Source organism: Ixodes scapularis, unplaced genomic scaffold (genome assembly GCF_016920785.2).
Source record: "Ixodes scapularis isolate PalLabHiFi unplaced genomic scaffold, ASM1692078v2 PGA_scaffold0__279_contigs__length_252992795, whole genome shotgun sequence".
NCBI classification, from domain to species: Eukaryota; Metazoa; Arthropoda; class Arachnida; order Ixodida; family Ixodidae; genus Ixodes; species Ixodes scapularis.
Genome location: NW_024609835.1, coordinates 125,480,660 through 125,552,006, shown reverse-complemented (window position 1 = coordinate 125,552,006; position 71,347 = coordinate 125,480,660). Strand labels below are relative to the sequence as shown.

The 71,347-nt window shown below is 48.3% G+C and overlaps 2 protein-coding genes across 2 annotated transcripts; both read left to right on the top strand.

Annotated features, from left to right (window-relative positions):
- Positions 1–15,682: 15,682 nt before the first annotated feature.
- Positions 15,683–44,767, top strand: LOC8041672 (BUD13 homolog). Its single transcript, XM_002414868.3, has 6 exons — positions 15,683–15,835; positions 16,270–16,445; positions 17,407–18,572; positions 25,622–25,734; positions 37,294–37,472; positions 44,521–44,767. Exons 1-6 carry the CDS (start codon positions 15,711–15,713, stop codon positions 44,694–44,696), a joined length of 1,935 nt encoding a protein of 644 aa, XP_002414913.3. The 5' UTR covers positions 15,683–15,710; the 3' UTR covers positions 44,697–44,767.
- A 5,094-nt stretch (positions 44,768–49,861) lies between these two features.
- LOC8041673 (haloacid dehalogenase-like hydrolase domain-containing protein 2) lies at positions 49,862–58,414 on the top strand. Its single transcript, XM_029970645.4, has 6 exons — positions 49,862–50,076; positions 50,153–50,361; positions 50,452–50,536; positions 52,312–52,528; positions 57,267–57,330; positions 58,112–58,414. Exons 1-6 carry the CDS (start codon positions 49,904–49,906, stop codon positions 58,234–58,236), a joined length of 873 nt encoding a protein of 290 aa, XP_029826505.2. The 5' UTR covers positions 49,862–49,903; the 3' UTR covers positions 58,237–58,414.
- The last annotated feature ends 12,933 nt before the right edge of the window (positions 58,415–71,347 follow it).

The window sequence follows — 71,347 nt, the reverse complement described above, 5'->3', positions numbered from 1 at the left end:
TACTTCGAAGATATAATATCTACTGGCACCACTGATCACACGACCGCCATCTCTCAGGCGCTCTGCAAAGCGACACGGAGAGTTACGGTTCCTATATATAGACCCAACCCGGACCTAAAATACTTAAAGCTACGTGCCTCGCGCCGCAAAGCACAACGACGTGCCTTGAAAACATCAAGACAAGAGGATATACAACGCTATCGAAGGATTGATGCGGCATTTCGTAGGCATACCATGCGCTTACAACGGAGACAATGGCGACAGCGATGTGAGACCCTTCACTCCTCCGGTGGCGGAAGGCAAGCATGGCGAATGGCCCGCATCCTGGCGGGTCATGCTGTTCCCCGCTCCCCGGTCCTTGGCCTTGTTATCGCGCAGAACCTCACGTTGCCTCAAGCCGCGGAACTCCTTGCTGATGAATTCACCTCTGCTCCCGCTCCGCCACCGGGATTTGTCGCAGCCACTGCTACCAGCACGCCAGCGCAGGTTGCCAGCAACTCCGATTTCACGCTTAATGAACTACAGCATGCTCTTCAGCGTCCTTCTCGGAAACGCACCGCACCAGGCCCAGATGGGATAACTTTTCAAGCGCTTCGTAACCTTGATGATACGACGCTTCCTGGCCTTCTGGAATACTTAAATCATATTTGGCGCTCGTCTGATATTCCTCCTGCCTGGCTCAGATCTGAGGTTGTTCCCATTCATAAACCAGGAAAACCGATAGGTGTCACCAGGTCCTACAGACCGATATCTCTTACATGTTGTCTGGGGAAGGTGATGGAGCGAATGGTCCTACGGCGCCTTGACTGGCAGCTCGAGATATCGGGCGCCCTGCCTAATCAGCTGTCTGGCTTCCGCAAACAACGTTGTACGACAGACGCGATCGGCAGCCTCGTATCAGACATGGAACAATCGAAGGCAACAAGGCAAGCAACAACAGCAATATTTCTCGATATTAAGAAAGCATTCGATGCAATTCTGCACGAAACCATTATTGCTCAGCTTACAAGGCTCGGGGTTGCAGGCCGAGCTCTGGCATTCGTACGCGCCTTTCTTACAAGAAGGTCTATGCACGTACGCCTAGGTGGAATTCGAAGTTCCCAACGTACGGTAACCCAAGGCGTTCCCCAGGGCAGTGTTATAAGCCCTCTCTTATTTAACGCTGCTATGGCGGCACTGCCTGAGGCTCTACGGCGTACGAAGTCATCGGGACCTGTCATTAACATCGCAATATACGCTGGCGACGTGGCCCTCTGGACTACCGCCCCGACTAAGATATATAGCAAGATGCAACAAACCCTCCAGGACGGATTGACTATAGTTGTAGACGAGATTTCTAGACTAGGCCTTACGCTTTCCGCCTCCAAAACAGCTGCCCTTCAATACCATCCAACGGCTAGAGCATCAATCAACAAAATCTACACAATTAAGGGAACAGATGTAGCACCTGTCCGAACGTACTCCTACCTGGGGTTTCTTCTGGATGACCGCATCTCCTGGAAGCCTGCAGTCAAGGCAACACTGATCAGATGTCGCCGCCACCTCAACGCCGTTCGAATGATGACGGGCAGCAGGTGGGGAACGTCTCAGTTCATGATGCTACAGTTATACAGAGGCCTCATTCTTTCGAGATTATTATACACCTTGCCGCTGATTCACCTGAGCAATGCACAGTCTGCAGCCATTGAGACCCTGCAAAGGATTGCACTTCGCTTCTGTCTGGGTTTACCGAGATACTCCCCGAACATTCCAACGCTGGTTGAAGCGAGGGTCAACCTTGTCGAGAACCACGGCAGAGAGCTGACACTTCGCCACATTGCAAGGCAAACATCCTGCCGGTCAACAGAGTCCCTCTTGAACCATATTCGAAGTTGTCCTCAATCTCGCCTTGGATCTCTCGCTAGAGACTTTGAAGGAATTGTGGGCACCTTAGATAGAATTTACCCGGCACCACCACCTTACGCCTCGCCGCTGAACATCAGTGAATCTATTCCGGAACTCAGAAGCAAACGCTCCACAGCCCAAGTTGTCGCTCGGACCCTCGCAGAATACCGAATTGAGGTGGATTTTCTAGGATGAATGCGTGTATATACCGACGGCTCGGTACTTCATAGCCGCAAATCATCCACTGCAGCAGTTTTTATACCGGAACTAAAAATTGCCAAATCAAGGAAACTGAGCTTTCACACTACATCTACCACTGCCGAACTTGCCGCGCTTTGGCTAGGCCTTGACATCCTCGACAGTATCCCTCACAGTGGAAAGGCAGTGTTCCTCACAGATTCCAGAATAGCTTTACAACTTCTCGGTAGCCTCGAAGACGCCCCACAATATGCCAGATACATTGGACACATGACAAGAAACCTAGAGTCTAAAGGATGGCATATAGCATACCAATGGCTGCCATCACACGTCGGTATCTCGGGCAATGAGACAGCCGATCGTCTCGCTAATGCAGCTCACCACATTTATGTACCAACACTTGTTATACCAAAAATGTATGAGGCCAGACTTATTATTCACAAAGAAATAGAGAAACTACATCCGGACACGCGCGTCTCTACCGGGAAGCCACCCGCACGCGTGCCATCCTAAGCTGTCCCGAGCCTCCGCTTCTCTACTGCACAGACTTCGCACTGGTTGTGCCTTTACTGCGAAAGCCCTTCACCGTATGGACCCAACAATAAACCCAAACTGTCCATCCTGCGATGTTCCCGAGGACCAGGACCATCTCCTCTGGACCTGTCCTACTCTAGCGGACAAAAGAAAATCGCTTCTCGACGGCCTGCGGCAAGCAGGCGTAGCAAGTGCTACAACACAGGACATTCTTTTTCCCCCAGGTTCTGCACGCGATGTCTCGAGAACATTCGCCGCAGTTCTCAAGTTCTTGGAGGACACCAGTTTATTTGGCCGCCTCTAACCCCGGTGTCTGACATACACTGGGCGATGGCAACACTTCAACAACCGAGCCACAAGAACTGCTGACCAATTGTTCTTTTTTTTTATTATTCTTTCTTCATCTTCCTTTCTGATCCCTTTTCATCCCATTTGTCCTCTCTTCTCTTTTCAATCTGTTCTTTTTCTTTACTTCTCTTCTTTCTTTAACTTTTTCTCATCTCCCCTTTCATCCCCCTCCCTTCCCCGGAACTAACTCGCCCCCACTAAAGGAGTGGCCAACATGTTCCGGCTTTCCGCTACCCTCACCACTAACTACTACTACTGCATGGGCGCCGCCATAACCGACCTTTTATTACGTTCAAGTTCACTTCACTTTGCCGTGACCACAGCAGGGCACATTATGGCCATTTTTAGATTCTACTGTGTCGTTTTCCCCAGCATTGGCCTTTGTGGATGCACGTCAACGCCCGCTTGACTGGCTCAGCATCTGCGGGTAAGACTAAAGTCACTGGATCTGGGAAAGTAGCGCCATTGCCTTCCCACATGCTGGCCACACACAAAGAAATACCGACATAAAGACGACAAATACTATCAAGGTGATTGGCTCATCGCTGTTGGTTGCCATGGTGATCGCCGTTTCGGGCCCTTTCAATCCTTCGAAGCTTCGGAAGGGTCGTCAAACCCACTCGCACCAAGATTGCTATGGAGCATCATCGTACTGAAAGCGTTCCTCGGCCAATATGAGTGTCTTTGGCATTGTGCATGCGATAAACTTATCACTGATGCTTATTTCTCTAGATCTCTTACAATTATGTTGCTCTTCTTGCGTGTTTCGAGACAGTAAAATAATTTTTCAATGCCCCCAAGCACAGACGTCGCGTGTACTGCATCTTCGTACCGCCACTCTTTCTAATGGTGAATTCCACTCGTAGATCTGGAGCGCTTTCCAAAATCCGCGAGGGAGGCGAAATTCCGCTCCGTGGGGCCCGCTCCGAATCGACGAGGGGAAGATAAACTTGCATTTTAGGAGCGACCTCCCCCACGCCCCTCCCGACCGCCTCCCCCTCCGCCGTTCAAAATGGCCGCTGCTCGAACTTGACAAGCCCACCAACGCCTCAGCCGACTGATCTTTCCGACGACCAGTGACGACTGTCACTGCTTATACTGCAGAAATAACACGCGACACAGGCCGGCCGAAATTATACGTACCACAGCGCCCATGTCACAAATCACGAATACGTCCGTGTTTGGCACCGTCACATACCTTTCGGCCGCCTCGAAGCGGCGGGGCAAGGACAGCGATTGCCAGCGGTGGAGTTCAGATTTCTGGTACACTTTAATAAACACAGAGGTAACAAACCATCACTTGCGCAGTCGTTGCCTAATAACTTCTTGCTTTATTTCACGGGAAAACGCCGGCGGAATGCAGTGTAAAAAGGTAAACAATCAAAGGCTCCAGAAGGAACAGGCCTAACCTTGCATCCGCCTCCGGCTTTTCTGTCGTTCTTCCTCTCGCGATCAAATATGTCAGCGCTTACGATTTACCATGCTCCACAGTCCCGGCTTTGTATCCCTGATCTACGCGAGGTAGAAGCGTTTGAGCCGTCACAATCCCGCTTAAACAACCTACGCACCCGCACAGATCCAACTCGACGGCTCGACCGGCCCGCCGACCTCTCCAACCTCGCCGCGCATGCTCATTGCCGATTAAGACGGAAATTGCGGAAATCACTTGGGCCGCTCTGTCAACTTCTGGAGAGATCTGTGAAATCCTGCCGAGCAAGTTCGGCGGGGTTTGGGGCGCTCCGTGGAGCGGGCGCTGCCAGAGATCTACGAGCGGAAGATGACCAACTCGAGCCAGATCTGCGAGCGGAATATGTGCGCTCCAAATGGAGCGCTTTTGGAGCGCTCGAGATCTGCGAGCGGAATTCACCATAAGTAAAATGTGAAAATGCGCCGATGTCGCGTTCGCGATAACAGTGTCGCAATGTGTACTTTGGGCAATCGTATATTTCCTTATTCGTTGGGGCGGTTTTTTCCTGCTTGCCACACGGTGCCTTTTTTCCCAAGGACCTATGACTGGACTGCCCGAAGGCCATGAGAATCATGGAAACCCGGCGATAGAGAATCTTTTGGGGAATTTTTTTCCTACTTTCCACCTGGGACCTTTCTTTTCCGGGGACATTTGTCCCGGGGGCATTTTTTCCGGGGGCATTTTTTTCCTACACCCCTCATTTCTTTCTCTTTTGTTGATGATTTGTTGATAATTTAGGTGGTAACGGGGGTGCTCTAAGTCCCCCCCCCCCCCCCCCCCAAACCACCACACCCGCATTCCTCCACTTGTTGACTTCAGACCTCTTGCACCTTACTTGACGGCTTTCCCTCCTCCCTTTCTGACGTTGTATATTTATTTTGATCTGTCATCCCCCCTTTTAGTATACCTGAAAAAGACCGTTTGACGAAACGTCGTTCCCTTCCTTTACTCTGGCACATCTCTTTCCCTTCATATACCCTACTAACTCACTAACAGTGCCCGGCAGAATCCCACATCTTCAGATTTCCCCCACTCAGGCTGACAGTCATTACAGCGTCTACAACATGTTTAGCGATTTACGAGTACTGAGCCTTATCTTCTTCTGTCCTTTTATGTTCCAAGAGGCTTTCATTTAAACAAAGACCAATTTACCCAACATAGGACAACCCACATTGCAACAGAATGTCGTACACCACTCTTACCTGACAAGTGACGTCTGGATTTCTATGTTTTTTTTCTTGATTCCCGGAGAAAAGCTCACCAGAGAAAAGTTCACCGCAAAACCGGCGGATGCGGAGAAAAGCTTACAGGCGCCATTGAGCGGGTGCGGAAAAAAGCTCACCGATTTTTTTTCTTCTTTTCATATGGAGGCTGTCGGGTCATGCGTAACACACATCAATTTATTATCATTGAGATTCGTCAGTTTTGTGAAAAAGGAGATGTCCTTTCTGTAATATTTGTTAAGCGTATTGGGTGTATTGCTCCCAAATTAATAATTGCGGGCGAGTGGTTCGCCTCGAGGCAAGAAAAGTCTAACTGAAAACTAAAACTCGAAAAACAGGACAAAGTTCCAAACTTAATAATGTTTGCCTAAAACCTAAAAAGCAAAACTGTAAATGCCGAAACTCCGAAAGTGCATACGTAACAACGCGGTGCCTGAAATTCTCGTTGAAGCTTTTGTTAAAAAACAGGATAGAACTGTTAGTAGGATATTGAGATTTCTTTCTTCCACGGACATGCACGTTTTCTAGCCTTTCGTGCTGGTTTTTCCACATGTTGCTTTTGTGTGAAAGTGCCCTTCTACGGCGAACCACCCATGACCTTCAGAGCTGCACACACAACTTCTGTAAGGTAGCGAATTGGGCGAGTTTGTAAACGTTATACAATATACACGATAAATACAGCTCAAACAGAGAAGACGAAGTGAAGAAAACACGCGACAGAACGAAGCTTTTCTCGCAACTAAAATTTTATTAGTAAAAGAACAGGAAGAAAACAGCGTAGCCGTCACTGATTACGTCAACAAATGCCTACTTATCTATCAGGCACTAAACCACACAATCTTCGGAGGCGGAACAACAAACCTCTTTGTCTGACAGAGCTACCGACGGCGCACTGTCAAGCTGTCAATAAGTGGTTGTCTTTTCTGCCGGTGTCCTATGTTCTGACTTTATGCTTGCGGCGTCATTAATAGACAAAGTGGGTGATTACTAATTCCTGAGAAATTCGTAAATATGCCTAATAAACTTCAAGAATATTACAAAACAGAGAAAAATTATTTTTAATGAGGTGACGAATCCAAATTGTGTTAAACTGCCACGCGTGACGCACAATCCGCTAAGCTAAGTAAAAATACAAAATCCGGTGAACTCGTCTCCGCATCCGCTCAAGGGTCGGTGAGCTTTTCTCCGCATCTTCCGGTTTTGCGGTGAGCTTTTCTCCCATCACTCGCCTCCTGACCCTAATTAAAAGCCCCGACTTATCCATAAAGTAGTATAAGTCCTTGATGTCTAAAGTGGTCAAATCACACCTTCTCCCATGATGCGGATTCAATATTTAATCGATTGCTCAGAGTTTTTTTAGTGACAACGGACTGCTGAGCTCCACTCTTGTCAGGCATGATAAAAAGCGACAACACCTTCTGCTAAGCTCCATTTTCGTTCACAACCAATCTCAACTGAAAACCTGCCTTATGGTACTTCAACAGAAATTTCAATCTTAAGGTGCTCCATTTTCGTTCACGACGAACCTCAAGGGAAAACCATCCTTATGCCTGTGTTACTTCCCCTAATCTCTTTATCACCGTCGAAAATTCACACTCCTTAAGTACTGCTACCACCTTCCTTTTTGGTTTTTTTCTAGGTCACCCATAAACGGTTTAAAAAGTTTATCAACCGTCTCTGAAGCTTTTGCTCTAAAAAAGTCGTTCAAACAAACAAGTTTAGAAGCGGGCCACCACCAGAATATAATTGTTAGAGTTGTGCTCAAGGCGTTAGGAAGGTTTAATCTGGCTCCAGTGGAAAAATCGGTTGTGAAGAATGTTGTGTGTGTGTCTTGCTACCATGAAATCTCTCTTAACTTTATATCAGTGGCAAAGAGGTTCGGTGTAAATTTAGGTTTCATAACTCAGACCAAATCAGAGAGGTTAACCCCTTTTTCAAGTGATCCTCAGAGGTGCCAAAAAAAAAAACATCATAAAAACCCAGATGTTATTTGTCAGGTAGGTGTGGTGTATAACATTCCGTTGCGGTGTGGGTCCTATGTTGGGCAAACTGGTCGTTGCGCGAAATTGTGCGGCAGAGGCTTCAAAAATGGAATCCCATACCATTTAGTTCAGTGACGTGTCGTCCACAACAATTGCTTGTTTTTTTCAGTAATAATTGTAAAAAAAAAAAAAAGAAATGTAAATATCGCGAAATGTCGGGGAAAAAAAAATGGTACGTTCACACCAAAGATCGAACCCGTGCCAGCTGCGTGTGAAGCGAAGGTCTTTCCACTGAGCTACTGAAGGAACTCCTTTGTTCGTAGTAATGCAGCCGGTCGTAGTGATGGAGCCGGTCGACTGTATGTCGGAATGTTTGCTGCCGATTTCCTTCCAGTACATGCACTCCCGGCTTGAAGTCGGGCAGCACCACGCATTGGCCACATTCGCACCTAGTAAAGAAACCGCACGCGAGCGTATTCAACTCGATGTACGCACTTCCTGCTTAACGTTTGAGCGAGTGATGCCTTCAGCCACGAGAAGGGATGACGGCTCGGCGACGTCTTCGTGCAATCGGCTTGTTGGTCGGGCGTGTCGTACGGGACGAATATCAATTCTTTTGATCGGTCCAAAATTTCTCTTTCGAAGGAAGACAGAATTTGCCAGTACCGTAAACGACAGTTCTGAAGTAGAGGTCCCACGCCCGTCGTCTGCTGCCATCCGCGAGTCCCACGAAACGCGAAACGACGCCATGTTGAGAATTATGCTGTGAACGCACAGAATGCTTCCGGTTGTGTGCAACCTTCTTTTTTTTTTCAGTCAACGTATTTGGAGCTTTTCGGAGACCACAAATAATGGGTTTCATATTTTTTGTGTGCTTTCAGTCTTCAATGACCCACGACTTTGATTAAATTTGGTGGTCGCATCTAAACCATAGAAAACGGCCCGTGACCACGGAAAAGAGAGTGAGCGCGACTCAAACGGGCCAGTTCTCGATCGGCGGTTTTCGGGCGGAAAGAAACCGAATATCGAGCCGTAAATTCTGTTCTAGGTAGTTGGGCTCTCATATGTCACGTACAACTAGAAACATCGGCAAGCATAAATACCCTGTCAGTGTCCCTTTAAATGAATGTCTCTTGGCACATAAAAGGGCAGTAGAAGACAAATCTCAGTACTCGGAAATCGCTAAACATGGTGTAGACTGTAATGATTGTCAGCCTGAGTGGAGGGATACCCAGGTTTTGCACAAAGAAAAAAAAAAATGATAGGAGAGTTCCGAGGGAGTCCATGCATATTTTGTCCTCTATACTACTTTCATAAACCCTTGCATGCAACACTGCGCGTTGCACTCTGGGAACTAGTTGGCAAGGGAGGAGAGCGGCATGGTTTCGGTTTCGATCGACACGTCGACAAGAGATTGTACACAGAGCGTATCTCATGTTTGCTGGCCCCAGAGAGCGTCATTTTCGGTTTCTAAACTAACCTAAATGGCCGGACCTCGAAGCTTTAGCATTAGCCCGATACGTATAGCTTGTCATAATCCATGCTTGTTGTATTTTTGTACTCGAGCCTTTCTGTTAGCGTTTCGAGGTATGTGAACGAGCCAGTGCTGGGAATCTCGACGCTGCGAAGCTCGGGGATCTTGCCTGTGTACGAGTCAACAAGCTGTAACAACCAATAAGTATGCACACATGATACATCGAGCTCGCACCTTTCTGTTGCTGGTCAGGAAGTTTGTTTGTTTCGTGTGTCGATAGACAAAATATAACTTTTTGCAATTACTGTTTTTGTTAATACGCCTAAGTATGCGAGGTAAAACTCGGAGGAGCACTTGAAAAGCTCAAATCGAACACACTCCTTATCTATCATCTGTACTGACCCGCAGCACTGCACGAAGCGAAGTCCCCACCCGCTTGCATTCCACTAATATTCAACATCGCGTATGCGCATAAAGTTATCCCGCAGTCATATAGGCAGATTCGCACATACAAACCGTTTGTACCCCAGTCAGCAAAAGTCGAGCACTTTTGTGAAGATTGTCGCACCGTTCGCCGGAAGTGCTCCGGACGGGAGTGAACCCCTATGTGGTGCACCAAGCAAACGAAATTATTCAGAGCGCATTTGACGGTTGCTAATGGCCATAATATTTGCGATGTGTTTGCTTTCTTCCTGACAGAGTATGCCGAGACAATTTCAGACACACCGTTCAGACACAGATCTTGGGCGTCAGTAAAAGCTCGTACAAAAGGCTTAGCGAGGAGTAGGTTACGCTTGTTAGGTCTCCGTCGTAGCTATAGCCGATCTCAGCGTTTGTGAAAACTTAATCTCCTATCAGCATAAAATTTGAGTGGGATATTTATGATGACATGAGGAAAATATCATAGTAACTTTTGTGCAGTAGTGAGGTCGAATTTAGTGCGTTTCCGTAAAAGTTCACTTTGATACTCCTGTGCGGATGCGACTTGCTTTTCGCCCAATGATGTAACAAGAAGCGGGCGTTTGGCAAACGAAATACGTATAAGGCTCAAGGTGACCAAATTTTAGTTGTGGTTCACTGGTACTAGACGGGATTATTGAAATTGAGCTCAAAGATGCACTCGTGGGCTTAGGTCACTAAGCCACGTCTTACTACGTCTACATACGCACGCACAATATCCAGTGTTTCGGGAACCAAGGAAAGTGCCCGATATTCGTTTTGTATCGCTTGAGAGTGAGTGTATTGTATATTCGTGAAAAGTCAGATAATCGAAAACGCAAGCAACGCATTCGGTCACGGTGTGATGGCATACTGGTTGTATAAAGGAGCGGCCAGGCTCTTTAAATCGACCGCGAAATTCGGTTTCTTAACCTATCGCGTTCCGATTTTGTACAGCGTTGGCCACTGGTGGTGCATTTTTTCTATAAAATTCGCAAAGAGCGAGCTTACGTGAGGAAAAAGTAAAAAAAGAAAAAGGCTTAGCTCCTATGGAAAACGCAGCGGAGCCACCAGTTTTCGAACCATAGCGCCCTTCGGTTTAAAGACCGATGGCTTCGCTGCGTTTTCCATAGGAGCTAAGCATTTTTCTTTTTTTTACTTTTTCCTCAGGTAAGCTCGCTCTTTGCGAATTTAATAGAAAAAATGCATTGCCTGTGGCCAATGCTGTACAAAATCTGAACGCGATAGGTTATGAAACCGAATTTAGCGGTCGATTTAAAGAAACTGGCCGCTCCTTGATACACCCAGTAGAATGAAGCTGCTCAATCGAAACCGAAACTGAGTGGCCAACCAGTCCCAGAATGCACTGCGTGGTATATCGCCGCGATGGGGCGCTTCCATTTTGTAAGAAGTAGAGTGCCTTCATACACACGCGCGCTTTTGCTTGAGTGGTGACATCTCAGCCATTTTCACGCCCAGTCGTTTTTTTTTATGCATTTTGAAGTGCGCGCAATACGGTGTTACTCAGCTCGAGCGCGCAGCTTTGGCTAATGCATAGACGCCATTTTACTACCCGAGTCACGCACCGAGTGCGCGGGAGTGTCACGCGCTGGCACATTCAGTGCAACAATGGATGTCTTCACCCTGAGACAGACAGACATGTAGGCACCCATAGGCACCCTAGTAAGAAGTCCTTGGCTTTGGATAGTGATATGAAGCGTTTTTGCGTCTTTTAGTGGTTACTTCACCGAAATTTGAAATATATCCGTCGTGTTCAAAAATAAGTTTAACATGATCCACAATATCCGTAAATGACAATCGCACGTTTGTATTTTAAGCCTGGTGGCTGTATTTTTTTGTTATAAACGGCCCACATAAAAGGCTCTGACTCTGGCAAGCGCTCGGAGAAGGCCCAGCTTGCCCAGCTTAGAGCACGTGACATCCGACGCAATCGTGACGTAGCTCGTCTCGGGACGAGCAGCTACAGCGAGGCTGACGTCGAGAGGATGGCCTAGTCGTTCCACCCACCGAAGTGGCTGCTTTTGTACGAATTTTGAGTGACAGGTTAATCTTCTATGATCTTGTAGAGGGACAATAGCGACTTCTGGGTCACACAAAAGGGATTCTCGTGAAGAGGGGAGTTCCTCCTTCTCTTCTTTCGTCGTGGCCGGAGGCGAGACAATAACCATCACAAACTGAGCATTCCCACCGGCGATATAAGCAGTCGCGCGATGCGACTGGATCGCATCGCAAAAAAAAAATAAGATGGTCACACCGGCGTGTGCGATGAGCGAGTCCAACGCCTTCGTTGGCGAGTCGTTTCTCGAAAACACTCGATCGCTCCAAACGCCGTTGATTGGCTCAGCCGCTCCGCGACTAGATCGCATCGCAAAAAGTCGGGTCGAGAAGCGACTGCTCAAATCGCGTCGCTTTTTGCCCGCGATGGTCGCTTTTGCGATGAAAGTTATCGCGCGACTATTGGTGACGTGCGCGATCGAAAGCGTCGCTGTGATCGGTCTTCCACGATTGGACCAGTACTGACTATGACGTCAGGAAAGGATTTCTCTTCGACGGAATTAAGAGGAATGGAAGAAGTTCAATTTGGGCGGTGTTGGCAGCGTTGGTTTAAGAGCGATATGATTTCAAGCTTCCACCATGCTCATTACGAACACCATGGAACTTGTTGTTCGCAAGGTAATGACGTCACGAGAAGGAACCATGGGAGGGCGCCACCAAAACAACTCGCCGCTAATACTCCGCGGCAACTTTTCTTGGCGATGCAGTGGAAGGTACAGGCCTGCGCTCGCTCTCCCATTTTGAGTGCGCGCGGGCTCTCCTCCTCTCCCCGGAAATAGAAACAGGAGGAGAGCCCGCGCACAGCCAACACCTTTGCTGCGCTCAAAATGAGAGAGGGAACGCGTGCCTGTACCTTCCACTGCATTGCCAAGAAAAGTTGTCGCCGGTGAGAACGCGCCTTACCTCTCAAGGTGTTTAGACGGGCATTCGAAACGAGGCGTTAGCGACATCCACCAGGTGCTCTTTGCTAATCGTTTAATTCGTTTTAAAATTCCTTTTCGTGTCTTTTTTAACAAGATATTGGTGTGTCCGATGTGATACTGCTCCTTTGAACACATATAGACCATAAAATAAGCGCTGAAATTTCGTTGTAGTATCCCTTTCAGATCTTGTTTTGAGTGTTTTCCAAGATTAGTAAGGGTTGTGCTTGGGTTGCCTGTTATCGCATGTGGCCAAGGCATGTGGCTCTCATACAAGGTTGTCAGGGTGGCTGGTTAGTGTGAAAGGATAGAGGCGGCATGACATGAATCTTCGGTTACAATTGAAAACGTGCGTGTTGGTTAATAGATACAAAACTTGAAAGTATAAAATAGAGAGGACGAGGACGGGAACAGGAAAGATGTCCTGTTCCCGTCCTCGTCCTCTCTGTTTTATACTTTCAAGTTTTGTATGTGAATCTTCGGGGTTTCGAGGTCGGGGTTTAAAAAAGCGCTTGTTGTTTAAATAAACTAGAAGCTGCGTTTGAGACGTTGTGTTTTTTACGTTATTTTTGTCGTTCCGTGCCTCCAGTTACCATGGAGGTTCTTCACCAGTTTGCCCACTGATCTCAATGAGCTTGCCTGTGTTTTTACCCTTCCTTACATGTTCAAAATAAAAAAAAAAACCTATTGTACAGGAACGGGTATACATACAGGGTGCGGCCGTAAAAACTTTCACATTTGGCACGCCTAGCAAAAAACGAATTTCAAACATACATACCTGAAATTGGGCACACGAACGTCGTTTATTTCTAAGTTTTTTGCCTCTTTTTTTTAGACGTCAACTCTGGAGTAGCGAATTATTAGAAAGATAACAAAAATAGCAGACGTGCATTTCCAATGGCCTATACCACTGATCTCTATGACAATTGCTGGATCGCGTTTGCCCGCTCCGCGAATGCGGTCACTGGCGGCCATCTTTAGGTAGAGTTATATCACCTCTAGCCAATGTAAGCTGCTGCAGCCGCTATCATGCATCCATGGCAGATAGCGTTTTGGCAGGTGGGTTGGCAGGCTGCGGTCAAAATAGCGTGGGTGATATTGCGTGCTTGATTAAAATTATTTGACGAAACATGTTTTTGAAACCCGGCGTGAACAGTAGTCCAGTTTTTGAGGACCTGGTAAAAGTTTCACGAAATCGCAGCATCGGGAGAAACGCAGCACAGCACGTATCGTAAGTCGCATCGAAAGAAGCATCGAAAGCAGACGACGGTACGGAGTCTGCTTTTGATGCGAGCTGCGCTGCTTTCCCCCGGTGCTGCGCTTTCGTAGAACTTTTGCCGGGTCCTCAAAGATGAGGCTACCGTTCACGCCGGGTTTCAAGAATCTGCTTCGTCGAACAACTTCAATCAAGCACGAAATGTCACCCACGGTACAGTGTACTAGATCTACGGCTATTTTTATGGCAGCCTGCCGCCATTGCGCTGTCCGCCATATTACTATGATGGCTAGAGATGATATAACTCTACCTAAAGATGGCCGCCAGTGACCGCATTCCGGTCCATAGGAGGAGCTGGTCAAACGCGATCCAGCAAATAGACATAGAGATCAGTGGCCTATACCCGCCCGTTCGCCGTCTGCTGTCTAATTCGCGACGCCGCTCCCAGATGGCACACTGAACGCAAAAACGCGGGAAACGCCGCACGAAAGGCTAGTGTCGGGCGAGGTAATCGCGATAAAAAGTGATTTTACCGAAATATGTGAACGATTATGCCCTTTTACTTGAAATTTAAAAACTGGCGGACGCCCTCGTTTAATAAAAGTATGTTCTAAAGCAGACGAGCGTGTGTCTTCCTTTGTCGTCTGCTTATCTGTTGACGGGTCCGTTCCCGGTGAAAGCTCAACTTTGGAATCAAGAGTGCCGCTGCTGTGGCATCTTGATTGTTCCTATTTATTGTTTTTGTTGCACTATCTTCTGCAGTTATTGTCAAAATATTTTCCGCGCCGCCCTGCGATGCCGCAATACTCGGTAAGTTAGTGTGCCCAGGCAGTCAAGTGGTACGTGGAGCGGAACTCGGTGGCCACAGCACAACGAAAATTTCGCACTGCATTTCATAAACGCCCGCCTTCACGCCCGACTGTTTTGAGTTGGGCGGATCGTTTTGTGAGTGGAGAAGACTTTAAAAAGAAGAATCCAGTCAGTGAACGTGAGAGCCTGCTGAAAAATGAGGAGCTCATTGAAGCGGTGCTTGCTGTCTTCGAGAGCGACTCGCAATTGTCAACATGACGAGCAGCTGTAAATAAATGATCTCGTCGCATCATGGTGTCTTCTTGCGTGCATGACGATCTGTCAGAACTTGACTTGAAACAGGTAATTTCAACAATCGTTCATATATTTCGTTCAAATCACTTTTTATAGCGATTATATCGCCCGACACCAGCCTTTCGTGCGGCGTTTTCCGCGTTTTTGCGTTCAGTGCGCCACCTGGGAGCGGCGTCGCGAACCAGATAGCAGACGGCGAGCGGGCGGGTATAGGCCATAGGAAATGCACGTCTGCCGTTTTTGTTTTGTTTCTAATAATTTGCTACTCCAGAGTTGACGTCTGAAAAAAATAGGCAAAAAACTTCGGAATAAACGACGTTCGTGTGCCCAATTTCAGGTATGTATGTTTGAAATTCGATTTTTGCTGGGCGTGCCAAATGTGAAAGTTTTTACGGCCGCACCCTGTATATTAAATTTGCAATATTGCTTTTTCTTTTCTTCAGTTTTTTTTTTTTTTTTTTTAATTTATTTCGAGAGTTTAGTATTTGTATTCCTGAAACATCTTTGAATACCTGTGCCCAGCCCGGATGGATATCAAGGAAGACGAATTTCTTACTTTACAGACATGCATACGAAAAGTCGGACGCAAAGTAATAGAACATGACCTCTCTTTTTAGAGGATTTAGTACAGGCACTTGTTGATTTAATTTTCCCGGGCCTAGACCTACACACTATGCAGTAGCCAGATATGATTGCACAGTGCCTCCATCTACCATCAGTTGTCCGAACCACAAAAAAAGAAAAAAAGAAAGGGAAAGAGAGAAGGTTAGAGCGAAAAAAAGAGAAAGAATGAAAGAAAGAGAAAGAAAGACAAACTGTAAACAAGCGAGAGAAGCGTTGCCGACATGGCGTCCTCGGACGAAGTCGTTGGTCCCAGGAAAAGCGTCGACAAACTTAAATATTTGGAGAAATACATGTCCGGGAAAGAAAAGAAAAAAAAGAAACGACCGAAAGCTTCAGCCGTTCAAAGGTAACATGTGCTGATCGTATAATACTGATAAAATCAATCAAACTCTCGGCAGGTAAGTGGTTCAAAGATTAACCCCGGGAACTCTGATCGGAGTCAATAATCTTGGAGTGCCTTTGACCTTCCGCGTGTGTTCGAATGCCAGATGGCTGTCAGGTAGTGTAGCTTGAAAGAAATAGTCGCAGTTTTACAACGGAGATTCAGTGTCCGTTCCGTCCGTTTCGATTCCAAGTGTTTGCCGCCGTAGCGTCAATGTTCGCTGTGTTGACGCCGCCGCACCACGTCGACGTCAACAACATCACGTCGAGACGGTACCGGTGAAAAGTGAAACCTGAGTCGTGGAACTTGATTCTGCGACCGTTGAATCCGTGGCGCGACCGCGAATCCGTGGCGTGAGTGGCCATAACGATCGCTGGCGTGTGCGACGTTTTCTTCAGGTTGCGAATCTTGGACGACGACGTCGACCTCAAGCATATCCCGTCGGCCCACTCTCGCGAAGGGAGTCCAGAAGACGAAGACGTTCCCGTAGTCGCCGCTGTCCTCGACGACCGGCCGCTGCATGCCCGGGTCGCCGAGCAGTACGCGTCCGGCCAGTGGAAAACTCTGGGCAAAGGTGAGCTGTGCTGCGGGTATGCAGGGACGGCGCCAAGATCTTCATAATGGGGGGAGCCCATGGGGGGGCGAACCAAATTGGGGGGGGGAGGTCGCTCTGAGGTGCTGTCGCCCACGGGCTTATCGAAGATAGCTTATGTGCGGTGTGCTCTTTGAAAAGGGAAATGTGGAGACCCGAGAAGGAAGGGGGGGGGGGGGGGGGGGGGGGTAATCAAAGCAGGGACCTCTGCCCCCTGTGCTCAGACTCACAACCAGGTTTTGCTTCCCTTTCTGGGACAGTCCAGAATTCCCCATGCTCCCCTTTGTTCACGTCTCCGGTCTCCGCTGAAGAAAAGCACCACAGAGCGGAATACGGAGAGAAAAGCTAGCAGGCGTCACAAAGGGGAGCTGCTTTTTTTAAAGCGCTTGATAGCTTACTCGCCCGCAGTACGACTTCCAGTGGCTGGAAGTTAATAGAAAAAAAAAATAAAAGGCATGAACGGCTCTAAAGTCTGGACACTCGTTAGACTGGGTTTTCAAGCCGACGTCATAGGCAATTATTTGTGTACAAGGCACCTTCATCTTGGGGTGGCAGAAGAAATTTTAGGGGAGGCGCCCGCCACCCCTCGCCTCCCCTTGGCGCCGTCCCTGCAGGTATGAACGACAACACCATTCCAGTGTTTATAAATACTCAGCCCAGCGTGCGATCTCTACAGGCCAGGTCGTGCATGTCTGTCGCTCTGGAAAGCGAGTGAAGCATGCACCTTACCCACAAACGCTGAAAATGGCATCTGTTTGGAGTAAGCTGGGAAGTGTATCGAAGAAGTGTGCAGTCTATAACATTATTTACGAAGCTTAGGGAACTGAGAACAGTATTTAGGGGTCTGGGGAGATTTGATTGAGTTGGAGCAAAGACCTTAGTTTGAGGTTGTATATATTCTTGTTAGGAGCATAACCGAAATTTGTACATGCTCATATTAAAGATTCATCGAGGGACGTGCCGAAGTCTCCTGTCCAGCGCGCTGGCTCGGGAACAGACAGTGATGGATCTCCACCCAGAAAGTCTACCCACAGAACTAGGCACGATTCCGACAGTGATCTGTCTCCGGAGAGGCCCGTGACTGTTGACACGTCCAGGAAGTCTCCCAAGACATTGAAGGCTCAGCAAAAGGAAGGGCACGCTCGCAAAAGGACCCCACCCTCCGACCACCGTTCGCCACCTCGAAAGGGGAGACATGACTCGGATAGCGACGCATCTCCCCCGAGAAAAAAATCCTCACCGTCGAAGACAAGGCGATCCGAAAAGTCCCCCGAAAAGAAGCAGCGATCGCATCGTGGAAACCACTCGCCGGCGGACACATCTTCGAGGCACGGCGTGAGCGGCGACCCATTGTCTCACACAAGGAAACACAGGAAGGAGAGTTCCCATCGCCATGATCCGTTGCAGGAGAGGGACGTACGGCACGAGAGACACACTGACCCTCCACCCGTTAAAATAAAATCCGAACCGTCAGAAGATCACGAAAAAACCAAGAGTAGATCCAAAGGCAGGAGCGAAGATGCTAGACACGTGTCTTCTATGGCCGCTTCTGACAGTGATCTGTCTCCGACGAGAACAAGACCCAGACTGGGCGACAGACACCGTTCGGAGCGCAGTGGGTCACCAAGTCGCCCGACTAGGAGAGGAGAGGACCGCCATTCCCGTGGGTCACCCGAAAAGAAACGAATCCGAGTGAAAGTTGAGCCCCAGTCACCACGTTTGTCGCCCAAAAAGCATGCAAGGGTCCCTTCACCCCAGAGGCACGACTCCGACAGCGACTTGTCTCCACATAGAGCGAGGCCTGAGAGCGTCCCGAGAGGCTCCGACAGCGATCTTTCTCCGCGACGAGAGAACCGGCCACAGAAGGACGTAGCATTGGCAAGGCGACGCGATTCCGACAGTGACCTCTCGCCTCCTCGTCCGGGGGCAAGGAGCAGGTCACCCGATAAAGTGAAAAGAAGGGGTTCGAGCAGCGATCTTTCTCCCGCAAGAAGAAAGAGCCCCGGGAAAAGTCCGTCTCCACCGAGGTCCAAGCGACGCAAGTCTGAGGCTGGACATGGGAGGCCCACCAGAGGACGAAGCAGTCCGGATAAGAAGCGGATGGAGCCGGTAAACCAACTGGATTTATATTCAAATTTCGCTCCTAGTTTTATGCATACTCTATGAGTGAATATGGTCGCTTGTCATTTGCAATATCACTGATGTCAAGTGGGTGCCAACCGGCTCGACACAGGCTCCCCTTTGTAGCATTGATGCAAGAAATAAGTGCACCCACAGAATGTCTCACAGCAAAGGTGGCAATACAGGGGCGTTATCAATTTTCGCCATTTATGCTGTCTGCTACGAGCCTGTCCTGGTTTTGTGCATGCTCGTCCCGTTAGACATAAACCAATACAACGGGGGTGGCTGCCACATTTTATAAGAACCAAGGTGACGGCACCAGCATCACCGTTGTCCATTGTGGGGTCAGAAAGGGGAACCTGCAAGATATTTTATTTGTTTGTGACGGTACCTTCAGCTAAAACCACGAGGTATTGTGGATATTCCTGGTGGTCGGCACTTGCCTGCAATATTTGGTTCTTTGACAACCATTGGGTGTGTACATTTACAAGCATAAATTTGGGTTTTTGTCAACGATTATTTTAACAAAGGCTGTTTTACACTTCATAATGTGTGGCCTGGTGCTAACTCCTTCCTTAGCGTCTTTGTCATCTCCGGTAGGCTGAAAAATGCTGAAACATCAACCGTCCTATCACATTCATGCAAAGTACAATGAGACTTTCTTTCGCTGCCACATTCCAGATTAAAACAATGTTGGGATGCCAAACTAAGTAGAATAATGGAGGTTAAATGCTGGGCTATGCCTAGGGTGGCCATAATACTTGCAGTAGAAAACAAGTTGTCATGGGGAGAGGGAGAGGCAAAAAGGAAAAAGCAAAAAAGTTCTACCACTATCGCATCACCGTAAAAGCGCACACTTTTCCAGAGTTTTTCGCTGAGTAGTTGAGTACACAAGTATTTTTCTCACCAACTCTGCAAAACTGAAGCATGCCAAATATAGTAGAATGCGAAATTCCCCGGTACATGTCTGTGCAAACAAAACATATTGGCAGGTGGAACCCAAAAAAGAGCTCTAAATTGGCTCTATGGCAGGTAACATTTCCATAGTATGTTTATTTTTAAAAGTCAATGAGTATGAATTTTTTTGTTCTCTTCCACTCACTCTGTGCTGATATCAAAAGCACGTTCCGAGGAAAGCTGGACATGAGGCTTCATTATGAAAAAATGATAGGACAGCCAAAATTAACCTCTTAAATTTGAATGCCCTGGCCAAAACGGGCCCTGTGCCTGTGGTCACCTTAGCTATGCTTCTGGTGGAACCACACATGATTCATTTTTCTGCAATTGCATCATAGCCAGTGTTGGGAAGTACTTCTGCATTAAGGTAAATTCCCCAAATTTGGTCTCATTGAATTTGTATCACAAAATGGTGCTTCATCAATTCTGAAGAAATACTGGGAAGGATATTCTATTCAGCAGAAACGGGAGCAGAAAATACATCGCTCCGTTTGTTCTAGGGGCGGCTTTCCCGTGTCTTTTTGAGCTCTTGCTGCTTCTCGTTCGGTCAGCACAAGTGAGGCAGTTAAAAATATTGGGAGAGGACGACTAATCATAATGTAACACAGGCACGTAGCGAGGGGGGAGGCCCATGGGGCCCGGGCCCCCCTCGAAATCTTCTATTTTGCTGGGACCTCCTCTCCCCCCTCTCATACAGCATTTCGTCATGGGCGGGCCCCCCTCGAAACAAAATCCTGGCTACGTGCCTGACGTAACACCCGAGACTGTGGTGCAGAAAAATTAAGAAACTTTCAGCTCAAAGAAAAAGATAACAAGGAAGAGCTTCTCAATGTTTCTGAAACATTCTCCTGTCTTGTTTTTTCCTTCGACTTGAAAATTCCTGAATTTTTCCACACCACAGTCTGAGGTGTCACATTATGATAAATTATCACCGCTTGCCTGCACATTCACAGGACACTCCTCCACGAGATGATAGCTTGCAGAAGCTACGGGGCTGACATTACGCTCACTCCTAGTATGTTTTTACCCCCTTGGGTGCACCAAGCCAGTGCAAGAGGCGACAATTCCAGAAGTCGGAGGGACTTTTGAATTTGGTGCCATTTCGGAAAATAACTACAGTAAAGTCCCGTAAGGGCACCCTCCCCTGAGAAATTGCCTATCCCATTTCTCTGGCTAAATATCCGTAACGTAAAAATTCCAAAATATCGCCCACCCCCCAATTTCCGTCAGACATCACGCAATGCCCAATGCCTGACATGATTCACATCAACCGTGCGATCTGAGGTACCAATACACGTGTGACAAGCGAGTTTGCAGCAGGTCACCCCCCCCCCCAAGGAGGATGTAAAGAATTTTGCTGGACTGGAGGCCGCCTATACGTACAGATGGGAGGGGGCAAAGCTTGGCTAAGCGGGCGACGGCCATCTTGCCTTGGGCAAGAACCCGCATATCGCCGCAACCGCGTTCGCGCTTTGCCGTGCATTCTATCAAGGTAGTGGCGGTTACAAAACAGTGCAAACAACAAACAGCTTGTGTGATGATAATTTATTTGTTGCTTCTTAGCACTCAGTTGGCCTATAATAAGCAGCGAGACAATTACAAACTTTAAAAATCCCTTTAAAATATCACATTGATGAGTTAAAACCAAGCCTTGGTTAAAACTGTCACATTGATAGGTTTATTTTACTGATGGCTGAAAATAATCAACCTTGACAGAAGTGGCTTTACCCTTCCTTGTTTATTTCTCTGTTCCTTTCGTTTGTCATGTGGTGAATTCTGACCTTCAGATACTCTTCAGCCAGCTTCTTACACAAGCTCTAAATGTGGTTGTCTAGAGGATCGCAGTTTAGAAGGTGTGGTTCCAGTTGCAAGAACCATCTTCCCTGGCAGTGCATTCAACACTTCTAAGACCAGCTGTTTGGTCCTATGCTGCACCGCTTTGACGGTTTCCCACTCGGCCTGCAACCACCGCTGCCCTTTCTCGACAGCTTCGCACAGCCTGACGACATCTTGTGATGGAGAAACAAGTCCACCCCGGTTTTTTTGCTTAATAAGAGGTGCTAGCTCTTGTGAATGCAGGGCTGCGATACACTCTTGGCATGTTGTAGTTGAACAAACTTTGCGGACAACAAAGCCCACAATGTGTGGCACCACAGAAGTGACACTAGGGGACAGACTTTCAGGACAGTCAATGCGGTATGTGTAATCATGGTCTTCTGGCTGCATGATGGGTGCCCTTCTGGTGTCGGTAAGAGTACTGGTTGCAACTTCTTCAGGCACAATAATAGGTCCAGTCAGGATTGATACCATGTCTTGAGAGCGATTTCCTGAGTTGGAAGACTTCACTTCTGTCTGAATCAACAATCGTCTGTACGAAGCCATGAACTGCGCAGCCGTAGGGTTGTTAAACCCTCGCCGTCCTTGAATGTACCCGAAGAAATTCTCAGCGTGGTCCTGGCCCAGCTTGTGTGTTAGGAGGTACTTTAGGCGCTACTGACCGACAAGCTCAATGAACAGTTTTTCGGTACTTGTAATGCCGATCAAGAAACCGGTGAGGCCGGTTTTCTTTAACCCTTCCAAAATAGGACGTCCTGGGCCCGTTTGCACGAAGCACTAACCGCGGCTAAAGTTAGCCGCAGTACCTAGGAGAGGGATTTTGAGATCACGTGACTGGCTCGGTAGGGGTGCGGGGAAACATGGCGGTGCCCCAGTGAGTGAGCGCCGCTCGCTTTGGAACTAATATGTCGGTTTGGTTGCAATATCGGGCACGTTAGTCAGCAACGAATGGTGAAGGAGGCTTTTGCTTTGCCTTACCTCACCTAAACCGCGAAGCATGGGCAATAACATCACCGCATTTTTTAGATCGTGTTTAGATTCTGGGCACTCCTAAGCCTAAATGAACGCGATAATTGTCGGCATAGCAACGTCTTTGGAAAGCGGATTGTTGATCGAACACAAAAGCAGACGGTATCCCAACAGACCTTTTTTCCAAATTATCCAAGCACCGAGGTGCATGCTACGACTGTACCTGCACGCGTCGCACGTGCTAGCGTCTGCAGTAGTAACCGTTCTAAAGCAGAAAGTATAAAACAAATTTTGCCTTGCACGCGCGTTCGTTAAAGCCTTATTATGGTTTTTTACTTCAAATCTTTTATCAGAGGAAGGCCAGCGCGCGTGAACCGAAGAATTACACTTCCAGCGTTCTCCTCGCGATGCTTGGATAATTTAGAAAAAAAGTCTGTCGGGACGCTGTCTGCTTTTGTGTGCTATCAACAATCCGCTTTCCAAAGACGTTGCCATGCCGACAATTATCGCATTCATTTAGGCTTAGAAATGCCCAGAATCGAAACACTATCTAAAAAATGCGGCGATGTCATTGCCCATGCTTTGCGGTTTAAGTGAGGTAAGGCAAAGCAAAAGCTTCCTGCACCATTCGTTGCTGACTAACGCGCCCGATATTGCAGCTACGACATATTAGTTCCAAAGCGACCGGCACTCACCCACTAGGGCACCGCCATGTTTCCCCGCATCCCTACCGAGCCCAGTCACGTGATCTCAAAATCCCTCTCCTAGGTACTGCGGCTAACTTTAGCCGCGGTTAGCGCTTTGAACAAACGGGCCCTGAAGGGTCTTTCAGTCCTTTGATGTATGCTCGAGCCTCAGAAAAGAATGCCCTCCAGCATGCTTCATTCTGCTTCCGTAAGGCAGCCTTGTCGGATCTTGCCAACGAGTTCCTAGAATTGAGGACGTCGAACAAGTGGCCAAAAACTCTGATGAATTTTGCCGTTGCATTTGTACCTTTGAACGGCGACAGCTTGAGCACTTGCTCGCAGAAGCCCAAAGCGTCAGCCACTGATGCACTCAGTGCTTGAACGGCACACCACACTTCATCTTTGGTTTTTCCCACTCAACGCGTGTATCACCCCAGCGATACACGCGTAACGAAATGTCCATACAGCGTGCAATTCGCGTAAGGAGTGTCGACAAAACGTATGTCCATGAAAAGTTGCCCACGACACATAAAACTTTATTATATCCTTCTTGCCTTCGACCCTCACCCACCCTAAAAAAGAAAATTCCTGGATACACCACTGGTTCCCCTGACATGCGAGTCCGTATGCAATTCCCAAATTTTTTGTCAGTGGCCTTCGCATGCAATATCAGTTCCCGTGGCACGAAAGTTTGTAGCCATTTTCCGCGTGTTTATCTTACTGTAAAACACGAATCTGCTGCACTTGCAGTCTGCGATATCCTTTCCCGTGACACAGGAGTTTGTAGCGAATTCCCACGTGCTTATCGCATTGTGAAAGATGAATTCGCCTTGTCCGCGATCTGCAGTTTCAGTTCCCGTGTCACATGGGTTGTAGCAAGTGCCCCTGTGTTTATCATCCATTTTTGATAAAGTTATGCTGTCTTATCTGTAAAGATAGCCCACCTCATCTCTTTCACCATTTATCTCTTCACTTTGAGTGGGTTCTCTTACGGAGTTTTACGGTACTTTGTTGCCACTTGACATCATCTATTATTCGCCGCCATTTCGGAAAATAAGTGATGCACCCTCCGATTGCCGCTGAGGCAATGCATGCCAGTTAAAACATCACCGTATAGGGGTTGAAAGAGAATCATGAAAGATTGTCTTAAGGGGGGCACTACCCAAAAGGGTCAACTTTTGAACCTTTGGCTTAATATGAATGGAATACTGGCAGTTGCAAGGCAGAATGCAGTGCAAAATTTCAGCTGCATACATGAATCGTAAAATAAATTATAGTCATTTTTATCGGGAGCTCACTGACTTTGTTTAGGAAAACTATCATTAGAAAACTAAAGTAATGCTGGATGTTTTTCTTCACTAGAAACGCAGCAGGATGCTTGGACAGTGCAACTATGAAAACAAAATTTCCAAAAAGTAATTGATTGATTGCTAACATTGCGGTGAAAAATCAAATTTTTTTGCCTTTATGTTGCCGACAAAATCTTCACATCTTTAAGACATCCACAAAGTAAAAAAGAACAATGCCACATTTGCATTGCCAATTAAATTCCAGTTATGAAAAACAATGTGCGAGTCTTTCCTTCCGTCCTATTACCAAACAATAGTTTTGCTAAAGTGAAATTTATGCCATAAAGTGAAACGGAGAAAAACACATTCAAAGTGCTCCAACCTCTATGTTTCCTTTAGCACTGGTGGATGGAAAATAATGAATAAAAAAATAACTATGCAGTGTAAACTAAAGAAGCTTTCTGGGGATACTCTTCAGATGTTAGTGGATGTAAATATGGCATTTTTCAAAATCTACCTTTTTTGCTGAATTTTTTTTTCTAGGTAGTGTCCCCCCTTAAACAGAACTTGCAGTTTACTTTTGAAGTACATTGTATCTATAGTACTTCACTTCAAGTACATTGCATCCAGTGTACTTACTATTTCACTTGAAGCACATGACCTCTCCTTTACCTTGTGGGTACTTTAAGTACTCTTTAGGTGTACTTTACCAAACACTGAGCATAGCGATGGTCATAGCTGAAACAGAGAACTGCTGCTCATGTGTGAATGGGTGCATGCACCTTATCTTGTGCACCACTGTGTCATAGAGAGCATATTGTGTGAGATAGCAGTTTGTGTCACTTACCGAACAGCTAAGGCTGCTGACACGAGTATGACTTGAGCAGCCACTGCCGCATGGGCTGCCCATAAAAAGGTTGCAGCTATTACTAAGCGCATTGAAAGTATGTTTTTGCATAGATTGCTAAATTTATTTGTCGTAATATTCGTAAAGTATGGAAACCACCACGGAATGCAAGTTTGCTGTGCTCATTCTCTGCGGTATCATTACCGTGTTGTTCGAGATCAGAGCAGATTGCTCTTGATTGCTTTTTTATAATTTTTTGAACACTGAAAAATTGCCCACCCCATGTCTTTTACCATTTATCTTTTCATCATGGTTTGGCATTCGTTCAACACTTTGCAGTGTACATGTACATTCCTGACTTGTCAGGACAAGAGCAGCGTGCTCTGCTCTGAAATGGTATGTGCTAGACGTACGAGGCGGTAAAAGTTCTTTCTTGTTTCTTTTTCTTTTCAGGAAAAAACGCAGGAAGTGGTCAAGCTGCGAGACACCTCCAAGGCGGACCGTGCCAGAGAGGCCGCGGCTAAGGAGGCCGAAAGAGCCAAGGCGTATGACAAGTGGGGCAAAGGGTGAGTTTGGCAGTCTTGGTTCATCCAAACAGACAGCATGGGTAAAGCTCCTTTGAGAGTCGGATGTTGAAATGCCCTCTCCCCGATTGTGGCTGGTGATTCCGACGGTGAGACAATTAGGACTTGTTGGCAAGCACTCAATTACAGTTATTTAGACTCTACGGCTGGACAACGCACGTTCACGACCGACCTTCGAGACCTCCCCCACCAAACTTCCTTTCTACCCTCGCCACAGTATCCAACTTCCGTTCCAAAAGGGAAACATATTCCTTTCGCATGGCGGGGCCACTCACACTTCCCACCGGCTGCCTGCAACCTCCTTAAAGAAGGGTTTTCTCGGCAACACCTCAGGGCAGCTAAAAACAAACAACTATTAAAAGAAAACAAACAATGATCTTTACTGAACATTTCACATTAAGAAATCAACTCTGCTAAGAAAGGTTTTAGAAAAAGAGGTGTAGTGTTCAGCTTACCCCTTCTGTAGAGCTAGTATCGATGTTTCTTTCTATCATGTGATAAACACTTAAAGGGTCAGTGCAATGATTTTAATGTTGAAAGAATTTGCTGTTTGTATTTTTTAGTGTTTATCTTGGCACAAATGAGAGAAAATGTGCCACCTTCCCCCGAAATACCGCGATTGCGATTTCTCTGCGTAATCACAAAGGAAACAACACCGTTTTTCCCAATCTGCAGCTGCCACTGGTGGTCATTGGAACCACGGTGTGCCGTCATTTGGAGTACATAAGTTTTTGACCCTTTTCTCTCTGCTGCTACCTTCCCATCTTTCCTATGGCGAACTGTCTTTTGTCTTGATCGCTTGACATGACCTTCAACGATGCTAAGCGGGTGCGGTGTGCTTGTAGCCGAGTTTGGCTTTGAAAAGTCGACAATCGTGGAGGGGGTGCAACTGAACATAGTATAGTCCTAATGATGTATTCGCATGACGGAGTTTCTTTTCAAGGAAAAGAATAAAACGTCATCGAGTTTTGAGGTCACGTGCTCCGCGTCACGGATGTTTGCTGATCCCCCGAGCTTGCGGCATGCTCGCGGGGACCCGAATCTGTGACAGGCTTACAGAATATCCGCCGTTCCGTTGGTATCCGTCGGAGGAATCGGGCTCCCTCTTTCGTCTCCCTGCTTTTGGGGAGGGATAATGATGAATAGCTTTCAAGTGTGGGGTGCCTTTTCTTTATTATTTTTTGCCTGCCTTTTTGTTCGATGAGCCCCCGAAAGTTGCCAGCAGGCTTGAAGTGTGGGGCGTCTTTTCTTTATTATTTTTTCCTGCTTTTTGTTCAATGAGCCGCCGAAAGTCGCCAACAGGTTTGCAAAAAGGAAGACTTTGGCGACTTAACTACATGCGGCTCCGTCGTGCGATTGCTCGCTTGGATTTTCTGCACTGCCTCCTCTTTCTCGTGCCGTTTCCTTCTCTCAGCTCTATGACATACTCGGTTTTCTCCGGGGATAAAGATCTCTCGTACGAATACACCATAAGGTCTCTATACAGGGTGTTGTTTTTTAACTGCACCAAATTTTCAAAAAAAGGGAACGTGAGATAGAGTAATTTGAGCCCTAGGGAAGTGTTAGTGGCCATGGCGGCCTCTAGAAAAGAAGTGAAATTAGGTAATTAGATAGTTAATTAACTAAAAGGTTTTAATTAACTTTTTAATTTTTCACTTGAGGGCACATAATGTATTTAGAGGATCGTTGATGGTCTAGCCGTGCTGTCAAATCTAGATTTAGATGAGATTCACCATTATCGCGGCCGGCTCGCCGCGATAATGATGAATCGCATGCCCGGAAGGGCGGAACAATAACTTTACTGGCGCTCTTTCCTGTTTAGTTTCGGTTTGACGCCATTTACCAAAGTGACATTTTTCGACCCCGTAGCGCCTACTAGGAATTTTTTTATCCAAATTTGACGACACGGCTAGGCCATACTGTGGTCGATCTTCTATCCTCTAAATACTACATCAGACGGAAAAGGGCCAAGTAAGTCCATTCTGATCTACCGGAACGGCGTGGATGGGGGAGAAATCAGATGCAGAAGTCCTGACGGCTTCGTCGGCGGTTTCTTGCGTCGCTGACACTCGTGACATGATCGAGTGTAGAGGTGAACGGTCTTCGGTAGCCTCGGCCAGTAGTACTTTTCTGGAATCCTGGTGAGCTTCCTGCTGAAGTCAAGGAGTCCAGTCATTGGGTCGTCATGGCATCCTTGGAAGATTTCTTCTCGAAGATTGGAAAGAATAACCAACAGCCATGCTGTGTTGTTTTTGACGAAGTTCTTTTTGTACAGCACCCCTTGCCGTATAGAGAAGGTAGGTAGGATTCGTAAAAAAGCACGGGGAACTGCACTCACCTGTCCCTTAAGGTGCTCGATGAGCGCTCGCAGTTCGGGGTCGTCTAGTTGGAGTACTGCCATGTCGATGACTTCCAGAGCGCCGAGGAAACACTCATCGTCGTCGTCTTCGATGCAGGCAGGACCGGCCTCGACTGGGGCCCTTGACAGGCAGTCGGCATCATTGTGCTTCTGGCCAAACTTGTACACCACGGTCATGTCGAACACCTGCAGTCGTAGGCTCCACCGGGCGAGGGGTCCGGAGGCGTCCTTCAGATTCGCGAGCCAGCAGAGCGAGTGGTGGTTCGTGGTCACGCGAAAAAGACGTCCATACAAATATGGGCGGAACTTTTTCATTGCCTGGACGACAGTAGGGCACTCTTTCTCAGTCGTTGAGCAGATCTTCTCCGCCTTAGACAGCGTCCGACTCGCATATGCGATGACTCGCTCTGTCTCGTCTTGCATTTGGACTAGTACCGCGCAAGGTCTGGTGTTCTGGCATCCGAAATGGCCAAGAATCGTGGGCGTCTGGAGTCTTCGTTTGAGCTCATTGAATGACCGCTGGTATTCTTCTGTCCATTCAAACTTTACGGCGTCCTTTGTGAGGTGCGTCAGCGGTGCGGACAGCTTGGCGAAGTCCTGAACAAACCGTCTGTAGTAGGCACAGTCCGAAAAATCTTCTCTCGGCCTTCTTATCAGACGGCGGCGTAAATGCAGCTACAGCACGAGTCTTCTCAGGGTCAGGGAGAACACCTTTGTTGTACACGACGGGGCCAAGGAACTTTAGTTCACCATAGGCGAACCGACTCTTTGTTGGCTTAAGTGACAGGCCGGTGGTCTTGATGGCTTGAAGCACGGCTCGAAGTTGTCTCAGGTGTTTGTCGAAATCTCGTGAAAATACCACGACATCGTACAGGTGGACGAGGTAGCTCTGCCATTTCAGACCTGCCATCCTATTGTTCATTACACACTGGAAGGTGGCTGGTGCTGTATAAAGTCCGAACGGCATCACTTTGAATTTGTACAGTCCGTCGGAAGTGACGAAGGCAATTTTCTCGCGCTTGCATTCGTCGACTTCAATCTGCCAGTTTCAGGTCCATCGACGAAAAATATCGGGACTGGCGCAGTCGGTCTAATGTATCGTCGATGCGGGGGAGTGGATAGACGTCCTTCTTCGTCACAGCGTTCAGTCGATGATAGTCCACGCAGAACCTCAGGGTTCCGTCCTTCTTTACAAGGACGACTGGGGACGCCCATGGACTTCTTGAGGGTTAAATGATGTCGTCTTAGAGCATTTTCTGGACTTGATCTTCAATCACCTTCCTTTCCTTTGAGGAGACTCGATACAGCGACTGGGGGACAGGGAGCGCGTCGTCGTTGGTAATAATGCAGTGTTTCGCCATTGGTGTTTTGTGAACTTTCGACGTGGCAAAACAGTCACTGTATTCGGCGAGGAGATCAACCAGTTGCTGGCACTCAGGAGCTGGGAGCTCGGGGTCGATGTCGAGCTGCGGCGACGACGTGCTCTTCTGCTGTGAGGACGAGGTTTCCTCATAGATTGCGGTGACCACGGCTGGTGCCTGAAGCTCCTCGACTTGGCCCATGGTGTTACCCTTCGTTAGGTGGTGCGGCTCCTTTCGGAAGTGTGTCACAAGAACAGTTGTACATACTTCTTGGAGATCCATTGCGCCTTGTGTGACGCCAATTCCTTTTTCAAGGAGCAGTTGGACGCTGCCTTCAGGAAGAGCTTCACCGTGCATGGCTGCGTCGGTTATGACGGTGATGAAAACACTAGTCCGTGGCGGCACGTTCACACGGTCAGCGATAAATCGGATCACGGTTGACGTCGTGTTAGTCTCTACCGGCGGCAGAACTGGCTTTCGCAGCGTCAACCAGTGTTGCGGAATGGGCACCCCCATTCCATTCCAATTCCATTCCGGGGTATTAGAGTTTTCGATAATTCAATTCCTTTCAACTCTAAGAAATGGGGACACTTGGCCCATTCCCACTCCTGGAATGGCTGAATCGTTTCATTTCATTCCTCTAATTCCTAAACGTAAAAATTGGCACTTGACAGCTGCATTGTGTTGCCGGCATAAGCAGCATAAAGCTGACATTATCACCGCATAAACAATTGCAAAAAAATGCTGAATGCCTCAAAAAAGCACTGATATTACTAAGCGGAGCGCTGGTGGCACAAAGTGTTTGTTTACATTGTACTGCAAACACCGAGAAAGCCCTTTGATATGTCGATGCTTGTTTAAGACATCAGTCATTCGACCACGTGGCTCACAACTAACAGCAAAACTGAAATCCCCACTTTTTTTTTGCTTTTTTTTTACAAACTTTTCTGCATTTGACTTTTAGGACACATGCGGCCAGCGTGTTTGTTTCATAAGACCATAAAAATATCCAGTTCATGCGTGGCTCAGAAATAAGCTATATTACAGTATGTTTCAAATACCATGCACAGCAACACGGCTAGTACGCTGCTGGAAGCGACTTTATGCACAGCGGCAAGAACATATCTTGTGACAAAGTACAACCTCTACGGTGCAGCACGAGCGACCGTACAGACCATGTCACGAAACTCTTTCTGCAGGTCTAGTCAGTTCGGTCAGGCGGGGACAATAGTCTACTTCACCTTACGATGGACCGCAGCAGGCAGTACGAGACCCATCGAAACCAATCCAGTGCCTTCTGAGTGTCGCGTGACCCTGAAGTGCAGCAACGCGCTGTGCGTGTAGCATCAGAACAAAGTCCAAGTAAAAGGCGGACTTACACGTAAAAGTGCAGTATAAAAAAACAATTGTCTTAGCAAAGCGCAAGAAAAGGAGAGAGAAGTTAATCTCGCTTAATTTGTTTTAATGTCGAAGCGAACCCACACTTCGCACTTCAAAGGAGTGCGCGCAAATGAACGTGGAAGGCAGCAAAACGCTCCTCGCACTATAAGAAAACAATAACTGATAATCTTTCGGCGGTGCGCGTGCCATGCATGGCGGTTTCTTTGTGCGCTCCCTTCGTTTCTTCCGCTTGGTGCTTGGTTTCTTGTTTCAATCTCGTTTAACGCCGGTGAAGCCCGTCGCCGCCTGTGTGTTCGTGAAAGGTGCCACCGGCACCCCTTTCCCCCTCTGCTCTTTGCTCTGTTGCTTTTTTTTTTTGTCCTGCATTTTCTTGCATATAAGTCGGTTAATGCTCCACACAGGCTAGCAGTTTCCCGCTCATTTTATTTCTGAGCAACTGACTCGCTGATTGGCTCGGTCTAGCTAACTGTAAACACACTAAAAAAAAAAGAAGAAAGAACCTGGCCCATTCTATTCTCATTCAATTCCGGGCAAAGGGCATGTAATTCCATTCCCATTCCATTCTCCTCAACGTTGCCGCCATTCCATTTCCATTCCACTCCGGGGCCGCAAAAATGCGGAATGACTCCGGAATCATTCCCGCTCCGGAATGGCAACTCCGCAACACTGGCGTCAGCTGGTTTGCCTCGACGTCGATGATGGCGCCATACTCGCAGAGAAAGTCCATTCCGAGGATAATTTTCCTTGCACAGTCTTGCAGAATGACGAACTTCACAGGGCACGTCTCACTGTGGATCTTGACGCGAGCAGTGCTTCTCCCGACTGGTGTAATGAGGTGTCCTCCGACGGTTCGTATTTGAGTTCCATCCCACGGCATTGTGACTTTTCGAAGGCGGCGAGAGAGCCTCCCACTCATGACTGAGTAGTCTGCTTTGGTGTCTATGAGTGCCGATGCGTCGTGGCCGTCGATGACGACGTTTAGGTTGTTGGGCGCCGTTGCAGGGGCGTCGTTGCGATGCGTGGTGCCGAGAGAGCGGGAGCAGTTCGGCGTTCTTAGAGGCTCTTTACTTAGGTCGTCTTCGGGAACGCCACCTCCAGGCATTGCCGCACTTAGTTTTCTCGACGAGATAGCGGGGACAGGTTGTCACGGTGCGACCGATAGAAAGGCGATGCGGAACGTCGGGGGGGTGGAGAACGGGAACCTTGTGGTGCTGTCGGCGCTGGTGACGGGGGGCGACGGAGGTATTCCTCTATGTCCCTTGGTCATTCTCCAAAGCGAGGTTGATGGTTGTTTGGTGCAAATTCTCACAGGCCAAGCTGGCGGTAAGGGCACCTTTGGTAAATGTGGTCAGCCTCCCCACAGTGGAAGCACACCGGGCGTCCGTCATCCGTGCGCCACACGTCAGTTTTTCGAGGCCCACCCTGCTTTTGGCGCGGAGCATACTGTGGCGAAGGGACCTCTCGTCGGGGTGCAGCTGAGTAGTCGGCGAGAACATCTGGCTAGAGCGCTTGCTGGACCTCTTCTCGAACAATCTCAACGATCGAGAGCGAAGCTGGACGTTCGGCGGCAGGTACCAGCTTCTTCAGTTCTTCACGGACAATGTCCCGGACAATTCTATGGATCCCCGGAACGTTGGGGCTGAGGGCGCAGCTGGACGTCGTGGGTGTAGCGACGCCAGAAGCTCGATGGAAGTGAGCGGCTCGTGCTTGCAGGGCTCGTTCAATGTTGGTCGTCTCCGTTACAAGTGTCGCAATGGTTGTAGGTGGACATCACACCAGGCCTCCGAAGATGCTCTCCTTGACACCTCGCATCAGGATTCTCAGCTTCTTTGCTTCGAAGGCGTAAGGATAGGTGCTGTTGCTGAGTCGAAGAACATCTTCGGCAAAGCTAGCGACGCTCTCGTTAGGGCTTTGGATCCTTGCATGAAGAAGCGCTTCGGCGTTTTCTCTCCGCTGTTGGTTGGTGAATGTACCTTGGAGCTCAGCCTTCAGTTGCTCCCAGGAGGTGATTGACGCTTTGTGGTTTTCAAACCGCGCTGTGGCCTCCAAAACAAAGTAAACATTTTGAAGGCACTGCTCCGGTGTCCATCCGTTATAGCGGGCCACTCGTTCGTAATGTTGCAGCCAACCTTCAATGTCCTCGTGGACCTCCCTGTGGAAAGGCGTCGGGAGTCCGGGGTGTGACAGGAAGGTATTGACGCTTTGCAGCAGCTGTGCATGGACGCCGCCATAACTGACCTTCAGTTTATGTTTCCTCTTATTTCGTTTATTTCACTTCATCGTTACCATAGCAGGCTAGGTTATTGCCATATTAGATTCAACTGTGTCCTTTTCTAAAGCATCGGCCTTTGTAGGGGATCGTCAACTACTGTTTAAGTTGCTCGGCATCTCAGTAAGACAAGAGAAGGTCAGCAATGGCGGCTGTAATTTGGCGCGTGTGCAAAGTGTCTATACGACGGCGGCGGCAACTAGGGTCTGCGATGACTGGTTGTCTATCGTCGGCCTCGTTGACTGCTTGGTCTTGAGTGGCAAGGTTCCCAATTCCGGGGGTAGGCCTTGGCTGCGGCGACTTGATCGGGTCTCAGTCTGCTTTTCTTTGGTTCCTCGGGGGCTTGGGTTCGGGCTTGCACTGCAAGCCCTCAGAGGGGTGTGCTGCACGACATGCGGTACCCCAGACTTCCACCAAAATGTCACTAATGACTTGGTGACGAAACAAAGAATAACTGAGGAAACTGAAACGTTTAATGGGGTGAACTTGCACCCAAAACAAAAAAGAAACAAAAGATAACAACAGAGCATCGAAGTCGCCGTAACAGCAGGATCAAACGCTGGGGCGGGACTGACTGCGGCGCACCACGCAGAGCCCCTTATGTACACGCGTGGGCTTCTGCGACAATCACTGTAGAATGTTCGGCGTGTAGAACAATCGGACCTCGAATAAGCAACAGGGTTCTTGAATTTAGCAGAAATCTAAATTGAAAGAATAAATAAAAGAAGCTTCGCTCCCAGGAATTGAACCCTGGGCTTTCGCACGAGAGCCAAGCGCGGTAACCACTCGGCCACGCATACGCTCGCTCGCCGACGCGTGTGGCAATATCTTCGTTTGCGCCTTTGGTGCGTGTTGCGGAGTTTTGTTTGTTTCTTATGTGCGCTAATTTTGGTGTTTGTAGCAGCGGGCCGCGAGCCAGGCGTTACTGGAAAGACCGTGCCATTTGCGGGACGGACGAACGCTTACACGGGCCGAACCTGGCCCCCGGGACATGGTTTGGAGAAGTGCTTTATGCAATGGTAACTGCTGAATTGCCAGTCAAATGCTATACACATGGGAACTAATTCTTAGCTGTGCTTGCATTATTTGCTGCCACCAAAATGCTTTGTTTGAAACAGCAACGAAAATTCACGTTCAACTGTTGTGCCTGAGACGTGAGCGGGAAGTGCTCGTGAATTGATGCAGTGTTTAGGTTCAGAGCTTCATATGAATTCACACAACATTTTTGTCCCTATTGTTTCACTAAAATGCGAAATAAATCATCAGGGAGGGCTTTTTTTTTTTGGCAACTTGTCCTTGCATTTTAATGACGTTTCTGTTCTCTTGGTTGTCACTGGTGACCTACAATCACTGCAGTAGTGCAGCCTCTAAATTGAAATAGTAAAAGATTGATGCAATTTTGTTTTGAGACATTTTTAGAATTGCATGTTTAGAGATAAATATGAAGTTCATGATCTTTGAGGCAAAGATATTAGCAAGCATAGTGCAACATCACACACAGATTCAACTGCTCACAAGGCACTAAAATAATTTTTATTTTTACTTCCGATAAGCAATGAAAAATTAGATGTGGAAGTTTATAAATTATAGAGTCACCCCCTGTACGTTGGGCTACACGTACGATTACAGGTGTGGAGCCCAGAATAACGAAATTGAGGGTTGCATAAATCGCCTAATGTCTTTCAGGTCCATTGCACTCCTGAAATTTTGGTACATTTGCTTTTGAAGGAAAACATTATTTTGTACCTAGTGCAAAAATTCAGTTCAGAGCTTCTTAGGCTACTACAACTTAGCTAAAAAGTTTGTAAGTTACGCACATCGTAAGAAGTGCAGAAATCGGTATACACGAACGCATTCTTAAGTGAGAGAAGGGAAGTGACGTCCTCGTACTTGAGAGCAAGCTGTTTTTATGGCGACAGCGGCTTGGCAACGCCAACGACCAAAGGAAGAGCTCAACATGGTTCGGAGCACGTGGGTTCCGAACAACAAGGACAGGCAACTTTTGTGCTAACGCTTGTCTGGGGATCGTGTCTGTGCAGTGAAATGTCGATGCTACCGCAATTTAAATGAGCCCGGATGCCGAAGTTGGGCTAACCGCCTATGTCGACTGATACGAGCTCAATCGCTACGAGGTCAACACAGTTATCATTGTTGCTGAAAGGAGATGACCTGCACTGCTCGTTTGCAAAGCGGTGCATGTGGAAGCAAATCACCGTGGTGTTTTTCGCGGCCACGGGGATGCAGCAGTGAGCCACATAAATAATACCTGTTCACACTGGGAGCGGACACGCAAGTGTTTGATCGAAGCGCTGGAACCGCACAGTTGAACCGTGTCTTGGTAAGCGCTTCGGAACCAATCTTTTCCGATTAGAATTTGATACTGACGTGACTCTCGGCAGAGGAAGGTTGGACCAGCATCACGTAGCTCCCACAAATTGCTCTAGTTCGACATTGTTGACGTGCCGTCGTGAGGCCATACTAATAACAAAGTGTACATACCATATGCTGCAAAGGTAATCCATACGGCATTTATTTAAGCTTTATTTTAAAGACAAGAAAAAAAAGGAGAGTTTTTTTATTTCACATAAAGATGGAGCACCAGCGAAGCTGTTATCTTTGCAACGTCTGGACGATGCCTAGAGGACGACGTTTATGACGACCTCAAGGGCGACTTCTTGGACGGCGTCTATGACGATCCCAAGGGCGACTTCTTGGACGACCTCAAGGACGACGCGTAGAGGACGACCTCAAGGACGACGCCTAGGATGATTTTAGGGACGACGTCTAGGACAACCTCAAGGACGACACCTAGGACGACGTCTAGGACGACCTCAAGGACGACTTCCAGGACGACCTGGAGGACAACGTCTAGGACGACCTCAAGGACAACTTCTAGGACGACCTCAAGGATGACTTCCCGGACGACCTCAAGGACAACATCTAGGACGACCTCAAGGACGTCTAGGACGACCTCATGGACAACCTCAAAAACGTCTAGGACAACCTCAGGGACGACCTACAGGACGACGCCTAGAGGACGACGTTGTCCTTGAGGCTGACTGCTAGGACGACACCTAGAGAAATTTAGCCTTTCCACTCTGGTGAAAACCAAAGTGGAAAGGCTGGAAAGGTTGCCGCCGTCGTTCATATATGGCGGTAGCTGTCTGGAGTTTTGTGTCAACATTTATTTGTCCATAGATACAAAACTGGGGAAACTAGCCCTCTGCTGTATATTTTTACAGCTCTGCTGTAAAAATATAGAATCAATAAGGGGAGCTGTCTCCCTGTCTTTTTTTGATGAGAGCATTCGTCTTCGCTGCCTCTGAAAACTAGGCGATGAGAAGGGGAAGAGACTGACTTAGCTCTTAACCGAAAATTGAGGTCAGCAATTCAACTATTTATACAGGAAAATTCTACAAGGGTCACGGGGGCATATTCCATTTGGCAAGCCAGCCGGTCGTGGGTAGACGGTCTTGGCCAGGGACCATCGGAGCAACGCTGCGTCAGACTGCCTTGCTAGGCCCAGTGCGGAGGTAGCCCTTGGCAATTGCTTGGTCGGTGGGATTGTTGCCATTGTAGTTTTTTTCTGATATCTGTGGATTCAGCGCTCATCTTTGTCGTTGTCAGTTTCGAGTACTTCTTTCTTTTTTCTTGCTGCTTAATGTCGGGGCCCGCGTGAAGAGCACATAGAGAAATAAACGTCCGTTGGTCGTCGTGATGACTAACGGCAGCGCTGTCGGTTATGCTGATTTGATTGTAAAAAAAGTGTGTAAGACATCCCTGGAGCTGTTGCAGTAATCTGCCATAACTTACGCAAACTTGCAAATGTTTCGCTTTGTGAACACGAATCTGTGCGTACACCTTGTCGTACGCACTTCTTTGTTGTAAGGTCATTTCGTGAATCTGGCCTCAGATTCTTTAATTCATAAGAGAACTTTCGCATGCCTAGCAACCCTGATTAGCATCTTGCCAGTAGTCTGGCTGTACACTGGCTAGTGCCAGAATCTAGCCAGTGTTTGGCGCTAGATTCTGTTTTGTTTTACATTGATCACCCAAAATGAAGGGTGCTACAACCCTAGTCAAATCCAAATGTCCGCAGGTCATTCCATGGTACCTTTAACATAGCTTGGCATGTAACATTTTACTTTCAGACTCGCTCAGCAGGAACAGCAAACACAGAAGCTGGAAGAGCACCTTCACGAGATGTCCAAGCCCTTTAGTCGGTACGAGGATGACGAAGACCTGGAGAAGCATCTCAAGGACCAGGAGAGGGAGGGAGACCCCATGCTCAACTACATCCGGAAAAAGAAGAAGAAGGGCGTCGAGAACAGTATGTGTAGAAGCCAGCCCTCATTTCTTGTAATGCTTTTCTAGACTGGATAGAGCAGCAGTTTTTTGCTTGTCTCATTTTATTGTATTTATACTAGACACCATGTCAGAGCTAGCCCAATGTAATTCAAATATTATCTGCTCTCAGATCTCAAGCTACGATAAAAAAAAAGAAAACCATAAATGATGCATAAGAGAGAAATACAAAATCGAGTTAGGGCAAAAGTCTTTCTTGTTGGCTTGACGGCAAGACCTGAGACAGTTTGACTGAAAGGCTTGCTGTTTACGGCAGCAGAATTTTGATTGGAGATGTCAGCCAGTAAGGCACATCATAAAATACTAGAAAAATTAAAAAGGAAAAGGTGAGAAATTTAACAATAATCACAGGGCTACATGGATCTATTTTGTAGTCCATACTTTTCTGCAGAATCCTACTCTTTTAGGGTTCTCTTGGAATGAAATCATGTTTTTTAATTATTTAACCAGGAGACTCCATGCCAGGTCTGCCCTTGAGACAATGGAATATTGGTTACCTTTATTGGCACAACTGATCATAGTGCACATTAGACTAGAATTATAGAAACAATAGTCCAGCATGTTGCTGCCATTAATTCGTCAGTAACGTCAATAGTCATGTTCTAGTTTGTAAGCTTCACGATTACAAACTGGCCAGTACAATACCATTAATTTTTCAACATTTCAGAATCTTGGGGTCTCTTGCGCAAATGAATGTACATTGTGAACAGGAAGGGATGTACATCCACGATTGATTCGACCCTCTCAAATTACCTATGTAATTTGATATGCTCGTGAGATGCCTGTCTCGTCTCTCTACTTTGTTACTGATATTGAGGTCGTTTAAAGGTCAGGACAGCCAGCTTTGGAGAAAATGTTTTCCTCGCTCGGCCCATTTCCTCAAGCTCGTCCAATAAACCCTCTTTGTCTTTTAGATTCAGGCTAATTTCATGCAGCTGCTACTCAGTAAAAAATATTGAACATTTTCCCTGCCAAGTGACAACAATAAATCTGCAAAGACTTCCAAACGGTATAGCAGTTCCTTGGCCACCTTGGCATCACTCTTTTTCTTCCTAGCCGTGTACTCACCAGTGACTGACCTCAGCTAGGGCTCTTTCCTCTTGCGGTCCTTCTCCCACTCCAGGTGCCTCTTACAATCCAGGTGACACTGGTAACACCCGGTGTTCAGCTCGAAGTGCTTGCCATTATCTGTGATCAGGGCTGCCCACTCTTCAGGGCTTATGATTCCCGTTTCCGTAGCAGCAGTGTCCAGCATGTTATAGAATCTGCCCTTTGTCTGCTTCGTCACCTTGCACTGGAGCGGTGCCTTCCGGAATAGGTTCTTATGCTCCAAGTGTGCTCTCACAGCGTGCACAGCGGGCAAAGCGTGGCCCGCCGAAAAACACGCACTCTGTCTTGTTCGTTGTCGTTGGTGGTTCCCACCACTGGCAGTGGCATGAGTGAAGGTTTGGCTGTCCTGCCACGTCGTGCACTGTTCTTGTCGGCCCGTGAAAAGTCCATCCCGGGGTAGTTTAACTGGCTACTAGGCTGGTGTTGGAGGTGAGAGGCATGTTTTACCCATTGCCAATCTCCACATCTGGTCAGCTCCAATCAGCAGACTTATGCCAAGCGCCGCTCGGATGGAAGGAAACACCAACTTGTCAGCGATGCCCTTAAGGAATGAGTGCTTGACGGGTATAGCAATGACACTCAAGCAGATGAAAGGAATGACATTGGCTTCCTAGGCACGACCTGTCGTCGTATACTGTCCTCATAGTCTAACTACTGTGAACTTCTGTTTAAGCCCATCAGAATCTCAATTGGAAAGTGTGTCGAGTTGCATGCTTTGTTGACCGACACCTTCCAAGCTAAGCTTTTTGGATAAGCCCTCTTTCATGAATGTTGTCTGGTTTTTACCATCAAAATACTACAGTTATAAGCACCGCTCTTGTCAGTTACAGCCCAACTTTGGAATGTCTCCAAGAGAATACTCGGAGCATGGTGCTGGGTCACGTCATTTGCTCTAAGGAGATTGGCAGTCCTCTCCTGAAGTCTTAACTGGAGATGATGCCTGCCAGATCAAATTCCGCATTAATGAACCATGTTCTCTGCACCCTGAACATCCCTCTCTGCTGTGGCAGTCCTTTGATTGATGCCCTCTTTTGATGCAGCAAAATCATATGTTTTGCACCAACCTTGTTTTCTCACTCAATGTGATGTCAGAAATTCAAGCACCAGTATTGCGATTCTGCTTGTGACAAGAGAAGCATGATTGTCTGTCCTACTGGTTTGTTGCACCAGCACTGGTGTGTTTGTAAGCCAGTGTCGCCGTGCTTGTTGGTCTTTGCTCCGAGACTGAGCGAAGACAAGCAATCATGACGACTTCTACGCACCGTGGTCGAAAGCGGTTCATGGTGCTCAATCTCCACCCATAGAAAACCTAGTGGTTAAGCCAGTTCCTCTTCTGCATCTGTTGACAATGCAGAGATGGTGTCCAAGAGTGCTCCACGGTCAGTCAAAGCAGAACTCTTCTTCCTAGTAGCGGAAACCCCGAGTTGTGCCCGACAGCGTTACGGTCGATGGTACTCCACCACGATGTCGGTTGGAAGACCAGTCAGGAGTATGGCCACTATCATAGTGGTGTACATTGCACTCGAAATGCCCGGGGAGCGTAAGCTGCCAATGTTGATCGGTACACAATCATAAATTTTCCTTAGTCCTTGAACATCTAATTCTGACTTCGCTAATGATGGGCTTCGTAATCTTTCTAGGTATTTATGCTGAGCGCTCTGCTTGTCTCCAAAGCGTTCGGACAGCATTTCTTTGGCATCTCTATAGCATGCTGTTGTTGCCTGCAGTTGGGACGTGGCACTAGCGGCTGTAGGGAGTGTAGGTATTGAACTCTGTCCTCTTCAGAGAGCCCAGTGTTTTGACCTATTGTGGCAACAGATTGCTCCCAGAAAGGTTACCACCATGTGAGCTCCCATCGGTACTGCAAGAGCAGTGGTTTGGAGAGCTGCCCTTCTGTGCTGTAGGAGGGGTGGTCTTTTGTTGCTGTTGGCTCCTTGATGTGGTGTAGTCGTGGTTGCCTGCCAACGTGGGACCTTACTGTGCAGCTCACCAAGGACTCTAGACATTCTTTTTTCATAGTCTGGAACAATATTATATAGAAAGAATAAACATGTAAAGGATAGACAACACAACCATATCTTTCAGAAAGGTGTGGTTGTGTTGTTTCTATCTTACATGTTTATTCTTTTTTCAGTCCAGACCCGCACCAATGCGCTCTTCGTCCACCAATATTATATAATCTGATTCCGAATCAGCATCGCTAATGTGTGGCTCCATCCCCTCATTGGCCTTGGGAAGTTTGTCATAGCTAGTGATCAGTCTGTCCTATAGATTCTCAGGAGAGTTGACGTCAAGGGAGGATGTCTCAAACGGCAGTCGTGGGCTCGGTGATTTTTTAACCTCGCATTCTGGCTTTGCTGAACCCTCCACTTCATTTTCAGCTGATCCATCCTTAGGTAAATTCCTCATGTCCGAGGTCCTAGGATTCGGTGCCAAATCGTTGAGTCCCTAAAGTGTTCTTTCTCTAGTCCATCAGCCCTGTTGTTGGAAGCAAAGAGACTACCAGTTTCGGTGAAACAGTTTTTCTCGTTCAGGTAGTTTTCTCGAGCTCACACTCTTTACATCAGTTGTCATCTTCTGGATCCCAACTGTAACTTGTGCGGCCGGTATTCAACATTAAATATTCAACAATGCCTGCACAGAACGTAGGGTGAATCATATACCGGCTCTAACTTTTTGTTTATGTGAATTCTTTTGTGGAAATCGGCAACAGGTTTTGCACCAGTGATTGCCATTTTTTAGGGCTTCACTAAGCAAATTAGTCCATAATAGCTTTGAGGCTCTTGTACAAGTGTAAACGGGATGTTAGACAGGTCAAGATAATCTATTGAATAGAGAAAATTGAAGTCCCTACAGGTTTAAAACATCAATAAATATCCATTAATTAAATCCATGGAGGCATCACATCGGGCAGTTAGAAATGTTTTGGCCAAGTTTGGTTGAATCAACATACAGCAACTTTTTCTTTACTAGTCTGAGACATGATTTTAAAGTTCATCTTTGTCCAGAAGCTCGCAGCTTTTCAGTTAGCATTTCCCTTTCCAATAATGCCGTGAAAGAAGCACTGGCAGAGCATTGGAACTGGTGTGCCTAGCAGCCACAGGAGGATGCCGTTCTTTCAATACAAGCATAGAGAGGGGGCATGGTCAGATGAAATGCCACAGAATGAAGAGATGAACAAGGTCTAACCGAGTTTGCAGTTTGGTAAACCAAGGAAGAAGTGCTGGAACGAGTGGACTCGGACAATGCTTGGGGTGTTCACCGTAAACATGTTCTTGCCTTCAATCTAACTTCAAACTGATGTTGTGTTTTTGTTTCCAGTGGATATGTATTGGTGCTTCTCAAATTTCAAAACTTAAATGGCAGATACTACTGATAGTCCCCCAGTCTGTCTTTGATACAAAAACAAATTTAAGGACTTAGCCACATAACATCTCATATTGTACTCTGTGTATACCTAAATACAAGTATGCCATTTCAGGCAACCTGTCTTGGGATTCCCATATTGCTACAAACAAGCTATGGCAACTAAAATGGTCACTCATATTTTCAACCACTGAGGTTAAATTACTTGCTCATAAAATATTATTTTATCGTACACTGGAATATCCTTATGTCATTTAGGACCCCTTTGAAGCTTTTATTATCCAGAAATTGGAAAAGCTACAAAAGAGGGCTTTTTTATTTACCCCTAATAAATTTGGATGTGGCAGTACTTGTCATCATTAATGAAACAAACAGATTTAATTATAGGAGCACAATGTGCAAGAATTGGTAGGTTGAGAACCCTCTACAAATTCATTACAGGCAAACTTCAAATCAAGACCGATGTCCTTATTTCTAGCTTCTCCATGAGAATTAATGCTAGAGCTTCACATTCAAGACACATACCCTAAATAACTTGCTGCTCCACATTGATTTCTTTAAAAATTTACTCTTCCTTTTAATCATATCGGGTTGGAATGACTTTCCTCCCATTATCACTAATCTTTTTTCCCTTTATTTGTTTTGTGGATTTCTTTCCGCAGAGGGGGCAGAGATAAAGGCACAATGCCTGACAAAGCCTCTGCCCCCCCTTCTCCCCCCCCCCCCCCCCCCATCATACAGTTCAACATAGGAGCAACAAAAGTTTCAACCAAACCAACAAAATAACCGTTGTAACGAAATAAAACACGCTATGAAGAGAGAACATAAATGATGGTGTGAGGAGTAAACACAAAATGAAATGTATACAAAACAGGTCAAACAACTACTTGAAGATAAAAACATCTGCACACTCTGTTCATGCGCAAATAACAAAATTTGCAAAAAGTCAGACAGATACTGCTATGCTAATTTTTGAATACTGTAGGGCAAAAATCAAGCAATGTTACACCTAAGAAAAAAAAAGAAAAAGGTTTTTATATTAAAGAAAATGTTGCATCACCCACCACTAGCATCTTTCTGCAAAAATGTTTGCAACTATCAATTCGATTCTCTTGACAGTTTCCTGTATTTATTTATTTATTTCATAATACCTTGAAGGCCCCGTTACAGGGCATTACACAAGGGATGGGACACTAATAGTTTCAATGTAAAAACAGTAATACAAGCTCGTGAGCAGCAACACAATTTCACCAGCATGACACTTAAAGGGGCCCTCCGGAGCGTTCTGCGATGGTCTATTTATGGTGATAACTCAATCTACAGGCCCTAAGGATCCTAAAAATCAGAAAATTATGGACATTCGCGGCGGATTTCCCTACTAAAATTGCTATCAAAGTCCCCGGCACCCCCCCCTTTGTGAGATGACCCCGGAAAACGGGAGGGGCATCTCTTTACGCGTCAGCCAATAGCAAGCGAAGGATTCCGGCGTCACTGCGCGTCACCAACGCGGCCGACCACCGAACCGCGGAGGAATCTTTCGGGGGCGTGGACCGTCGTCAAGGAACCCGGACTTTGTGCTCGGCAGTCGTCGTTCGTCGCACCGCACCGTCGCGCTGCTACTGCAATATGCAATCGCATCCCACAGATGACAAGGAAAAGTTTGACTCGTTGACGTGGAAGGATCGCAAAGCTGGCTTCGGAGTCGGGATCTACGGGAGGAAGGAACATATGTCCCGCAAATGCAAGCCTGCAGACGCCCCGGGAAGCAGACGAGCCGACGCGTCGACACATCACCCCCTAGCAACAAGCTTGCAAGGAGAAAACATAGTTTGCTGGTTTTGGAGCGATAATTGTGGACAATGTTTCCCGCACCACAATCAGTTTACGTTTTTCTTAAACTCTAATTTACAACAAGCTTAAAAAGTGTTGCAATAATGACGTTCGCATTCACCGTGAGATGCAGCATTTCCATTGGTCAAGTTTTAGCGATGGGCAGGAAATCGGGGATTGTCTTCCAAGAGAAAATAGTCCCAATATATTTCTTCTGCCATCTGCTTACCTAATAAACGGTATTGTGATCTAAAACTTTGTATACATATTAACTTGCACCTGCTACGCAATATAACATCATAAACAGACGATCGCAGAAAGCTCCAGAGGGCCCCTTTAACGTTGAAACAAATTGAAATTCACCGTGTTAGCGCGTGTTCATTTTTACCAGTGATATTTTTCTGTCTCTATGCCTACCGCATTATATCCCAGTATTGAAGTAGTAGTATTGTCAAGTAAATAAATATAGTTATCAACAGGGACGTTACTATTGGTCAAGGAGCCTGTTCTTTTCAAGTGTCTAGGTTATAGCGTAAACCAATTCAATGCATCAGCTACTTGATTTGCGACAGTACCGGATAAATGGTCTTGCTTCTCTGCCATATGGGATCTCTAGTTACTTTACTCAAGTTACTATTGTGTAATTTTAATAAATGTTGGGGTTTCGTGTCCTGCATGCACATTAAAGTTTTTATTACCCGTTTCAGACCTACCGAAGTACAGCGGTCCCGAACCACCTCCAAACCGCTACGGGATTCGGCCAGGATATCGCTGGGACGGGGTGGACCGTTCCAATGGGTTTGAGAAGAAGCTTGTCGAGATGAGGAACAACAAGAAGGCAACCGAAGAGATTGCATACAAGTGGAGTGTTGAAGAGTTATAATGCTCACTCGGGGGCAAAAGTTGTGCAGTTCATGATTTTTAAAAAATTAAAATATGGCAAAACTGGTGAAATAGTTCTTATTTCTTGATGGAGACATATCGATTCATACAGCCTAGTCTGGTGTTATTATAGAATTAAGTTTGTCATAATGCAGTGTAGCCCACTTGTTGCCTTACCGGGGCGTCTGTCTGTGATGGCTGCGTGTCTTGCGTGGACAGTTGCCTTTTTATCGTTACATTTGTTGTTTTTAGTCCAGCCGGCCAGAAACACTAAAGATAGGTAATAATGATTGCACCACACAAATGTAGTTTATTGTAAGTGTCTCAGGGGTGCGTTTGAGATCACAGGTCATCAGCCAGGTGGAAACTTTGGTCTTCTCTTGTTTGACAATTCAGTGTTTGCCAAAGTTCAAAGGGTGTGTAGTCTGGGGTGAGACTGGAATGTGTGGTCACGTGTAAGCTGAAGTCGTGGTGGACCATCGACCAAAATGTTGAAGTAAAAGAGTATGTACGCTTTGGACCTTTATGCACAAATACTTAGGTCTTGGATACAATACCTTCTGACTGGAGAACATGATTGCAGTTGGCATTTGGTAAATAAAATTAGTTAACAATTTAGAATAATGTATGTCCTTCCGCACTAAGGGACGTTTGGTGAGGAAATGTGTAAGTGCAGAAGTGCTTGAAGCAAAGAAGCACTCATCAGAGGGTCTGTCTAGCACTGTGCTTTTATGCAGACTTGAAACTTCCAGTCGTTTCCTCTTTTACGATTTTATAACTAACTCTTGTAACAAACAAATAAATGCACCTTAGTTCTTAAAGCAGCCTTTCAAGGATGGCACCGTATCAGCCGCCATTGCTCCGTACCATGCTCCTGTTTCCGCACCTTGTGCAGCATACATTTCGCACCATTGAATCTGTTTTTCTTGGCAAGCCTTGCCAACAATAGAAATTTGATGGTTCCAAACTAAACGTATGCTGCAGAAGTTCCGGAAACAGAAGCATGGTATGGGAGCGATGGCGGCTAATGTGACGTCGATGCAAGCCATCTATTGTCACGGACAGGGGCTCCGGAACTGGTAAGGCGGTGGAGGCGGTGGGGGCGGTGGGGGCAGTCGCCCCCACACTTAAAGCTGTTCTGACCGCCGCCCCCCCTCTTTTCCCCTCTCACCACCCGTGAGGCTGTCGCTGTTGCAAGTGGACACAGTAACAGTAGAAAGCATCATAGATGTCCTACAGAAAAAGTCGGAGGGGGTGCGGGAAATACTTTATGAAGTTACAGTAAAACCTCGTTATAACAAAGTTGAAGGAGCGGTCGTAATTATTTCGTTATAACCATTAGTTTGTTATAGCCAATGTCCATTTCTTCCCACTATTAACAAACAAAGGGAATTATGATTGCTTTGTTATATCCCATTTTGTTATAACGAGGTTTTACTGTATTAAGTACCTCCAGCGTTTACTGTCCATTCCTGCATCCGTAGCCTCAGGCGAGCGCTCACTCAGTGCTATACGTCGAATTGAAAGGTGCATCACAGCCGTATGACACAAAGCAGACTAACACATCTTTTACTTTTACATGTCAAGACAGCAGAACTGGCGCTAGAGGAAATAATCAATGATTTTGTTCACAGGACGACTGAACGGGCAGCCGCATTTGGTTTGACATGATGGTGCACCGCCCAGGATATATAGGGTGGTTCAAGTCACTAGGCTCGATCTAAAATTTACCGTAAAAATCTATGCCTGCATGTAGCAATCTAAACTTTTCGTCAAAGGTGTATTTCACAGGTCGGTTTTTTCTTGTAAAATTACAATGCATAGTTCTCTTTTTGTAAAAGATAAAGCCAAGAAACTTGCCAGAGTCTACAGTGGGCAGCGACGCAGACGACAGGGGTTCCGTAGCGGGGTGTGTTTGGCGTTTGTATTGATAGATGGTGCTACCTCCTTATCACAACGGCTCGCGACCACCGTGGTTTATTAAAATGGACATAATCTTTTTTGAAATGTACCTTCGGTTAAGAAATAAAGGCGGACAATAAAAGCAAAACTTGAAGTAAAAAATCGCGTCCGCATAACGGCGGCGCTTTTGCTGCCAACAGTTTTCGTCTGCGTGTCATCTACTTGCTTTCGCTGGTCGGCTGCACCTTCGAACGCTGCTCCCGACGCCATCTATCAATACGAACGCCAAACACACCCTGCTACTGGACTTGGTCGTCTGCGTCGCTGCCCGCCATAGACCCTGTCAAGTTTCTTGGCCTTATTGTTTACAGATAGAGAACTACACTTTGTAATTTTGCAAGAAAAAACCGACCTGTGAAATACACCTTTGACGAAGAGTTTAGATTGCTATGTACAGGAGTCGATTTTTACGGTCCATTTTTGATCGAGCCTAGTGACTTGGACCACCCTATATATATATATAAAAAAATATTGTGTATGACCCGAAGTAGAGGAAAAAGTGTAGGTCTTTATTTTGTGCATCATGTTTAATATGGTTTATATCTGTATATTGTATATCTGTATGTAGGCATCAGTAGTTGGTGACGTATTTCTTCGGAAGCCTGGTTAACCCGTCCATTTGAAGTTGTCATTCATTGACTGCCCAATATCTGCGTTCTCACTAATAAATAGCCGAAGATTCGATCAAACTGCAGCCTTCATTTCTCTGCACTGCGCTTCGTCAGTGATCGTTGATATATATATATATATATATAGAAAGAGAGAGAGGCAGTGGCGTCGGAACAGGGGGGGCAGGGGGGGCGACCGCCCCCCCAGAGATTTTCTAGTAATGGCGGCTCGCGAGCTCAATATTTCGCAAATTTCTCAGAGTGCGATTTTTAAGATATTTCGCGGGAATGAATTTCTCACATTACGAGTGGCATGATGACCTTCATCATCATGGGATTAGTTATTCGAGGGCTCAATTATTTGCGGTTATTTTAAAACCAGAAATACGCAGGAGCTTCTCCATTTCTGTAGCCGAATAAAGCAGTCGATACGCGCCTATGCAAGACCACGCGATGCGGTCCTCCAAGAAGGTTCGAACACAGCAGCGAGCCCTGTCAACCAGCGTTCCTAGACGCGGAGACAGGCCTTCGGAAGCAGCTCTGCGAAGCGTTAGATTGTGTTCGCGCCGAGCTTGCGAGACGATTCAAGCAACCAGGCATGCAAAGTCTCGCACAACTAGAGCAAATAAATTTGTGCGCTATTCAAGAGAAGCCACAAACTGCAGAAGAACTTGAAAGGAAGTTAGGATCCCACGCTACTGATTTTCACCTGGAAAGCCTTTCAAGGCAGCTGAACATGGTTCACTCGCTCTCAAGCGGTCAGATCGGCTCCGTACCTGAGTTGTGCCGTGCTCTGGGCAGACAAGTCCCAGAGGTCAAGAGGATGATGACTGAGGTGATGCGCCTTGCGGCACTTATAATGACAGTGCCAGCGTCAGCGGCATCAGCTGAACGAAGTTTCAGCGCACTTCGGCGTATCAAGAATTACCTCAGAGCTACCATGTCACAAAAGCGACTGACTCAGGTGATGCTGCTGCACGTAAATAGTGAGCGAGCAGCAGAACTTGATCTGAACTCTATCATCAGAGAGTTTGTGTCGAGGACGGCTGAACGACGAACCGTTGTCGGGCACCAGTGAGCTCTTTCTTATTTCACGCTGTTTGAAGACGTCAATATGGGAGAAAAACAAGATCATCCCATTCCAAAAGAGGAAGGACATATATTTGTTCTAAATAAACGTTTGTGAGCGTTTCGATTTTATATATCCATATTGTTCTAGATGCTTCACCCCCCCCACCCCACCCCAATTCCGTTGCCCCCCCCACCTCAGAAATACTTCCGACGCCACTGGAGAGAGGGAGAGTGAACCAGAGCCGTATATGTAAAGAGTTTGGCCATTTATTGAGAAGTAAAGGAGACAAATGAGGAGGTGCCATTGGCCGAAAGCGGGCTGGGCGTGTTCCAGGGCGTCTTCAGAAATTCGAATGTGACCAACCAGAAGCCGGAAATAATACCCTGGTGGTGGTCGCGAGAAACAAACCTGATAACTGCATTGGAGTAACTCTCGATGGCTGAAAATATGGTACACGTGATGTTTCAATCACCCTCATCCAAAATGATGGTGGAAGAGTGCGATTAGTAGAACGATCGACATCCTCATTCCGAATTTCCTCGATTTTTCGTGCCGACTTCCACCGCTTGGCATCGGGCGCTCGCGCGTGCGCAGAACGCGTCTCGGAAAAGGTCCATTGCCCACTAAAAGTTCGAAAAAGTCGAACCTGGTCGAACTCGGACCTCGGCCGGTTCGCGACACCCCTAGTCTAAAGTCACTGGATGACTTTAGGTTGGTCAAGTGAGCATGCCAAGCCCTCTTTCCGCATAGTTGTAAACCCGAGACTGGGGAACGGACAAGGGGCAAAACACAGAACGACACGGACGAAGTCCCACCATTGCTTCATTACCTCTTTCCGAGTCTGCCGCACGCCCTGGCTCTGCCCGCGCCTCCCATTGACCAAACTCTCTACGTATACGGCTCTGAGGTGAACTACACGATGCGACATGAGCCTTGCATGAGCCTCAAGACGTCGCCACTCACGTCAGAAATGGCAGAAATGCTGAGCCCCTGGTCACGGACATATAAAAATCGACGAATGTTAATCTGAAAATGAATGCTTCATCGAGCAAATTTGTGTTTGCAACTAAAACAAGAGGGAACCATAGATAACCGATAAAGTGCTAACATACTGCTTATGGTGTCTCCTTTTTTCTGTTTTCCTCAGTCTGAATGTTTTTCAAAGGGAACCATACATCCCGCATTGGCGACAATAGCACGGTTCGCTTGCTTCGAAGGCTTGCTTTTTGTAGTCTCTCTTTAGTCTAGAAACTTCCACGAGGAGACTGCTGTTGCTCTTTCGTACTTACCCCAGAAAGTTTTCGAGAACCACAAGACGTCCTATGAGTAGTGCGGCGCGTCAAAATGAAACCGAATCTAGCTCTTTACTAAAATAAATATAAATCTTTCGTATTAGTTATAATTATGAATAGTTGGAATTGTACTATATATACTATATGAGAAGCGTCGTAGTATGACAAAATATTACCATTCTGATTGTCTTGCTGGAAGATTTAACAATTCACCACCAGGAGGACTCGAGTACAACAATGTAAACAATGTAAACATGGAACTGGAAGCCGGCGGATGCTGCGAGAAATCCACAAACTAATCTCTTTCGGTCTCGCCGGTTTTGCCAGTTTTACTCGATTGGGAGCAATGTCTACTCGAACACACGCCAAATCGGTGCTCATTGATCTCAGCGGAACTCTTCACGTAGAAGACTTGGTTATTCCAGGTGCGATAGAGGCGCTACAAAGGTAAGACCGATGGGATGGGGTGTTTGGTTTTTTTTTTCCACGTTTCCTTTTTCTCCATAAACGTTCGTTTTCGCAGGTTGCGGGATGCCGGTCTCAAGATTCGATTCGTAACAAATACGACCAAGGAGTCGCGGAAATGTTTGCACAAACGCTTAGCCTGTCTAGGATTTAAGATAGATGAAAACGAGATGTTTTCGTCACTTACGGCAGCCAGATCTTACGTTGAAACGCGAAAGCTGCGACCGTACCTCATGGTGGCAGAGGCTTCTATGGAAGAGTTCGCAGGTATACGCTTTCCCATTGACTGTTTACCTCGTCTTTTTCTCCCAATTTCTTTCGGGGATTTGTGATGAATATTTCATCTCCTGTTTACAGGTCTTGACACAAGCGACCCGAATGCGGTTGTTATTGGACTGGCTCCAGACAAATTTGATTTCGGTCCAATGAATGAGGCTTTCAGGTAAACTTGATTTTTTAGCTCTAAACAAAACTGGAGTACTGGTCATGCGCGGGTTTCCTCGGCCTTCATGTTTAGGTGACAACACGTCTTCCGCGCTCATAATCAGAAATAAGAAAAAAGAACAGTTTTTTGATTAGGCATTTACAAACAACTTTTCCCTAGAACATTGTTTCACCCTTTCTCTGCGTAATTTCTACCAGCGCACTTTTTCCAAATTTTAGACATGTCTGTCTCATTGCAAGCTTCTGTATGCAGACTTTGCACTGAATAAATACCTTCCAGGCGAAATATATGCGCCCACGGGGGGGGAGAGGAGGAGGAGAGGAGGGAGGGAAGGGGAAGGAAGGGAAGGGGGTGGTGTAGGTAGGTAGGGTACATGCCTACTGTAAATATTTAACAGAATAGAGGTATTTCACATACATGCTCAGGCACAATGCACCAGTGGCGTAGCCAGGATATATGTTGGGGGGATAGTGGGGGAGGCGAGGAATGATATTACTAGGATCTCTATGCTTCGGGGAACAGAAGGTGGCGTTGGGACTACGCATGTACATACTGGTGAGGAGATCAAACTAGAGAGGGTGCTCTGACTTGTTTGTTGTCCCCACACCTTGGTGTTTGCCCCACACAAGGCCTGTGGACATGCCTACAGACCTTGTGGGCATGTTCACAACTTACCATAAAAATACTAACAAGGAACAAAGTGACGTTTATTGCTAGAGCCGGATCTCTCCCGAGTGCAGTAGTGAGAATGTGAGCTTGACCCACTTCGGCTTTTGTGCTGAGCTGGGCATATGTACCAAGCATGCTGCATTGTCCATGCAAGCCGGAGTGGTAACAAAAAGAGCCCCTTTTCACCCTCAGGCAACCGGAGAACACAAGCTCCAGCTGAACGCTGACGCGGCGTTCGGTTGAGTCAGCCGAGTGCTCAGTCATTGTTATTTGTTGTCCCGATCTGTATAGTTTCAAAGTTAGCCGCTTGGGGCACCACGATCTGATCTCCTCCCCAATGAGGTTGACTAATGTTGTGGGGGTTGGGGGGGAAGCCGAAGTCCTCCTTCGGCTATGGTGCAATGTACGACCCAGTGGACAAAGATGGCAGCACGCAGAAGGCGATTATTGGAATGGTCTATTATGGAATAATATAGGGTGCGCACGGTGAATCTTGCATTGTAAAAGCGAGCAGAAAAAATCGGCGCTTGCACACAGAAAGTTTAAACTTTCCCCGAATGAGCATTGAGGTGGTGCATTTTACCTTGTGAAATTTAAAAGCAGTGTTCCCTTTCTGTAAAAATTTAGACCACTGAGCTTAAAAAATAAACGGTAGACGTGTTTGCGGACGACTAAATGAACAATGGATCTAACTTGTGGCGCCATTTCTTGATAGGTGCAGCGAGCAGACAATCCTCTTTGTTGTGTGCTAGCTGTGCCTATCGGGAGATGGCACCACAAGTTTCATTCATTGCTAATTCGGTTGTCTGCGAACACGTCCACCATTGACTTTGGCAAGTTTAATGGTCTCATTTGGTTACAGAAAGAGAACTACGCCTTTAAATTTCACGAGGCGAAATGCGCCACCTCGATGCCCATTTAGTGAAAGTTAGCTTTCTATGTCCAGGCACAGCATTTTCCAGCTTGTTTTTCAGCATAAGATGCGCTGTGTGCATGCTTTATAATGGCCAAATATAGAGGATGATGTGCCAACTTAGAATCTTGGTGGACACATACTCTTTGATCGAACTGGCTTAAGTCAGACACACTGTTCCAACCTGCAGGTTGGTGTCCAAAGGAGCATCTCTCATAGCCATCCACAAGGGGCGCTACTACCGCACCCATTCCGGGCTCTCACTGGGGCCTGGGCCTTTCGTGGCAGCTTTAGAATATGCCACAGACGTGAAGGCGAAGGTTGTTGGCAAGCCTGAGAAGGGTTTCTTTCAGAGTGTCCTCAAGCTACTGGACACCAGGCCAGAGGATGCTGTCATGATCGGAGATGTATGTTTTTTTATAGTTATGACACTCTGAATCTAGCATTAGTGGTACCAGTTTATTTTCTTGACTGAGTAAGAGAGCCATATTTTTTTTTTATTAGCTCACTGATCAACCGTGCCTCCAGAGATTGAAGACATGCCGCATTTCTGAAGTTCAGTGCCGTGTTGGGACTCAAATATCAGTATAGCTTTGGTTATGCTGGTGGTGGTAAAAGAGTAGTACTTCATCAGGCACCATCACTTTTGTATGTTAGTGGAAAATGGGAATGTGTTTTTTGGTTCTGTTTCGACGGTGACGAAGAAACTACCATTCTGTCCGAAGTGCTGACAGTGCTGACCCGAGTAAGCCCTTGATAAAATTCAGCACATCAAAGGGCTTCCAAGCTGAGTATCTGCCAGTTGATTGATTGGACGTGAGTTTGAAGTGAATGCTTATGCAGCACTTGTATCCAATTTGTGCATCACGTTGTGTTACTCTAGAATGCACACAGACTTTGTGTTATGCACCTTGGTGCATGTCTTCAACTTCTTTCTTCATCGGCCACTGTTAAGCGCGATCCAAACCAACGCTTCTTTTTGCGCCTGTAGGTCGTGCGGCTGCGGATGTGACGTATTTTCGTGACGTCGCGCCACTTCTTCGCTCCTTCCGGGCGCGCACAAAAAAGTTGGATAATTTCAACTTTTTTCTCAACGCGCACAAAAACGCGCGGTGACGTATAGGGCGCTCCTGTGTCCCGGCCAATCGGTGGAGGGCAAGCTAGTTCCGGCTCCGCGTTTCTTCGCCGCCTTCTCAGAGCAAGTGACAAAAGCGCCTGGTGCGCATCCACAATTGGCCCTCTCCTCCCCCCACTTTTTTATTCTCTTCCAACATAACAACTCGATCTCTCTCTCTCTCTCTCGCCGCCTTCTGGCTGCGACAGACTGGCCTGGCGGGCCAGTCTGTCGCGCGCGTGCGCGCTCGCCCGAAGCTGGCCCGTCCAAACCAAAGCGCACGGTTCTGACTCAGAAAGCGCGCCCGGAAACAGCAAAAACGTCAGGAAATGCGTCACATCCGCAGCCGCACGACCTACAGGCGCAAAAAGAAGCGTTGGTTTGGATCGCGCTTTAGCATGTTATAAATGCCAAACACTAGATAATGATAATAGTCAAAGTGGCCAGCCTGACTTGAAGAAAAATTTACTTTAAGTTTTTTCAAGGCAATTCCAAAGGATTTTTCATATGGTGTTTTTTTTTCTTTTTAGTGTCCTCCCTGTACCGCCCCAGTAATTCTCCAAACTTTGTAAAGCAGATTTATTTACTAAATATAGCAAACAAAAATTAGCAGAAATCACGAAAAGTTTTACTGAGGATCCGAGGGAGGGCCAATTTAGAGCGTCAATTTACTGTTGACCTCGATTTCGATGCATAGGAGTGCAGAAAAACAAACGTTTCCCACCTGTGTTTACCTGCTCTCCCAAGGCATGCAAAGCGCCATCATCACAATTGGTTCATTTACTATTTAATTTATGTGTGTTGCTTTAAAAAAACCCTAAAAAAAAAAAAAGTTTTTTTTTTTTTTTTTTTTTTTTTAACTGTCTGGTTGGGACACGCGTGTCGAAAAACTAATTTTATGCGAAAAAAAAATAATTTTCAGTGCAATATTGACGGCGTGAGACGCGATTAATAGCCCCTTCCCCTGGCAAATGCCGAGCGCTCCGCGCTAGCGGTCATCGAGCGATCGGCCTCCGTGAGCGATCGGTCACGTGAACCATCCCAGTGGCACGCGCTGCGGAGCAAATCGAGCGTAACGTTCCCAGCGCCACCGGTGCCACCGCTTCCAGAGCGTCTGCTCGCGTTTTTGAACAGTTGCGGTCCCCGTTGCTATCTTGCTGAAAGCATGAAGTTCTGGTCGGAACTTTATGCTTCGACAAAAAATTGATTGTTTACTACTTGATTAACGGTGACCCCGGCGTTAAGACACAATTTATTTTTCCTTACTGTTATACACGAACTCATCTCTGTTACGTCACGGCGCGGTGGTGGCGCGTCGGACGCACTTCCGGTCCGGGGCTGTGGGCGGAAGTGCCCATCTGAGACGTGCATTCCTGCGTTGTTTTCAAAGGAACCAGACAAAAACCTGCCTTCTTGTCAAAATGCTGCGACTGGGGCTGTACCAAAAGGGTCGAGAAAGGTTTGGTCAGTTTTCATGCGCTCGGTTCGTCGGAGAACGTGGATATGTGCCGTGAAAAGGGAAAACCAGACGCCGTCGGACCACGATTGCTTGGGCGGGAAGCATTTTGGGTTGAATTCACGGATAATTCTGGCCATCAGATTTATTTGTTTTGTTCCAAAATGAACGCCGGAAAACCGCCAAGTTGTACGGTCCACCTGCGGACTACGTTCAGTGCGTCTTCAAGTTCAAACGGTCGCCTGATCGTTCGAACTGTCGTCTGCTCTTTCAAACGTTTCTGCTTGTCGTCTGCTCTTTTAGAGGACACCGGCTCGTAGACCAAACGTGGACCCGGTACTTGCGATAAGAAGTGCAGGCCTCAAAAGACTTAAGTTTGAAGGTTGGTAAGCAGGCTCGACGTAAACAGTAGATACAAGGAGATGTTGATCATTGTTACCAGTGGCCATCACCGACTTGGTATGCCTGATTCACTTGGTTAGATTCTGCTCGCGATTTTCAGTGTCGACGTCGACCATCTCAGCTACGGTTCACGCTTTTGCAGTCCGAGCGACGTCGCTACTGAAAATTGTGAGCGAAATCTCATCATGTGAATCAGGCTTTAGCGTACATTCTGCGGCGTCCAGGCGGAATGAATCGCCGCATGTCAGATTATTCACGCGAAATTTTGCGGTGTAACGAGCCTCATTAATTTCGCTGACGCCGCTCAAGTAGTCAGACATCGTTGGGAGGACGTAGAAACAACAATTCCAACGCGAAAAAGAGCGCGGGGACTCACACAGGCGCCGACAACATCGCATTTCAATGGTTTGTTTATGGGCGACGGCGAGCTTGTTGCCCACACCCCCATCGCGCATGCGCGGCGCCGGTGGCGTCCACTAGGGGCGCTCCGGGCGCTCCGGTTTGTTTGTAAACATGAGTTGGTGTATATAAGCCCGATGAAGACAACGAAGTATAGGGTGGTCCATGCCACCAGGCTCGATTTAAAATGGACCGTAAAAATCGACGCCTGCACGTAGCCATCTAAACTTTTCGTCAAAGGTGTATTTCACAGGTCGGTATTTTCTTGTAGAATTACAAAGCGTAGTTCTCTTTCTCTAAAAAATAAGACCAAGAAACTTGCCAGAGTCTACGCGGGCAGCGACGCGGGGTGTGTTTGGCGTTCGTATTGATAGATTGTGCTAATTCTTATCGCGACGGCTCGCGACCACCGTGGTTTATTAAAATGAACATAATCTTTTTGAAATGTACCTTAGGTTAAAAAATAAATGCGGACAATAAAAGCAAAACTTAAAGTAAAAAAAAAAAAAAAAACTCGTCTGCATAACGGTGGCGCTTTTGCTGCCAACGGATTTCGTCTGTGTGTCGTCTGCTGTCTTTCGCTGGTCGGCTGCACCTTCGGACGCTGCTGCCCAAGCAATCTATCAATACGAACGCCAAACACATTCCGCTACTGAACCCCTGTCGTCTACGTCGCTGCCTGCTGTAGACCCTGGCAAGTTTCTTGGCCTTATTGTTTACAGATAGAGAACTACGCTTTGTAATTTTGCAAGGAAAAACCGACCTGTGAAATACACCTTTGACGAAAAGTTTAGATTACTACGTGCAGGATTTTTACAGTCCATTTTAGATCGAGCCTGGTGACTTGGACCACCCTATACTTGTACGAGCCGTAAGATGCTATAAAGCAATACCAAACACGTATCCCGTAAAGCGATCGTCATCTCCGAAGGCGACTTCTATCTGCGGAGTATTTGGCGTGTTGTCTCCTAATTATTCCAGTTATATTACAGAGACCACAAAACGAACAAACGACATACCTAGCCCTTCATCCGAATAGGCGCTCGCAACGCCTTCGACGTAACGAGGTATCTTGGGCCTCTTCGCTGGCCAGTCAAACGACTCAGCGAACACTTCGCCGAGAACGGCTGCCTCGTCGTCACTCGAGCTGGAGCTAAGCTGGTATCTTCGTCGCTGTCACTGCGTTTTATTAGACCTCCTGAAATTAACTGCCACGATCTGATCGCCGCAGTTTGCTCGGGCGAGTCGGTTATGATGAGGGGAACGAAAACAAGCACACCCAGAGAGCCCACCCAGCAATCGAAACAAAAAAGGCCGCGAAACTCCTTCACTCCCCCCCGGGAATGTCGATAACGAAACTGAAACGTTGCGAGAGACGACTACAGATCGTGCTCCTCCGAAAAAGGCTGCGGGGGCAGTCACCTCCTTTCCACTTGTTTTATCTCGGCATTTCGGGCGCTTAATGGAGAGGTGGATCGGCTTCGCCTTCACGACCGGGACGGTCATTCCGGAAGGACCCGTGACGTCATGGGCTTTGCGCGCAGAATTTCAAATAAATCTATCGCCGTCAATATTGCTTTTAAAATTTATTTTTTGACATGCATGTTCCAACCAGACTAATTTAAAAAAACTTTTTTTCTTTTTTTCGTTTTTTAAGGTACGTAGTTACTAGGTTGCAACTTTGGTGCATAGCACTCTTACCAACATTCTAGTTTTGTCTGCATATGTTTGCCATTTAATTTTGATTTGGCATTTGGCTCTCACATTTTTGAAGGATGTTCGTGATGACATTGATGGTGCACAAAAGGTTGGCATCCGGGGGATCTTAGTGGAAACAGGTAAGTCAGTCTACTTTGTTTTATTAGCGCACCAGAAGTGAAATAACTCTGCTTACTGGGACATGAAGAAACCTTAGAACATTTTTAATGTGTTTGCAGGTTCCGCAAGCAAAAATTAATGTTAGCGCCGGCACTAACCCTACACTCGAAAATGATGCGGTTGTGGTTTTCATTTATATATTTTTTCTTTGATTTTTCTTTTCGTGTCTGATAAGTTACGTTCTTGAGTCTGAACCACATTTCTGATAGTAAAAGAGTAACATTTGGGTTTTCTAGATACTTTGCTTTCAGCTGGGGCTGTCCGCTTCCAATCTAAAGGATTGATTAGAAATCGTTCTACTTCTTGTGCCCCAGGCCAATTCGAACCTAATTTTTATACAGTGGCCTTGAGAAATAAAGTGAGCGAGCTAGCGCGCGCGCTTTATTCGGCTAGGGAGACTGGACTGCACAGGGAGACTTCGCAGCAGAACGGCATCAGATTACGAAGACTGCTCCTCGTGCTCGGCCCTATGTTAACCAAATAAAAAGTAGTGTTATTACCACCCGTTTCAGACCCGTTTAACTTAGAGTCTGGAACAACCCTAGACGCTACAGCGTCATTGGTTTAGCCGGTGAAACGAAGTATAGAAATATTGGCCCACTGCTGCATTTCCCTAATCCCGAAACAATGGCCTTTCAGCCCGTGGTTCTTAATATCTGCCTTTATTTATTTTCTCGGGGACAACCCTTCCCTTATGGCTATGTTTGTTTTCCAATGGCCTTTGTTCTCTTCCTTTTACAGGTAAATACCTGGCTGAAGACGAACATAAGATTAGTCCAAAGCCGTGGGCAGTGGCTCCTTCTTTCGTCGAGGCTGTCAATGTGATACTGGGAGAAGCGGAACAATATATAGGAAGAGCGACGTAGTAAAAAGCGGATTTCGACTGAGCTTTTTCCATGAAGGAATGAACGATGCTCAAGACCTGAGGCCATAACAAACGGTCTGCCGAAGTCATATATATGTGTGCTTGAAGTTCTGCGGCCTTTCTATTGGTGCCCAAGAACTGAGACTAATTCTGTAAAATAACATTAAATATTGGTAAAAGATAACGAGGCTTCCTATGTTCTTTTCTGCCGCGGTAAACCAAGAGCACGAAGGTAGCTTATTTTAAAAGGACACAAAAAATCGGGAAACACGTCCTGCGAACTATTTTTTTTTAACATGCATTTTGCGATAATCGCTTGCTAACTATGGGTATGTGACGTGTCTGTAAGCGGCGCATATTTGTCGCTCTGGAGGAGGATATTCCTAGCCGTGTCGAAGTGGCAATTGACTTTTAAACAGGGAAGGCGCCATCCTCTGTCGTAGAAATAGAAAATAGTCGGTTACGAAAAACCTATCATTTTAAAGACACGTAAAAAGGTGAGCGATGAGATCGGACACCGTAAAAGATTTAAAAACAGCTTATTGGGGTTTGGGGGGGAACAGCGCACAAAAGACGTAGGACTAGGACGAAGAAGCACACAGACAGGGTGCTGACTTACAACTGAAAGTTTATTGCTCCTCAAAAAGAGAAATAAACACAGAAAGGAGGAAAGGGAGAGAACAAACAAAGCAACCCCATAACATTCGACATCAGCCACGCCCACATGCTGTCGCACGAACCTGCCACACTTTTTTACAAAATCGATCTTGTCACCTGCAAGGGCTACAGAAGGAGGACTCGCACATGTCAGCTCCGACAGACGCCATAGAATACGCTTCGTCTATCTCCCTCGCGGTCTTGTTTTTGTGACGAGACAAAATCTTCATATGAAATGGCGGCTTTCTTCTGTTCTTGAGGCAGAAAACATTGAAGAGAAACTCACTCCCTCGCAAAGGTTGACAAACACCGTTATCATGTCGGCTACTCCACACCTCGCCGTAACCGCTAGTAATGCTCACTGTACGATGGTAACCGCACGATCGCACGGCGTCCATTCGCAATTCATGGCCCTGTCGTGTGCTCGCGCGTGCGCAGACGTTTGCCGAATCTGAAGTTTGGCAGATTCGGTCGCGTAGAGAGGAGAGTAGTGAGGACAAAGGAGGAGAGGGAGGCGACGTCACGGGGTGGAAGCCAATGCGCTTGGGGAAACCAGTGAACAGCGTCAGTCAGAAGATGCCGCTGCTAAGCGAGAAAGTAGCAAAAGCGCGCGTGTGTATGAAGGCACTCTACGTGAAAGCGGGTGAACGAGACACGAGCAGAAGCAGAGCCTAGATCTGCTGGCCCAACTGTGGCGCAAGAAGCGGCAAGCCGACAGGGGTCTGCGTGCGACAGGAGCTGGGTCGAAGCAAGCTCAACGAGCCCCCTCGCCAGGAAAAAAAATTAAAGGAATGCGGAGGGCAAGTTCGTCTGCTTCTTGCGCAGGGGGTAGTGGTGACGTCAGAATGCCGAGCCCTGATTGGCTGATCGCGACCCCCTATCTGGGCGTCGTCTGCTCCTTTGCAACGTCGTCTGCTCGCAACGTCGTCTGCGTCTGTCTTACCTTTCCTGCGACTTTTGATAGTGCAGAGGCCAGATTCACGAAACGACCTTACGCCAAAAATGTGCGTAAGTCAAAACGTAAGAACAAATTCGTATTCAATTATCGTAAGTTTTGCGCAGGTTACGACGGAATCCTACGACAGCTCCGAAGCTGTCTTACGCACTTCTTACGATCAAATCAGCATGGCCCACAGCGTCGCTCAGTTACTTAGTCGCGACGACCAACGGACGTTTATTTTTGTACGTGCTCTTCTCACGCGTCCCGACTTCAAGCAGCAAGAAAAAAGTAAAAAGTACTTGAAACAGACTACGACGAACAAGAACGCTGGATCCACAAACACCCGGGAAAAGCTCCAACGGCCACGATTCCACCGACAACGACCAAGCTTGCTCGGCAGATAGGCCTAGCAGGCACTCCTACTGGGCGACCGTCTGCCCACGACCGGCTGGCTTGCTGAATGGAATATGCCCGCGCGATCCTTGCGAACCCTTCCCGTCTTATACTTTGACCGCTGAGCTCAATTTTAGATTAAGAGGTCAATCTTTTCCTCTTGTCATCCCTTGTTTTCCGATGCAACGGTGACCCTCGCCGGTAAAAAAGCGGTGAATCTCCGACAGACGCAGGAAAGGTAAGGCAGCCATTGCTTTGACTAGCAGACGTAAAGTCTCGCCGCAAACGAAAGGAGGGAAAAAGTATTTGGGAGGGAACTTGCGGACACTAACACGCTCACTCTCGGTTCTTGGCAAACAAACCTCGGCGCCTCGGGACACCTCACCAGTGAGTCCTTTGACTTCCCTCCTAGATGCGCGTCTGCTGGTTGTTAGACAAAAACAACGTACCGCTCGAGTTATTTCGTCTGCCCTCTCTGAAAGGCGAAGAAGTCAAGCTCGCTCGACTTCCGAAAGTCGCAGGAATGGTAAGACAAACGCAGACGACGTTGCGAGCAGACGACGTTGCAAAGGAGCAGACGACGCTCAGATAGGGGGTCGCGATCAGCCAATCAGGGCTCGGCGTTCTGACGTCACCGCTACTCCCTTTCTCATGCGCAGAAGACGAAAATGAGCCCTCTTGCGAGGCGTATAGCCATTGGATCCTTAAAAAACTTAGCATGATCCTTGGGAAATGCCATACGTTCGGGAACGTATGGCAAAAAGAGGCAGAAAAAGAGAAAGCCGAAACAGAAAAGTGAAGGGGTCAGCGTTAGCGATTCCCAAAGGGAGACGTGTGCGACTTTTTTCAAGGCCACGGTAGAAGAAACACTTTTACCGTAGGTGATGACTCCGGCCGCTCTTCCCGCGGGGAGCGAGCGACCAGGATCCGTTTGCTCGAAGCCGGTTAACTTTAACCGCGGTTAAAAGTTAACCGCCCTTCCCTACTAGGTACCTACAAGTACCTAGCCAGGTTTGACGAGGGCTGGATGAGCGATAGCTCCGTGTTTTATTACGGGGTGGTAGCTGGTGTCACCTACTGGCTGTAGCGAATATACGTGGCTTCTGCGGAAAGGTTCCCGAAATGGGGGGAGCCAAAAATGCGCGCTGCCTGGTTTTCGCGACGCAGCGCGGCATACATTTGAGCTTAAGAAAATTTTTTTATTGCTCGTGGTACAAATAATCGGCAAGGTAAAACTAAGTTAACTTTTGTTTGGAAATTTTATAAATATTTGGCTGTATGAAGTGAAGAAAAGCCTTGTTGAAATTTCCTTCCGAGTTTGAAAGAGGACGACGAAGTTGAGTTCTAGAAACGATGAGAAAGAAATGAGCAGTGAAAGGCGGGCGGTACACCGGCAGCATGGTTGGCCAGCATGTAAGAACTGTATATAACGCCGTCAAATGGAAAAACCTGTAATTCGGCTCCATTGAAAATTGACGTATTAGTAAATTACCCGAAAATCGAGAAGGACGCTGGAAGTGTAATTGTACGATCCGCGCGCGCTGGCCTTTCATTTATAAAAGATTTGAAGTAAATAATTATAATAAATCTTTGACGAACACGGCAAAATTTGTTTTAGGCTTTTTGCTTAAGAACAGTTATTACTGCAAACGCCAGCAGGTGCAGCGCGTGTAACTACACTCGTAGCATGCACCTCGGTGCTTTTGAAATTTAGCAAAAGGTCTATGGGAACGCTCTCTGCTTTGGTTTGCTATCAATACCCGGCCGATTAAGTCAAGGCCATCCACTTTCCAAAGACGTTGCCATGCCGACAACTATCGCGTTCATTTAGGCTTAGGAATGGCCAGAGTCCAAAGTCTATCTAAAAAATGCGGCGAGGTCATTGCTCATGTTTTGCGTTTTAAGTGAGGTAAGGCAACGCGAAAACCTCCTGCACCATTCATTGCTGACTAACGCGCCCGCTACTGCAGCCACTACGACGTATTAGTTCCAAAGCGAGTGGCGCTCACTTACCGGGGCGCCGCCATGTTTCCCCGCCGTCCTTACTCTGCCGATCACGTGACCCAAAATTCCCCCTCGTAGGGAAATCCGGTTAACCGCGGTTAGTTAACCAGCTTCGAGCAAACGGGCCCAGATCGTGTTCAGAGCTAGCCTCGAACCGAGGGTCCTAATCTGGACACTTGGCGAAAAAGTCTGCGAGAAATTCGGCGGCTATGATTGGCCGGCGCCAAGGTCAAATGCGGCCTTGGCCAATCGCGGCCGCCGAATTTCTCGCCGTCGTTTTCGCCAAGCGTCCAGCTTAGGGCCCCAGGAGTATAGTTAGTTCCGCGCCGCCGCGGAGGGCGCTGAGGTATGAGCTCCCTCCTCGGCGGCGTAGCGTGCTCGCCTTTTTTGCGGTGTGGTGATGCGGGGGTGGTGTGCGGCCAGTGGCTGGCCTTGTTTTGCTTTTGTGCTGTGTCGATTGCAGGTGCCACCATCGTGCGCGAAGGTATGTCTTAACCCGAAGAAGAAGGAAGAGGACACAGATTTACGGACTCTGGCGTCTCGGTGGGGGCATGGCGGCGGTGAGGTTTCTTCCACAGTGAGTACAACATGAAGCTGTGAGCGAGGGAATGTGGGAAGGACCACCGCTGGGAGAAACAACCAGAGCAGTCGGTTTGGGAGGGACCCGATGCTTGGGTGCCATCTATTCCCGTGCGAGTGAAATGCTAGGTGCGTCGGACAGAGGATCGTTACCTGAATGTGTTTCTTCCACCGTGAGTACAACATGAAGCGGTGAGCGAGGGAATGCAGTGCCACCGCTGGGAGAAACAACCGGAGCAGTCGGTTTGGGAGGGACCCGATGCTTGGGTGCCATCTATTCCCGTGCGAGTGAAATGCTCGGTGCACCGAACATAATGTGGCCCCCGCGTCGGACAGAGAATCGTTACCTAAATGTGTTTCTTCCACCGTGAGTACAACATGAAGCGATGAGCGAGGGAATGCAGGGCCACCGCTGGGAGAAACAACCGGAGCAGTCGGTTTGGGAGGGACCCGATGCTTGGGTGCCATCTATTCCCGTGCGAGTGAAATACTCGGTGCGCCGAACATAATGTGGCCCCCGCGTCGGACAGAGAATCGTTACCTAAATGTGTTTCTTCCACCGTGAGTACAACATGAAGCGGTGAGCGAGGGAATGCAGGGCCACCGCTGGGAGAAACAACCGGAGCAGTCGGTTTGGGAGGGACCCGATGCTTGGGTGCCATCTATTCCCGTGCGAGTGAAATGCTCGGTGCACCGAACATAATGTGGCCCCCGCGTCGGACAGAGAATCGTTACCTAAATGTGTTTCTTCCACCGTGAGTACAACATGAAGCGGTGAGCGAGGGAATGCAGGGCCACCGCTGGGAGAAACAACCGGAGCAGTCGGTTTGGGAAGGACCCGATGCTTGGGTGCCATCTATTCCCGTGCGAGTGAAATGCTCGGTGCTCCGAACATAATGTGGCCCCCGCGTCGGACAGAGAATCGTTACCTAAATGTGTTTCTTCCACCGTGAGTACAACATGAAGCGGTGAGCGAGGGAATGCAGGGCCACCGCTGGGAGAAACAACCGGAGCAGTCGGTTTGGGAGGGACCCGATGCTTGGGTGCCATCTATTCCCGTGCGAGTGAAATGCTCGGTGCACCGAACATAATGTGGCCCCCGCGTCGGACAGAGAATCGTTACCTAAATGTGTTTCTTCCACCGTGAGTACAACATGAAGCGGTGAGCGAGGGAATGCAGGGCCACCGCTGGGAGAAACAACCAGAGCAGTCGGTTTGGGAGGGACCCGATGCTTGGGTGCCATCTATTCCCGTGCGAGTGAAATACTCGGTGCGCCGAACATAATGTGGCCCCCGCGTCGGACAGAGAATCGTTACCTAAATGTGTTTCTTCCACCGTGAGTACAACATGAAGCGGTGAGCGAGGGAATGCAGGGCCACCGCTGGGAGAAACAACCGGAGCAGTCGGTTTGGGAGGGACCCGATGCTTGGGTGCCATCTATTCCCGTGCGAGTGAAATGCTCGGTGCACCGAACATAATGTGGCCCCCGCGTCGGACAGAGAATCGTTACCTAAATGTGTTTCTTCCACCGTGAGTACAACATGAAGCGGTGAGCGAGGGAATGCAGGGCCACCGCTGGGAGAAACAACCGGAGCAGTCGGTTTGGGAAGGACCCGATGCTTGGGTGCCATCTATTCCCGTGCGAGTGAAATGCTCGGTGCTCCGAACATAATGTGGCCCCCGCGTCGGACAGAGAATCGTTACCTAAATGTGTTTCTTCCACCGTGAGTACAACATGAAGCGGTGAGCGAGGGAATGCAGGGCCACCGCTGGGAGAAACAACCGGAGCAGTCGGTTTGGGAGGGACCCGATGCTTGGGTGCCATCTATTCCCGTGCGAGTGAAATGCTCGGTGCACCGAACATAATGTGGCCCCCGCGTCGGACAGAGAATCGTTACCTAAATGTGTTCTTTCCACCGTGAGTACAACATGAAGCGGTGAGCGGGGGAATACAGGGCCACCGCTGGGAGAAACAACCGGAGCAGTCGGTTTCGGAAGGACCCGATGCTTGGGTGCCATCTATTCCCGTGCGAGTGAAATGCTCGGTGCTCCGAACATAATGTGGCCCCCGCGTCGGACAGAGAATCGTTACCTAAATGTGTTCTTTCCACCGTGAGTACAACATGAAGCGGTGAGCGAGGGAATGCAGGGCCACCGCTGGGAGAAACAACCGGAGCAGTCGGTTTCGGAAGGACCCGATGCTTGGGTGCCATCTATTCCCGTGCGAGTGAAATGCTCGGTGCTCCGAACATAATGTGGCCCCCGCGTCGGACAGAGAATCGTTACCTAAATGTGTTCTTTCCACCGTGAGTACAACATGAAGCGGTGAGCGGGGGAATACAGGGCCACCGCTGGGAGAAACAACCGGAGCAGTCGGTTTCGGAAGGACCCGATGCTTGGGTGCCATCTATTCCTGTGCGAGTGAAATGCTCGGTGCTCCGAACATAATGTGGCCCCCGCGTCGGACAGAGAATCGTTACCTAAATGTGTTCTTTCCACCGTGAGTACAACATGAAGCGGTGAGCGAGGGAATGCAGGGCCACCGCTGGGAGAAACAACCGGAGCAGTCGGTTTGGGAAGGACCCGATGCTTGGGTGCCATCTATTCCCGTGCGAGTGAAATGCTCGGTGCTCCGAACATAATGTGGCCCCCGCGTCGGACAGAGAATCGTTACCTAAATGTGTTCTTTCCACCGTGAGTACAACATGAAGCGGTGAGCGGGGGAATACAGGGCCACCGCTGGGAGAAACAACCGGAGCAGTCGGTTTCGGAAGGACCCGATGCTTGGGTGCCATCTATTCCTGTGCGAGTGAAATGCTCGGTGCTCCGAACATAATGTGGCCCCCGCGTCGGACAGAGAATCGTTACCTAAATGTGTTCTTTCCACCGTGAGTACAACATGAAGCGGTGAGCGAGGGAATGCAGGGCCACCGCTGGGAGAAACAACCGGAGCAGTCGGTTTCGGAAGGACCCGATGCTTGGGTGCCATCTATTCCTGTGCGAGTGAAATGCTCGGTGCTCCGAACATAATGTGGCCCCCGCGTCGGACAGAGAATCGTTACCTAAATGTGTTCTTTCCACCGTGAGTACAACATGAAGCGGTGAGCGAGGGAATGCAGGGCCACCGCTGGGAGAAACAACCGGAGCAGTCGGTTTGGGAAGGACCCGATGCTTGGGTGCCATCTATTCCTGTGCGAGTGAAATGCTCGGTGCTCCGAACATAATGTGGCCCCCGCGTCGGACAGAGAATCGTTACCTAAATGTGTTCTTTCCACCGTGAGTACAACATGAAGCGGTGAGCGAGGGAATGCAGGGCCACCGCTGGGAGAAACAACCGGAGCAGTCGGTTTGGGAAGGACCCGATGCTTGGGTGCCATCTATTCCTGTGCGAGTGAAATGCTCGGTGCTCCGAACATAATGTGGCCCCCGCGTCGGACAGAGAATCGTTACCTAAATGTGTTCTTTCCACCGTGAGTACAACATGAAGCGGTGAGCGAGGGAATGCAGGGCCACCGCTGGGAGAAACAACCGGAGCAGTCGGTTTGGGAAGGACCCGATGCTTGGGTGCCATCTATTCCCGTGCGAGTGAAATGCTCGGTGCACCGAACATAATGTGGCCCCCGCGTCGGACAGAGAATCGTTACCTAAATGTGTTCTTTCCACCGTGAGTACAACATGAAGCGGTGAGCGAGGGAATGCAGGGCCACCGCTGGGAGAAACAACCGGAGCAGTCGGTTTGGGAGGGACCCGATGCTTGGGTGCCATCTATTCCCGTGCGAGTGAAATGCTCGGTGCACCGAACATAATGTGGCCCCCGCGTCGGACAGAGAATCGTTACCTAAATGTGTTCTTTCCACCGTGAGTACAACATGAAGCGGTGAGCGAGGGAATGCAGGGCCACCGCTGGGAGAAACAACCGGAGCAGTCGGTTTGGGAGGGACCCGATGCTTGGGTGCCATCTATTCCCGTGCGAGTGAAATGCTCGGTGCACCGAACATAATGTGGCCCCCGCGTCGGACAGAGAATCGTTACCTAAATGTGTTTCTTCCACGTGAGTACAGCATGAAGCGGTGAGCGAGGGAATGCAGGGCCACCGCTGGGAGAAACAACCGGAGCAGTCGGTTTGGGAGGGACCCGATGCTTGGGTGCCATCTATTCCCGTGCGAGTGAAATGCTCGGTGCTCCGAACATAATGTGGCCCCCGCGTCGGACAGAGAATCGTTACCTAAATGTGTTTCTTCCACCGTGAGTACAACATGAAGCGGTGAGCGAGGGAATGCAGGGCCACCGCTGGGAGAAACAACCGGAGCAGTCGGTTTGGGAGGGACCCGGTGCTTGGGTGCCATCTATTCCCGTGCGAGTGAAATGCTCGGTGCTCCGAACATAATGTGGCCCCCGCGTCGGACAGAGAATCGTTACCCAAATGTGTTCCTTCCAACGTGAGTACAACATGAAGCGGTGAGCGAGGGAATGCAGGGCCACCGCTGGGAGAAACAACCGGAGCAGTCGGTTTAGGAGGGACCCGATGCTTGGGTGCCATCTATTCCCGTGCGAGTGAAATGCTCGGTGCTCCGAACATAATGTGGCCCCCGCGTCGGACAGAGAATCGTTACCTAAATGTGTTTCTTCCACCGTGAGTACAACATGAAGCGGTGAGCGAGGGAATGCAGGGCCACCGCTGGGAGAAACAACCGGAGCAGTCGGTTTGGGAGGGACCCGATGCTTGGGTGCCATCTATTCCCGTGCGAGTGAAATGCTCGGTGCTCCGAACATAATGTGGCCCCCGCGTCGGACAGAGAATCGTTACCAAAATGTGTTCCTTCCACCGTGAGTACAACATGAAGCGGTGAGCGAGGGAATGCAGGGCCACCGCTGGGAGAAACAACCGGAGCAGTCGGTTTGGGAGGGACCCGATGCTTGGGTGCCATCTATTCCCGTGCGAGTGAAATGCTCGGTGCTCCGAACATAATGTGGCCCCCGCGTCGGACAGAGAATCGTTACCTAAATGTGTTTCTTCCACCGTGAGTACAACATGAAGCGGTGAGCGAGGGAATGCAGGGCCACCGCTGGGAGAAACAACCGGAGCAGTCGGTTTGGGAGGGACCCGATGCTTGGGTGCCATCTATTCCCGTGCGAGTGAAATGCTCGGTGCTCCGAACATAATGTGGCCCCCGCGTCGGACAGAGAATCGTTACCTAAATGTGTTTCTTCCACCGTGAGTACAACATGAAGCGGTGAGCGAGGGAATGCAGGGCCACCGCTGGGAGAAACAACCGGAGCAGTCGGTTTGGGAGGGACCCGATGCTTGGGTGCCATCTATTCCCGTGCGAGTGAAATGCTCGGTGCACCGAACATAATGTGGCCCCCGCGTCGGACAGAGAATCGTTACCTAAATGTGTTCCTTCCACCGTGAGTACAACATGAAGCGGTGAGCGAGGGAATGCAGGGCCACCGCTGGGAGAAACAACCGGAGCAGTCGGTTTGGGAAGGACCCGATGCTTGGGTGCCATCTATTCCCGTGCGAGTGAAATGCTCGGTGCTCCGAACATAATGTGGCCCCCGCGTCGGACAGAGAATCGTTACCTAAATGTGTTTCTTCCACCGTGAGTACAACATGAAGCGGTGAGCGAGGGAATGCAGGGCCACCGCTGGGAGAAACAACCGGAGCAGTCGGTTTGGGAGGGACCCGATGCTTGGGTGCCATCTATTCCCGTGCGAGTGAAATGCTCGGTGCACCGAACATAATGTGGCCCCCGCGTCGGACAGAGAATCGTTACCTAAATGTGTTCTTTCCACCGTGAGTACAACATGAAGCGGTGAGCGGGGGAATACAGGGCCACCGCTGGGAGAAACAACCGGAGCAGTCGGTTTCGGAAGGACCCGATGCTTGGGTGCCATCTATTCCCGTGCGAGTGAAATGCTCGGTGCTCCGAACATAATGTGGCCCCCGCGTCGGACAGAGAATCGTTACCTAAATGTGTTCTTTCCACCGTGAGTACAACATGAAGCGGTGAGCGAGGGAATGCAGGGCCACCGCTGGGAGAAACAACCGGAGCAGTCGGTTTGGGAAGGACCCGATGCTTGGGTGCCATCTATTCCCGTGCGAGTGAAATGCTCGGTGCTCCGAACATAATGTGGCCCCCGCGTCGGACAGAGAATCGTTACCTAAATGTGTTCTTTCCACCGTGAGTACAACATGAAGCGGTGAGCGAGGGAATGCAGGGCCACCGCTGGGAGAAACAACCGGAGCAGTCGGTTTCGGAAGGACCCGATGCTTGGGTGCCATCTATTCCCGTGCGAGTGAAATGCTCGGTGCTCCGAACATAATGTGGCCCCCGCGTCGGACAGAGAATCGTTACCTAAATGTGTTCTTTCCACCGTGAGTACAACATGAAGCGGTGAGCGAGAGAATGCAGGGCCACCGCTGGGAGAAACAACCAGAGCAGTCGGTTTCGGAAGGACCCGATGCTTGGGTGCCATCTATTCCCGTGCGAGTGAAATGCTCGGTGCACCGAACATAATGTGGCCCCCGCGTCGGACAGAGAATCGTTACCTAAATGTGTTTCTTCCACCGTGAGTACAACATGAAGCGGTGAGCGAGGGAATGCAGGGCCACCGCTGGGAGAAACAACCGGAGCAGTCGGTTTGGGAGGGACCCGATGCTTGGGTGCCATCTATTCCCGTGCGAGTGAAATGCTCGGTGCACCGAACATAATGTGGCCCCCGAATCGGACAGAGAATCGTTACCTAAATGTGTTCTTTCCACCGTGAGTACAACATGAAGCGGTGAGCGAGGGAATGCAGGGCCACCGCTGGGAGAAACAACCGGAGCAGTCGGTTTCGGAAGGACCCGATGCTTGGGTGCCATCTATTCCCGTGCGAGTGAAATGCTCGGTGCACCGAACATAATGTGGCCCCCGCGTCGGACAGAGAATCGTTACCTAAATGTGTTCCTTCCACCGTGAGTACAACATGAAGCGGTGAGCGAGGGAATGCAGGGCCACCGCTGGGAGAAACAACCGGAGCAGTCGGTTTGGGAAGAACCCGATGCTTGGGTGCCATCTATTCCCGTGCGAGTGAAATGCTCGGTGCTCCGAACATAATGTGGCCCCCGCGTCGGACAGAGAATCGTTACCTAAATGTGTTTCTTCCACCGTGAGTACAACATGAAGCGGTGAGCGAGGGAATGCAGGGCCACCGCTGGGAGAAACAACCGGAGCAGTCGGTTTGGGAGGGACCCGATGCTTGGGTGCCATCTATTCCCGTGCGAGTGAAATGCTCGGTGCACCGAACATAATGTGGCCCCCGCGTCGGACAGAGAATCGTTACCTAAATGTGTTCTTTCCACCGTGAGTACAACATGAAGCGGTGAGCGGGGGAATACAGGGCCAACGCTGGGAGAAACAACCGGAGCAGTCGGTTTCGGAAGGACCCGATGCTTGGGTGCCATCTATTCCCGTGCGAGTGAAATGCTCGGTGCTCCGAACATAATGTGGCCCCCGCGTCGGACAGAGAATCGTTACCTAAATGTGTTCTTTCCACCGTGAGTACAACATGAAGCGGTGAGCGAGGGAATGCAGGGCCACCGCTGGGAGAAACAACCGGAGTAGTCGGTTTGGGAAGGACCCGATGCTTGGGTGCCATCTATTCCCGTGCGAGTGAAATGCTCGGTGCTCCGAACATAATGTGGCCCCCGCGTCGGACAGAGAATCGTTACCTAAATGTGTTCTTTCCACCGTGAGTACAACATGAAGCGGTGAGCGAGGGAATGCAGGGCCACCGCTGGGAGAAACAACCGGAGCAGTCGGTTTGGGAGGGACCCGATGCTTGGGTGCCATCTATTCCCGTGCGAGTGAAATGCTCGGTGCTCCGAACATAATGTGGCCCCCGCGTCGGACAGAGAATCGTTACCTAAATGTGTTCTTTCCACCGTGAGTACAACATGAAGCGGTGAGCGAGGGAATGCAGGGCCACCGCTGGGAGAAACAACCGGAGCAGTCGGTTTCGGAAGGACCCGATGCTTGGGTGCCATCTATTCCCGTGCGAGTGAAATGCTCGGTGCACCGAACATAATGTGGCCCCCGCGTCGGACAGAGAATCGTTACCTAAATGTGTTTCTTCCACCGTGAGTACAACATGAAGCGGTGAGCGAGGGAATGCAGGGCCACCGCTGGGAGAAACAACCGGAGCAGTCGGTTTGGGAGGGACCCGATGCTTGGGTGCCATCTATTCCCGTGCGAGTGAAATGCTCGGTGCCCCGAACATAATGTGGCCCCCGCGTCGGACAGAGAATCGTTACCTAAATGTGTTCTTTCCACCGTGAGTACAACATGAAGCGGTGAGCGAGGGAATGCAGGGCCACCGCTGGGAGAAACAACCGGAGCAGTCGGTTTGGGAGGGACCCGATGCTTGGGTGCCATCTATTCCCGTGCGAGTGAAATGCTCGGTGCACCGAACATAATGTGGCCCCCGCGTCGGACAGAGAATCGTTACCTAAATGTGTTTCTTCCACGTGAGTACAGCATGAAGCGGTGAGCG

What these genes read in the sequence shown, in the direction of transcription:
- LOC8041672 (XM_002414868.3), top strand. Translation starts at nt 15,711, where the DNA reads ATGGCGTCCTCGGACGAAGTCGTTGGTCCCAGGAAAAGCGTCGACAAA. An exon ending in ATAAGAAGCGGATGGAGCCG is followed by an intron (nt 18,573 to 25,621) that starts GTAAACCAACTG and finishes TTTTCTTTTCAG; the next exon opens with GAAAAAACGCAGGAAGTGGT. An exon ending in GAAGAAGGGCGTCGAGAACA is followed by an intron (nt 37,473 to 44,520) that starts GTATGTGTAGAA and finishes TACCCGTTTCAG; the next exon opens with ACCTACCGAAGTACAGCGGT.
- LOC8041673 (XM_029970645.4), top strand. Translation starts at nt 49,904, where the DNA reads ATGCTGCGAGAAATCCACAAACTAATCTCTTTCGGTCTCGCCGGTTTT. An exon ending in ATGCTGTCATGATCGGAGAT is followed by an intron (nt 52,529 to 57,266) that starts GTATGTTTTTTT and finishes ACATTTTTGAAG; the next exon opens with GATGTTCGTGATGACATTGA. An exon ending in GGGGATCTTAGTGGAAACAG is followed by an intron (nt 57,331 to 58,111) that starts GTAAGTCAGTCT and finishes TTCCTTTTACAG; the next exon opens with GTAAATACCTGGCTGAAGAC.